Genomic DNA, 72,089 nt, shown 5'->3' on the forward strand with positions numbered 1-72,089 from the left:
GGTCACTTGGCTGCAGAGTGCCGGTTGAAGACTGTGACTTGTTTCAACTGTGGAGAAGTGGGTCATGTCAGTCCACAGTGTCCTAAGCCGAAGAAAGAGAACCAGTCGGGAGGCAAGGTCTTTGCTTTATCGGGTTCTGAGACTTCTGCAGATGATCGTTTGATCCGAGGTACGTGTTATATTAATGGCTTTCCTCTTGTAGCTATTATTGACACAGGTGCGACTCATTCCTTTATATCTTTGGATTGTGCTGTGAAACTTAAATTAGAGATATCTGAGATGTATGGAAGTATGGTGATTGATACTCCTGCGAAGGGTTCAGTGACTGCTACTTCCGTTTGTTTGAATTGTCCTTTGAGTATTTTTGGTAGAGACTTTGGGATGGACCTTGTGTGTCTTCCACTAGTGCAGATTGATGTTATCTTGGGTATGAACTGGTTGGTGTTTAACCGAGTTTATATCAACTGTTTTGATAAGACTGTGATCTTTCCTGAGATTGAGGAAGGACAGAGTTTGTTTCTATCAGCAAGGCAGGTGAATGAGGCAGTAGCAGATGGGGCAGAGTTGTTTATGCTGTTAGCGACTTTGGAGGCTAAAGATAAACTGGTGATTTGCGATCAAGCCGTGGTGTGTGATTTTCCTGATGTGTTTCCTGAAGAAGTGAATGAATTACCGCCAGAGCGTGAAGTTGAGTTCTCGATTGATTTGGTACCTGGTACTAGACCGATATCGATGGCTCCGTACCGTATGTCTGCTGTTGAGCTAACTGAATTGAAAAGTCAGTTAGAAGATCTGTTGGATAAGAAGTTTATTCGTCCGAGTGTGTCACCGTGGGGTGCACCAGTGTTATTGGTTAAGAAGAAAGAAGGTACTATGAGGTTGTGTGTGGACTACATGCAACTGAATAAAGTGACGATCAAGAATCGGTATCCTTTGCCGAGGATTGATGATTTGATGGATCAGTTGGTTGGTGCGAGTGTGTTCAGTAAAATAGATTTGAGATCGGGGTATCATCAGATACGGGTGAAAACTGAGGATATTCAGAAGACTGCTTTCAGAACAAGGTATGGACATTATGAGTATTCTGTAATGCCTTTTGGTGTGACTAATGCGCCTGGAGTATTTATGGAGTATATGAATAGGATTTTCCATCCGTACCTAGACAAGTTTGTTGTGGTGTTTATTGACGATATTTTGGTGTATTCGAAATCTGAAGAAGAGCATGCTGAACATTTGAGAGTGGTTTTGGGAGTTCTACGAGAAAAGAAGTTATTTGCTAAGTTGTCCAAGTGTGAATTTTGGTTAGAAGAGGTTAGTTTTCTTAGTCATGTGGTTTCAAGAGGTGGTGTTGCTGTTGATCCTTCTAAGATAGAAGCGGTATCTAAGTGGGAAGTTCCGAAGTCAGTTTCTGAGATAAGGAGTTTTCTTGGACTTGCAGGTTATTATAGGAAATTCATTGAGGGATTTTCTAAGTTGGCGTTACCGTTGACGATGTTGACTAGAAAGGGGCAAGCGTTTGTTTGGGACTCAAAATGTGAAGAAGGTTTCCAAGAGTTAAAGAGAAGGTTAACTACTGCCCCTATTCTGATATTACCGAGTCCGTCGGAACCATTTGAGGTTTACTGTGATGCTTCATTGTTGGGTTTGGGTGGTGTTTTGATGCAGAATAAGCAGGTTGTAGCTTATGCTTCGAGACAACTGAAGGTTCATGAGAGGAACTATCCGACACACGATTTAGAGTTGGCAGCTGTGGTATTTGTTCTGAAGTTATGGAGGCATTACTTGTACGGGTCAAGATTTGAGGTTTTCAGTGACCATAAAAGTTTAAAGTATTTGTTTGATCAGAAAGAGTTGAATATGAGACAGAGGAGATGGTTAGAGTTTCTGAAGGATTATGACTTTGGTTTGAATTACCATCCGGGTAAAGCAAACGTAGTGGCTGATGCATTGAGTCGGAAATCATTGCATATGTCTATGTTAATGGTTAAGGAATTGGATTTAATTGAGCAGTTTAGAGACTTGAGTTGGTGTGTGAGAGTACTCACAATAGTGTTAAATTGGGAATGTTGAAGTTAACGAGTGGTATTCTGGATGAGATTAGAGAGGGTCAGAAATCCGATGTGCTTTTGGTTGATAAGTTGACTCTAGTGAATCAAGGTCAAGGTGGGGAATTCAGAGTTGATGAGAATGGTGTTTTGAAATTTGGTAATCGGGTGTGTATTCCGGATGTTACCGAACTTAAGAAGAGTATTTTTGAGGAAGGACATCGTAGTGGCCTGAGTATTCATCCTGGGGCTACGAAGATGTATCATGATTTGAAAAAGTTATTTTGGTGGCCGGGAATGAAAAGAGAAATTGCGAGTTTTGTTTATTCTTGTTTGACTTGTCAGAAGTCAAAGATTGAGCATCAGAAGCCGTCTGGGCTAATGCAACCGTTGGCTATTCCAGAGTGGAAGTGGGATAGTATCAGTATGGATTTTGTTTCTGGTTTACCGAGGACAATTAAGAATTTTGAAGCTATTTGGGTGATTGTTGACAGATTGACAAAATCGGCTCATTTCATTCCGATCAGAATGGATTATCCGTTAGAGAGATTAGCTGAGTTGTATATTGAGAAAATTATAAGTTTGCATGGTATTCCGTCGAGTATTGTTTCGGACAGAGATCCTAGATTTACATCGAAGTTCTGGGAAGGTTTGCAGAGGGCTTTGGGAACTAAGCTGAGATTGAGTTCTGCATATCATCCGCAGACTGATGGTCAGACTGAGAGGACGATTCAGTCACTAGAGGATCTTTTGAGGGCTTGTGTTTTGGAAAAGGGAGGTGCTTGGGATTGTTATTTACCCTTGATTGAGTTTACCTACAACAATAGTTTTCATTCGAGCATTGGTATGGCACCGTTTGAAGCTTTGTATGGTAGGAGATGTCGGACACCTTTATGTTGGTATGAGTCCGGTGAGAGTGCTGTGGTTGGACCGGAGATTGTTCAACAAACTACGGAAAAGATTAAGATGATTCAGGAGAAGATGAGGATTGCTCAGAGTCGTCAGAAGAGTTATCATGACAAGAGGAGGAAGTCACTTGAGTTTCAAGAGGGAGATCATGTGTTTCTTCGTGTTACTCCGATAACTGGGGTTGGTCGAGCTTTGAAGTCGAAGAAGTTGACACCTCGATTTATTGGTCCTTATCAGATTTTGGAGAGGATAGGGGAGGTAGCTTATCGTATCGCTTTACCGCCGTCGCTTGCGAATTTGCATGAGGTTTTTCATGTGTCTCAGTTGAGGAGGTACATTCCTGATCCGTCGCATGTAGTCCAAGTAGATGATGTACAGGTGAGAGATAACCTGACTGTTGAAACATCACCTATGAGGATCGAGGATCGAGAGTTGAAGCATTTGCAGGGTAAAGAGATTGCTTTGGTAAAGGTAGCTTGGGGAGGACCAGCAGGTGGCAATGTGACTTGGGAACGTGAGAGTCAGATGAAGGAGTCTTATCCAGAGTTATTCGCTTGAGGTATGTTTTCGAGGACGAAAACTCTTTTAGTGGGGGAGAGTTGTAACACCCCGATAAAAATAAGATAATTATTTAAATTAAGTTAATAATATATTTATTAATTTAATTAAATAATTGAAATATTATTGGAATTATTATTATTATTATTGGAATAATATAAATTGGAATAATAAAGTTGGAATATATATAAAGAGTCTCATTTGGTAAAAAGAGGGTTTTTCACGTGAAACAGAGAAGCGATTGAGAAGTGGAGAAAAGGCAAAAGAGGAAGAGCAAGAGAACAAGGTTGAAGAAGGAAGAGCTTGAAGCTAAAGGATTGCCGGATTAACTCAGGTAAGGGGGGTTTATCGTCGTTTAATGGGTATTATGGGTTAACATGTAATGGGTAGTGATAAGCCATTGATTTGACCCTAATTGGATGATGAATGCTGAAAAATTGAGATGAATAAGTTATGTTAAAGCTGAAATTGAATCGATAATTGGGTGAGTTGTGATTTTCCGAGAGTGTAGCTTTTTACGGAATCGAAATCGGAGGTCCGGAAGTCCTCCAACGGCGAGAAATGCGGAGAATTCTGCATTCTGTTCGTGTTAGCGCAGGAACAGCTTTCCGTCTTGCGTTAACCGGTTAACCCAGGGTGTTAACCGGTTAACACTGTTATGAATTGTGAAAATATTGCTGTCTGTCTTGCGTTAACCGGTTAACCCAGGGTGTTAACCGGTTAACACTGTTGTGATTATGAAAATTTGCTGTTCTGTTTGCGTTAACCGGTTAACCCAGGGCGTTAACCGGTTAACACTGTTGTGAATTGCCAGGAAGCGTGTTCTGTGTTGCGTTAACCGGTTAACCCAGGGCGTTAACCGGTTAACACTGTTGGAAAAGTGAAAAATTGATTTTCAAATATTGTGTACATATTTGATGTTTGGCCTATATCGGTGTATGATATAGTAGGGATCATTTCCCGTTGTTTTGAGCAGTAGGGGTATTAGTTGAGTGTGCTAATACTGTGATTTGTTATTTAGTAGGACATGATATGATTATGTGATAAAAATGCTGATGATGTATGATGGTATGCAATTGCTGTGAATGTATTATTATGTATGCAATTGTGGATCGACTGTTTATGGCTTAGAGGGTGAGCATATGTCCATTGTGGATTGTTGTTGATGTTTGCATGCTAGGTGATTTGGCGTGCATAGTATGGCCTTTATGGTGGTAGCTAATTCCCATGGTGAGGAATTAGTGATGAGTTATTGTGGATTGTTGTTGATGTTTGCATGCTAGGTGATTTGGCGTGCATAGTATGGCCTTTATGGTGGTAGCTAATTCCCATGGTGAGGAATTAGTGATGAGTTATTGTGGATTGTTGTTGATGTTTGCATGCTAGGTGATTTAGCGTGCATAGCATAGCCCTTGGGGTGGTAGCTAATTCCCATGGTGAGGAATTAGTGATGTGAGTCACTAGGTCTCAAATGAGTGGGACTAGTGAGTTTGGTAGCCGTACCTGGATTTGGTCGGTGAGGTTGAACTATATGTTCACGAATAGTCGGTACCGCATGCATGGAGTCTCATTGCATAATGTATGTATTGTGTATAATATGAATGGATGTATTCCAATATTATACGTGTGTTTTGATGTTTATGTTGAATATGATTATGAGTATGAGTTGATGTTGCCGTTACTGAATGTGTGATATGATTAGGGTGATGAAATGTGTTAATTTACTTAGCATTACATGATAATTTATAATGCTTATTATATCGATTGAGGAACTCACCCTTACAACTATGTTTCAGGTAACGAGCAGTGATTAAGTAGAAGCTAGTGCTTGGAGTCTAGTGTAGTTCCTTAGTGGGTCATGCTCTGGTAGATGTAACATCGGGACGGGATGTTTTACCTTGTTTTATTTGTTTGTTGTTGAACAGTTTACATGTAATGTGTTACATGTTTTGCATGTTGTTATATTTTTATCCGCTGCGAATTATGCAAATGTTTATTTTGATGAATAAATGAGCATGACGAGTTAATTTGGAACATGGTGTGAAGTGTCAGGTGTGACACCCTTAAATTGCATATCTACTCTGATTTATGTTTGGTTGTTTTTAATTATTTATTGGGGTATTTAAGAAGGGTGTTACAATCTGCAGCAAACTCCCTCCAAAATCTCGATTCTATCTTTGCTGTTAAGCTCCGAGGGGCATAGAGAGGCTCTGTTGAAAATTTTGAAGAAAGCCTACGTTCCTCAGGAGATAACCATAAACCAGTTGGAGACAGTAGTGTCTAATGTGCATGCCAGCCATGGGTTGGGCTTTACTGACATGGACCTGACTGTAGATGGGAGGAATCACAACTGGGCTTTACACATCGCAATGGAGTGTAAAGGAGCCGTGCTGTCGCATGTGCTGGTTGATACCGGCTCCTCATTGAATGTGTTACCGAAGAAGGCTCTGGCAAAGTTGAATTGTGACGGGCTGATTCTGACTCCGACTGATTTGATAGTAAGGGCGTTCGATGGGTCGAAGCGGGCCGTGTTCGGAGAGGTTGAGCTTCCTGTGAAGATAGGCCCGGAGGTGTTCAAGTCGACTTTCTACGTCATGGATATTCAGCCGGCATACAGTTGCTTGTTGGGTAGGCCGTGGATTCATGCTGCTGGGGCAGTGACCTCGACTTTGCACCAAAAGTTGAAATACATTTGGGAAGGACAGGTTGTCACTGTGTGCGGAGAAGAGGACATCTTTGTCAGCCACTTGTCCTCATTCAAATACGTTGAAATGGACGGCGAGATCTGGGAGACGCCCAGTCAAGCATTTGAAACCGTCAAGGTGGAGAGTGCTTTGTTTGCAAAGGAAGAAGAGAAACCGTCCATATCTTCGTATAAGCAGGCCGCTGAGGTGGTGAAGAATGGAGAGGCTCCCGGTTGGGGCAGGATGATGGATATTTCCGCAAAGAAAGATCGCTTCGGAGTGGGGTATCAGCCGGGTCGAGGCTCGGGACAAGGCAGAGGACGCCGTACGTCAGTCACCTTCACTAGTGCCGGAATGCTGGATCCGGATCACATCTGCATGATGAGTGACGAAGCTGATAGCGACTGCGAGATTGACCGGTGGATAAAGCCGTGCACGCCAGGGATGGGAATCCAGAACTGGAAGGCTGAAAAGATCATCCGGGTCACTCTGCTGGAAGAGTAATATTTTTCCTGTTTTGATTTTATATGCATGAAAGCCTTACGTGTTGCCCGACACGTAATGGTTCATTGTAAGGGCCACCTCATGTTTAAAATTTGCAAGTTTGCATCATTAATAAAAGGATGTTTTCAGTTAAAAGCGGTGTTCCCTGTTTTTCATTTATTTTTGCAGTTTAAAAATAAAACAAATAAAAATGGCAATGTTTTCATTTTTTCTTTTTCAATTTGTCTCGTTCCGGTTCTAAAGCAATGCATGAATCCACATTCATGCAGATGCGATCATTCTCCGGATCTCATTGATAACAATCCTGTTACACCCTCGTATGACTTCGACAATCCAATCTATCATGCTGAAGAAGAAGGCGAAGAAGATTGTGAACTGCCAGGGGAGTTAGCCAGGTTGTTGAAACAAGAGGAGAAGGTGATTCAGCCGCATGAAGAACAGATTGAGATAGTGAATCTGGGAACCGACGAGGTCAAGAAAGAAGTGAAAATCGGGGCTGCCTTGGAGGAAAGTGTCAAGAGCAGAATGGTAGCATTGTTAGAAGAGTATGTCGACATCTTTGCCTGGTCTTATCAAGATATGCCAGGGTTGGATACCGATATCGTTGTGCACAAGCTACCGTTGAGAGCAGATTGTCCTCCAGTGAAGCAGAAGTTGCGTAGAACTCGACCTGACATGGCGATGAAAATTAAAGAGGAAGTGCAGAAGCAGTGGGATGCTGGTTTCCTTACTGTCACTAATTATCCGCCTTGGGTCGCGAATATCGTGCCAGTCCCGAAGAAGGATGGGAAGGTGAGAATGTGTGTGGACTACCGAGATCTGAATAGAGCTAGTCCGAAGGATGACTTTCCACTACCTCACATCGACGTGTTGGTAGACAATATAGCTCAATTCTCGGTGTTTTCCTTCATGAATGGCTTTTCTGGCTATAATCAAATTAAAATGTCGCCAGATGATATGGAGAAAACAACGTTCATTACACCGTGGGGCACTTTTTGTTACAAGGTGATGCCATTTGGTCTCAAGAACGCCGGTGCTACTTATCAGAGGGCCATGGTGACTTTGTTTCATGATATGATTCATCATGAAATTGAATGCTATGTTGATGACATGATAGCAAAGTCCCAAACAGAAGAGGGACATTTGGTAGATCTGGCCAAGCTGTTCGACCGGCTGAGACAGTTCAGACTGAGGTTGAATCCGAACAAGTGCACTTTCGGAGTGCGGTCCGGTAAGTTGCTGGGGTTCATTGTAAGTGAGAAATGAATCGAGGTTGATCCTGCGAAAGTAAAAGCAATAAGAGAAATGCCTGAACCGAGAACAGAGAAGGAGGTTCGTGGTTTCTTAGGTAGATTGAACTACATTTCACGGTTCATATCTCATCTAACAGCCACGTGTGAACCGATTTTCAAGTTGTTAAGAAAAGATCAAACGGTCAGGTGGAATAATGATTGCCAAGCGGCATTTGAAAAAATAAAAGAATATTTGCAGGAGCCTCCGATTCTGATGCCTCATGTGGAGGGAAGACCGTTAATTCTGTACTTGACGGTCCTTGAGGGGTCTATGGGGTGTGTATTGGGGCAGCATGACGAGTCTGGTCGAAAAGAGCATGCCATATACTACCTTAGCAAAAAGTTTACCGACTGTGAAACAAGATATTCACTGCTCGAGAAAACTTGCTGTGCTTTGGTCTGGGCTGCTCGCCGACTAAGACAGTATATGCTGGTTCATACCACTTTGGTGATTTCCAAGATGGATCCAATCAAGTACATTTTTGAGAAGCCATCATTGACCGGACGGGTTGCGAGGTGGCAAATGATTTTGACTGAATATGATATACAGTATACCTCTCAGAAAGCAATCAAGGGGAGTGTATTGTCTGATTACCTCGCCCAGCAACCTATTGAGGATTATCAACCGATGAAGTTTGAATTCCCTGATGAGGACATCATGTTTCTCAAATCGAAAGATTGCGAGGAACCAATCCCGGAGGAGGGTTGACCCTGAATCCGAATGGATTCTGATGTTTGATGGGGCCGTTAACGTGAATGGTAGCGGTGTTGGTGCTGTTTTGGTTACGCCGAAAGGATCCCACATTCCTTTTGCTGCCCAGCTAACATTTGAGTGCACCAACAACGTGGCTGAATACGAAGCGTGCATATTGGGGATTGAAGAGGCGATTGATTTGAGAATCAAGAACCTTGTCATATATGGAGATTCAGTTTTGGTTGTAAATCAAGTTAACGGAAAATGGTATACGCATCAGTCTCATTTAGTTCCATACCGGGATTACACGAGGAGATTGTTGACGTTTTACACCAAGGTGAGGATGCATCATGTGCCTAGAGAGGAGAATCCTTTGGCAGATGCTTTGGCTACTCTGGCCGCCTTGATTAAAGTGCAATGGTGGAATCAGTTCCCCAGTGTTGAAGTAGGTCGTCTGGATAGACCGACTTATGTGTTTGCTGTTGATACAGCACCTGATGATGAGAAGCCGTGGTATTATGATATCAAGCGCTATCTGGAGACTCAAGAATATCCTGAGGGAGCATCTAAGAAGGACCGAAAGACTCTGCGGAGGTTGGCCATGGTGTTCTATCTGAATAAGGATGGGGTTTTGTATAAGAGAAATTTTGATTGGGTCTTGCTCAGATGTGTCGATGATAAAGAAGCAAGCCAATTGATGAAAGAGGTTCACGAAGGATCGTTCGGTACCCATGCCAGTGGGAATGCGATGGTGAAGAAGCTGCTGAGGGCAGGTTATTATTGGATGACAATGGAGGCCCAATGTTTCAATTACGTGCGGAAGTGTCATAAATGCCAGATTTATGCTGACAAAGTGCACGTGCCTCCAAATCCGTTGAGTTTGATGTCGTCTCCGTGGCCGTTCGCTATGTGGGGCATTGATATGATTGGGAAAATTGAGCCTACGGCTTCGAATGGGCATCGATTCATATTAGTGGCTATTGATTACTTCACCAAGTGGGTCGAAGCAGCCTCTTATACGAACGTGACGAAGCAGGTCGTTGCCAGGTTTCTCAAGAGAGACATCATTTGCAGATATGGGGTTCCCGAGAGAATCATTACTGATAATGGTTCTAATTTGAACAACAAAATGATGGCAGAACTGTGCCGGGAATTCAAGATTGAACATCACAATTCTTCTCCCTATCGTCCGAAGATGAATGGGGCGGTTGAGGCAGCCAATAAGAATATCAAGAAGATTGTGCAGAAAATGGTGGTAACCTATAGAGATTGGCATGAGATGTTGCCGTTTGCATTGCATGGGTATCGAACGTCGGTGCGCACGTCTACTGGGGCAACGCCTTTCTCACTAGTATATGGAATGGAAGCCGTGCTACCAGTTGAGGTCCAAATTCCCTCGTTGAGAGTCCTGATGGACGTGAAGTTGCAAGAGGCGGAATGGGTAAAGACCCGGTATGAGGAGTTGAGTCTAATTGAGGAAAAGAGGCTGGCGGCTATCTGTCATGGGCAGTTATACCAGCAACGGATGAAGCGTGCTTTTGACAGAAAGGTACGACCTCGTGTATATCACGTAGGTGATATGGTGCTGAAAAGGATCCTTCCTCCTCAAAACGATCGTAGGGGCAAATGGACACCTAATTATGAAGGTCCGTTCGTGGTCAAGAAGGTCTTCTCTGGCGGAGCCTTGTTGTTAACGACCATGGATGGCGAGGATTTTCCATCCCCTGTGAATGCGGACGCAGTTAAAAAATACTTCGTATAAAGAGACCCGCTGGACGAAAAGAATAAAATAGTCCAGGCAAAAATGGGCATCCCGGCGAACCAAAAAAAAAAAAACAGAAAGAAAGGTTCGGGCAAAATTAGGGATAAAATGAAAAAATGTACACCCGGCAAGTCGAAAACCTGAAAAGGCGACTTGGGCAAAAAAGGGTATCCCGGTGGACTGAAGACCCGAAAGGGCGGTCCAGGCAAAAGAGGGATTGAAACGAACAACAGCGTCTGGCATGATCGTTTGCTCTTTGGTTAAAGCATCTTGGATAATACCCAGTCGGGATCAATCAGAAGCGTCTTGTTCAGAAGGCAGAAAGCGCGGAGAGTCTGAGGGCATATGGGGTGTAACTGAGTTGGAACTCGATGAGATCACGGGTTTCACATTGCCATTAGGATAGATTTTTCCTTTTGTGCGCAATTACCTATTTTCAGGAATTGCTCCCTTTGTATTGCTCAATTTGAGCCACACTTGTCCAATCAATAAAATGCATATTCAGTCAGATAATTTTGTTTTTGTTTGTCATTACCGCTTTGATTGCAAACACATCCGATTATTTTGATAAAGAATCTTGCATTTTAAGACATACAGGTCCCTTCCAATGCATGTTTATAAGATTCAAAGCTTGAAATCTTATTCGGAAGGTTGAGTGACTCAAGTGTTGAAATCTTGACACGCCTGGGGCACGTTTTTATCTAACGATCTCTTTTGCAGGAACTGTTAGGTATCTTTCACTCACTTGCAGGTTGTGATGTGGAAGCTTTTGACGGAACAATCCCCATGGAGTCCAATCAGGGGCGAATGAATAGAAGAACGGTGAAAAGACGGCGAGACGTACGATGATCCTTGAGAATTAATCAAGAAGACTCTTCAAAGTCGGAAGATTGGAAAGTCTGTATCAGTCCCAGGAGTTCGCTTCCCGTTGATGTACGAAGCGGTTTGGAATACAAGATGATGGAGCAGAAAAGGTCCAGACGAGTCTGGGAGTTCTCAAAATTGGAAAGCTGACAATGGATTTGAATGATGAATACCAAGGTTCGACGAGTCGACGGGTGTTCAGTACCAGAATTTCCTTATCTTTCCAAGCAGAGTCGTGAGGACTAACTCCACAGCAGATCTAAGGTCTGTAACTTCCCTAGCAGGGTCAGGATGGTTATCCCCCAGCAGGTTTTAGATCAATGCTTTCCCAGTCGCCAGGCCTGAAGGTTGCAATTTCCCTAGCGGAAGTATCCGTGTGCGGTGGTTCCTCGAGCAGAGTCTGGAGTGTTGCATCCCCAGCAAGTCAAAGACCGTTGTTTCCCCACAGAGTGCGTTGGTGATTTCTTCCCCAAGCGGATCGGGTGCAAATTAGGGTTTCCCCATCAAGGGTTGCCTTTTCCCAGCAGCAGTGTTATTCCCCAGCGGGGTGGAGATCGGAGTATTGGCGAGTTCCTCAGCAGAGTGTCTCGAGCTCCTCAGAAGAGTCCCTTGAGGGGGATGCTTTTTATACATGCATCATGTAAATAGCATAGCATATTGCATAAAGAATCGCGTAGCATTTCCATAATTATGGAGCATTACGCAGAAAAATCAATTATGCATCATATTGCAAGCATGAGCTAGTCTCAGACCGTGGTTACCGTTTGAGAAGTGGTTGCCTGAGGGTGAAGGTGTTGCTCCGAGGAGTTTGGCACCATTTTTTTATCAGCAGTACTTCCCCAGTAGTGCGATACTGGAGGAAACTTTTCCGTCGGACAGAGATGGGAATGTTACGCGATCAGCGCGACTCAAGTCGTGGTTACCGTTTGAGATTTAGTTTCGCCGGATGGTGAAGGTGTTACTCTGAGGAGTTTAGCATCATGATGTCAGATCAGCAATGTTCCCCAGTAGTGCGATACTGGAGGAAATTTTTCCGTCGGGCGGAGATGGAAATAAAATCAAAGGACGCTACGCGATCAGCGCGACAATCGGGGTTCAATGGGAGAAAGGGAAATGTTGAGGCATGTTCTGGAGATCGGGGTTCAATTGGAGAAAAGGAAATGTTGCGGCATTTTCTGGAGATCGGGGTCCAAGTGGAGATTGGAGTTTAAGATTAAATCCGGGATGAGGTCCGCAGGATTATCTTCTGTTCATGTGTCACCTTAGACTTTGGCTGAGGCCAACGAAGGTCGTTACGGGTGTCTTCTGAAGAAGAGATGCACATGTTACCTTCCTTTTGTGAAGGTGTACCCTCTGATATGTCGCCCTCAGAGTGGTGTTTGGTGTTATTTCCGACATTGCCAGCGGAATTATCACAAGAAAGCGGAGAACGGGGTTCAAATGGAGAAAAGGAGACACGAGGTGTTTTCTGGAGAGCGGGGTTCAAATGGAGAAAAGGAGACACGAGGTGTTTTCTGGAGAACGGGGTTCACAATGGCGATCACAAGTTATCGTCAGGCGACTGGGGTTCAAAACGGAGAATGGGGTTCATTATGTTGGCAAACGAGATGTCGGGGTTCAAATGCAATGATCCAGGATCATTTGCGCGAAAGAAAATTTCGGGGTTCAAGAAAATAAAAAAGAAGAGCAATCAGAAAATTTTGGGGTTCAAGAAAAGCAAAAATGATAATCCCCAGCGGATGTGTGGTGTTCAGGCCATGGTTATCCCTGTGTTACCATTTATTTTGGTATCCAGGTCGACGTTGCTGTTTCGATGATCAGGCCGACTTTTCTCCGTTCCAGACGGATTCTTCTTTCAAGATTGTTTCTTCGCCGATTCTGACAGGCGTTGTTAATTGTTTTCCCATCAGAGTGCAAATTGTTCGTCTGTTCTTGGTATTCAATCACTCTTCATCCTGATCATCTGAAAGCCGAGGCTATTCATATCGACAGGTTCACAGTGGATTGAATAGGGGCAGCTGTAACACCTCAAAATTTGCCCTCCTCTCTTGGGACTGGCTGAGCATATTGCGTATCATTTTTTAGGTCATTAGGCATTACATACTTGCATATCATGTGGTTACATTGTGCAAGTCATCCTCATAAGTCTTGGTCAGAAGATAAAGAGGTTGAGATTCAAGCCTGAGGGTTTTCATTGAATGGACTGGATCACTAACCATCTGAGGATGTGTGATTCAAATTAGGGTTTTTGGTTCTCAAGGAGATTGAGCTTCATCTTGGTTGAAATGATACATCATCATCATCATGGTTTTGTCATCATCCCAGAGATTCAAGAGATTGATCAGTATTCCTTGAGACCAGGGTTTTAACCTCTGGTCAACCCTAATCAGTTGAATCATCTGCATTGGGCCAGTCAGGGCTTGGCAAGGAGATGGGGTTTTCAGTGGATATGGGGATCATCATATGGTTATATTGAGCTTATGGAAGCTAGGGTTTCATCATTGAGCCATTTCAACAGGAGTTTGAGGCTCAACTTGATCAGTGCATAGCCAAATTCATCTATCAGTCAGAAAAGTCAACTGTGGTCAACTGTGCCTGAAATGGTGGATTTGGAGGTGGGAGATAGTAAGAGACACGTCATTCATGTCTAGACAAGTTTCATTTGGTATTTCAAACATCCAGAATGAAGAAAATAAAGTCAGATGAAAAGTTTCCAAAAATAGCAGGTGACCTGTAATTGGAAACTGCCAAAAATGGAAAGATTTTCACCTCAAATTTACATGTCCAAAAATGCTTCAAATGAAACTTTGTCCAACATGAAAGTAGTAGTTCTTGCTCTCACCTTTCCAAAAAGTCCAAGAACATGAATTTCTCATGTGTGGTTGGCAAATTATGGTCAAGTCATTTTCAGAAAATGTTGAAATTCAAAGTGCCATAACTTTCACATGGAATGGCCAAATTGGTTGATCTTTCTTTGAGCAAACCATATTTTATGTGTACTTTCATGATGCATCATTACATTTCATCAAAAATCATCATGGCAAAATGTCATTTTTCAAGTGAACTATTTGAAAATTGGTGGGAAAAATAGGCAATTTCCAAAATACATGGCATTTCCACACAAAACTCATTTCAACACATTCCAAATGACATTTAGAACTTGTTTGCACTGGTTTTTACTGTTGCATTGGCTGATTTTGCAAAAGGACATATTGGCCATTTCACATAAATTGCATTTGTGCTAATTCACTCCAATTTTGCTAATTGTGATTAGCAAGTGGATTAAGGCATGGTATAAAAGGATAATTATAACAGAAAAGCATAATGACATTTCACAATTTCAGATCTAACAAACTTTCCCTCCAAAAACCTCTCAATTCTCTCTAAACTTTTTCACATTTTTTCATCATTTCTCATCGAATTCTCCATCAATTTTGCTCATTCTTGTTGGATCCATCACCTACCAAGGCTTGTGCATGACTGTTTCACAAAATCAAGGCAAAAACATTGAGGAATTTGGACTGTTGAAAGCAAGCTCATCCATGGCATTTTGGTGATTCTTCAAACTGGAGCATAGTTGAGCTAAGGCATCCATTCCATTCAACTTCCATATCATTAAGCTGCTTCTGTTTTGGTATTTTGGACCTTGAAGCTTACAAATTCATCACTGCCATCATCACAAGGTAAATTTTCGAATTCCTTAATTGCTCAAATCATGACATGGCTTTGATAGATCTTTCAACGTAGAGCAGCATGAACTTTGAATCGTTGAATTTGGTTGAGTATTAAGGAAGAAATCTTGAATTTAAGTTTGATGCTCAATTGTTCTTTTGCTCGATCCGGTTGATATGTTTAGAGTTAGGTCAAATGCTTTCCATATCCATGATCTAGGTTGAAAGACGAACACATTGATGTATGGCATGATCATTTTGGTTGAAATATGTTCTTGACAATTTTCTGGAAATTTGTTGTTGTTCTTGATGAAGAACACGATCCAGAAGCTGTTTGATCTTCGTTGCCTTGGCTTTGTTTTGAAAATGTGTTTACCGCCACCAGTAACCAATAGCGTAGCGACACTGCATTAATGAAAACGGTTGCGTTTTGGACTTCGTTGCTCATATTACAAAATTGCCATTAAATCATTTAATTTAATTTCATTTCTTTTTCTTTTTCATTTTTCATTTCATTTTGATCATGCAACTTCAAAAATCTATAAATTATTCATTTCTTGTCCAAATTTGATGAGACTTTTTGCATCTTTCTCCTTGTGATGTGTAGTTTTTTATGGTGAATTTTAATATTTTTGTGCACGTGTGGAAAAATAAAATGCCTAGAGATTGTTTGAATGTATGCTTCATGTGGATGTTTTTCCATTTTGATCATGAAATCTTGATGCCTTATCCAAAATGTGTGAAATTTTACATGCACATTCTTGACTCTTTCCTGGTGATTTTGATGTATAGTTTGCTAATTTTGAGTTTATGGATTGATAGATATGATGTGATAAAGTTGAGTGTGACAATGTGTGTCACACTATGTTGTGTCCACTTCTTGAATTTTGTTTCCATGCTTATTGAATGCCATTTGCCCTGGATTTTTGCATGTGATTCCATCTTTATGTCTAGTTTCACCATGGTTTTTAGTAGGATTTGTTGATATATTTCCTATTTGATTAGTATTTTTGTTTACTGTTTAGTCATTTTTAGGTTTTTCTTGAGTGATCAACTTACATGACTTGTAAAATTCTCATTCCTTATCATATGAAGATGAAACTTGGCGGAGTGGTTCCTAACATGTTTAGTTTCATTTTGGCTTTGGTGTGGTTCATTTATCTTATGCCATTTCTGTTTTACACTTGCCTAAAGTTGATACATGATTTGTGGCATTGTTTGAGCTTGTATAAGCATGACTTGACTTAGTGAATTTAATTTCCATACTTCCTCTGGTCCAAATAGCATGAAATTTGATATGCTACTCATTGAATGTGTTCTGTTTAGGTTGGAATTTTTGTGGAATTTATTGAGCTGTTTTGATATTGATTTGATTGTGATCATTCTGTTTGCTCTAATGTGTTTCCAAAGTGCATAGTTTGGTATGTTTTGTTCATAAAATAGATTTGGTGCATAGTTTTGGTGTGAGACCAATTGGATTCTCTTTTTGCTTGATAAATCTTGGTTTTGGTTAATTTTCACTTGCTGTTTTGGATTTTTCATCTCCTTTGGACCCTAGGCTTGTCCTAGTGGTCTTGTTTCTCACTTTTGAATTGTGTTTCAGGTTGAAGAAGCAAATGTTTTAAAGGAGATTAATGCAAGTTGATTGAGTTTGGTTTATATGCTTGTTATGAACTAACATGTTTTATTTTGTAGGATGCTTGGCTCACTTGAGTTGATTGTGCTTTGCACATTGCATTGGTTGATTGTATTGACTGTTGATTCTTATGCTGTCTGTTTTGACTTGGTGATTGGTATACTGACTGAATTAGATTGATTTCAGGTACCATAGTCGCTTTAGTTCTTTGAGAACTTGCTGTGCTGCTGCTTGGTTGTATAAACCAATTGAGGTAGACTCTCTTGTCTCCATGTAGTCTGGAAGACCTGGCTTGTTATTTAGCCAGACACCTGTCTGAAGTCCTCCTTAAGAGGCGATGTTTGTGATTGTTTAACTTTGTCCCCAAGCAGGAAAAGACCTTGATTAAGGCAATTGGCGGATAAAAGAGATATGCAATCTATCTCCCGCTATTCTGTTGAGTCGTCCCTCTGCTCACACCACTGTGTTGATGCATTGGGACATTAACCCAAGATCTTGTACATTTGTACAGTCGAGTCAGAGTCATGAGTGTAGAAGGGTTCCCACTTTCTGGACCCACGCTCCTTTGTCTGAAGCTCTTCCTGGCCAGGGATAAGAGCTGTGAAGTCTCATCTTCACTCACCTTTCATCTGCTTCACCCTGACTCTCAATGTCAGGGTTAAGAGCGAACACTACCCTGTACAGTTGGCTTGCTCTTGCAGCCTCACCCTTGTTTGAGCCTCACTTGACTGGATATAGTGTGTGCTACTTGTGAATGTTTACTTTATTTTGATTGAGCATGTGTGTTTGTTTTGCCTGTTTAGGTTTAGCTTGCTACCTGTGCAAGTTAGGATAGAAACCATAACATAGGGCAATGATGCATGATAACATCTAGGCTCGAGTCCAGCTCCCTAGTAGTGTGTCTCCCTTTGTATCTGGTTAGAATTTCTTTCCCGTTCAGGGGAACTACGTCGCCCTGATCCTCATACCAGATGAGGTACGTAGGCAGGAGACCGTGCGAGGTCTCTCCGGGCACTTTTTTTCTTTTTGTGTGTGTTTGCTTGTTAACCCTTTTGTGTGTCAGGATATGGATGTAAGCCCAGCGATTGGCTGTCCGTATCCTGAGTGTGTTTGTTTGGTTCGGAAGCCGATGTAAGTCCAGCGATTGGCGTTCGGGTTCCAGGTTTGCCCGTGTTTGTGTGTGTTTTGTTTGGCGTGCGTGAGCCGAACTACGACAGCTCTGATTCTCGTTCCAGACGAGATACGTAGGCATAGGATGCGATATCCTAGCGAGCCCTCTTCTCTCTTCCCCCACCTGTGTTGTCTTCAGTGTGTGTGTGTGTGATATTTGTTTAGCAACCTTTTCTTAACTTTTAGAGCGTGGATCCCGTCGAGTACGACGGACGTGAGGGGTGCTAATACCTTCCCCTTGCGTAACCGACTCCCGATCCCATCTCTTTGGTCGCGAGACCATGCTTTTTCCAGGTTTACTCTGAGCGTTTCCTTTCCCTCTTTGGGATAAATAACGCACGGTGGCGGCTCTGTGTTGTTTTTGTTTTAGCCCGCCGATTGTTTTTCGCGGATGCGACAACAAGGAGACACTTTTATTTCATCTTCCATTTTGGGAGATGTCTATCACTTTAGATGATGTCTCCTCATTGTTCTATCTCTCCATCGGCGGTAGATTCTGGACAACTCCTGTTCTTAACCCATCATTTACATGTATGACTGCTGCACGAGATTCGAGAGTTTCTGAGGAGGCTGTGTATAAGAAGTTTTCCTTCAACAGGTGTTTGTTCAGTAGCCTCAAGGTTACTGATGATTTCTCGACAATTGTACCGATACTGTCAAAGTAATAAAAAGATCGAATCCACATGGTTTGCCTTCAAGCAAGACAAAGTATATGCAATGTATAAAAACTAGTAAAAATTTGGGGGGGGGGGGTTCGAGTTTTTGTGCGAAAAGTAAATAAACAATTAAACAATATCACAAAAGCGGCCAGGTTATGTTCTAGAATCCCCTATTCTCTATTGTTAATGTTTGATGCCTTGTATGAATGTTCTTATCACTATAAAGCCATGACAAATTAACAAAACCGTTAGAGGCGATGTATAGAACGTTAAATCTCTATGCCACTACTCGGGATCTTCTATTCCTATTCAACCATCGTAAGTGCAACAATTACCCTAGGTCCAACACATTGATTAATTGCTAGTATTCCCTATATACCCAAAATCAGATTAAAATAGTATCTCATATAAAAAGCATTAAGAACAATAAGCAGTTTAATAACATTATAGATCAAAAGGTTCATACAATAGTTAAATCAACATAAAATCCAACAATATAGAAATAAGTTCATCATAACACAACCTAACCTAGAGGAGCTTAGCTACTCATAATGTAATTAACGATACCACAATTGATATATGAAAATAACATATGAAATCCCTTGAAGTAATGGCCTTCAATGGCTTCAAATGCTCTAAAATTCATCACTTGTGCTATCAAAATCGTGCCTTGATCTCCTAATTTCGTAACCTTTGTGAAAGTGCAAAAAATCCCCTTTTACAGGCGTCAGAATGGACCAGAACGTGTCAGAAAATCCCATAAAAGTACCTATCGTGCATGTGATACCTCACATCACGCATGATGCAACCTTTATGTCACTATCGGGCGCGCGATGCTATGCATGATTATTCCAGTGGCTGCACGCTTTTTGCTCCATTTTCACTCAAAATTTCACTAAGTCCACAATTTTCACACTTTCCTATTTTTCCTCATTGTTTGGTCATTCTTATTCATTTTAGCTCAACTTTCACTTGTTTTACTCTGATTTTTCGACTAAATATATGCAATGACAAATTGTCATCACAATCCCAAACTTCAATCGTTGCTTGTCCTCAAGTAATTTGCGTGCAATTGCATATTTCAACAGACAGCAAGTCACACAATAACAATTGAGCATCAGTAATGGATATGGTGATCTCTCAATCAATATGCAAAATCGACTATACTTATATTGATCATGTTTTAATAGATTTCATCATAGAAATCATAACATACACATTAGAGATCTTTTTAGGTTGTAACTTGGCTTATGTTTGGGTAGGATACTTTTAGGAAAGTAGGTTTAGACCTTTGGAGTTAGGTGTCTAGTTCTCCTTCTATCATCATACCTCTTTATTGCTTTTTGACGGTACTAGAGAGTTTTGACCCTTCTTGTAATATCATTATTCTCTTTTCTCATTTTTTTGAAGAAGTGTCTTTTTCCACTTCTGTTTTTACAATTTCTTTTTGAAATTTTGGACCATCTTCTCTAGTACCCCAACTCCAAACTTAAAACTTTTCTCACTTCCAAGAGAAACCCCAAACTTAATCTTTTTCATATACTTTAGGAACTATACTTCTACCTAACTCCAAAGAGAGGGTGGAAAGGAAAAAACTTTTAAGTAATATGGTTAAGAATTTTAGGCTATGCCACCGAAAGAAAGGCTAAGGTTCAAAGTGGTTAGAAATGGATATACCTATTACTACATGATGGTTTAAAAAGGCTCAAAGTTATAAAAAAATAAATCCCTTAGTGTGCGTCGGTCAAACCAGATAACTTAATCGAAAATAGATCAAACTAGATAAAATAATAATGCATGTATACACTCATAAAGAAAGAGAAGTGAACAATAGAAATATTTGGCTCAAACCTTACTAGATGAGGTATCTGTAGGTTGAGTACAGGTCTATTGATTCTTTTCTCATCCTTCGCCTTCAAGTTGCTAGTTACTATTGTGATGATCAAGTTTATTTTGGATCATATGTTTAATGCTAAAGTACTAAACTTGTAAATCTGAAAAAGTAAAACAACTACAAACTTGTTTATTCAACAATGATTTGGATAATACAATGGGAGAGGAAAAACACTTATGAAAACTATTACTCTTCTCTAGGTTACATTTGAAAATAAAAAATAAAGTATTCTAAAAATTAAAACAAACTACATGTGTTTTCAGATGTTATTTTTGCGGAAAAGATCATGCATATCATAAATTGTGTTGTTGAAGTCATTATTTTGCCTATTCCATTCTGCGTGCACGTGGTCTCTCCTCCTTGCTTGCTCTTGATCTTGGTTTATGAAGTAATTATCCATTTCGTAAGTTGATGCAAACCGGGCTCTTACGCCCTTAGCCGACATATATTTTTCTTATTGTTAAGGAATATGCTCAAAGATGGAGGGAGTTAGCTGCACAGATTAGTCCTCCTTTGGAAGAAAAGGAGATGACCATGATATTCTTGAAGACACTAAGTTAATTTTACTATGAACGTATGATCGCAAGTTCCCCCAATGATTTTACCGAGATGGTAAAAATGGGGATGAGATTGGAAGAAGGAGTCTGTGAAGGACGTTTGTCCAAGGATGAAGTGTCAACAAGCAAGAAGTATGGTGGTAGCTTCTCCAAGAAGAAGGAAGGAGAAACTAATGCAGTATCAGCAGGGAGACAGAGGGGGCCTCATGTGAGGAGAAGTTCCCAATCCCGTCAACATCAGCACCAGGTATCATCAGTAATTCTGGTTTTTTCCAATATCTCATTCAATCAATCATTTCCAATTCAATAACAACATCAACAACAACCGCAACAACAAACCAACTACAACAACAACAATCATCAACAGAACTATGAGAGGAAGAAGGTCTCTTTTGACCATATTCCTGTGACATACACAGAGCTATATCCGTCCTTGGTAGTCAAGAATCTTATCCAACCGAGGAACCCGCCACAAATTCCTAAGCCACTGCCATGGTGGTTTAAACCTGATCTTCATTGTGCTTTTCACCAGGGAGCTCCTGGTCATGACATTGAAAACTGTTATCCCCTGAAGTATGAAGTTCAGAAGTTGGTTAAAAGTGGTATAGTGTCCTTTGAAGACTGAAGCTAGCGGAAATATACCCGAACGTATCGCACGCTCGAACATACAACAGAGTCTCCATCGAACTTTATTTATCCTCTAAGGGAAGGGAAAACATCGATAAAACCCGGGGGAAAGAGATATACTGGGTAAGGAAGTCGGTTATGCAAGGGGAAGGTATTAGCACCCCAAATATCCATGGTACTCCATGGGAACCGTTTTGATTATTCTCGCTCGAATAGGTGTTGACTGAAGATTACTCACAAAGAATGGGAAAGGAAGGGAAATAGATAGAGTGCTCGGTGAGGATTGGGGCCCTCATGCCTACGTATCCTCATAGTGCAATAAGGCATTCAGAGCTCCGTAGTTCAAGAAACTAATGGTGGGAGATGAGAAGAAGTGTGATAGAAGTATGGTTTGAACCAAAGAATAATGTTGTTTGAACTCCAACAAGGGGTGAAAATGTGAACCCAAGAGTAAAACTTGTATGAACCAACACGTGAGGGCCTACAACATCGTATTGGAAAAACCGAAAAGAAAGGGTTGCCTAAATGCGGCTACAAAGTAAGTAAGGAGATGTTTGTCTAAGCTACAAGGTCTGACAAGACAAAAAAATCGGCTCTTGGTTCGCAAAAAAGGTACAAGATGGAGCACAAAGGTATAGTGTACTTGGCTCAAATAATAGGCATATCACATGAAGTGAATGAAGATAGATTATGAAGGTATCATGGAATGAACGGAGTGAAGTGGCCGAAGTCACATAATAGAGTATCTGGTGATAAGTGACTGAAAAAGTATTGTTCGAAATCAAAAGGTGAAAGTGTATTAGAATCCATACGAAAAATGGAATTTGTTCCATAGAGGGAAAGGTGGCATGAACCACAAGTGAGGCGTACTACATGGTTGGCCGAAAAAGAAGGAATTAAATGTTCTATTGCATAGCACGAACAAGTCTAGGTACAAAGTGGACTATTCATTAGGCGTCCTAAAAGGGTGTATATGGTATTCCAAAGAAAGTGTATCTCGATGTCAAAGGAAAAGTATGTCACTAGGTGGACGGTTTATGATCGAAGATAGATAATGAATTGTGAAAGATATGGATGGTGCCCTAAGGCGAAGGAGGAATCATTAGAAGTATGCTCGCCAAGGATTTGCATCCTCGTGCCTACGTATTCTCATTATGCAATGAGAAAATCAGAGCAATCGTAGTTCGGAACTACGAAAAGAGAGAAAGGGAGATATACAGTGATGAAGATTATAACTTGCAACAACAGAATGGTATTGAGGGAGCTCACGAAGATAACTGGCTTCAAACTCAAGAGTAAAACTGGTATGAACCAACACGTGAGGGCCTACAGCATCGTGTTGGAATAACCGAAAAAAGAATGAATTAAGTGTTCGATTGCATAGCACGAACAAATCTTGGTTCACAAGGCGGACTATTCATTAAGCGTCCTAAAAGGATGTGAGTGAGACCCACAAGAAAGTATTGTTGGGTGCCAGGGAGAATGTATCACTTGCTGGAGAACAAATAGTTTGAGATCAAAGAGAAGAAGTATCTTGAATCCATGAAGGAACAAACTGTGAGTCGAAGAGTAAATATAAACCAACAAGTGAGGGGCCCGAGGCATGGTATCACTGTAGTGGAATAACCAAAAACAAAGGAATTAAGTGTTTGTTACATAGTACAAACAACTCTTGATTCACAAGGCTGACTGTTCATTAGGCGTCCTAAAAGGATGCGAATGGAATTCAAGGAACAATGATATTTGATCTCAAAAAGATGGTATTGATTGGTGAATGAAGAATGATTGATAAATAGGGTAGCTCGCAAAGAAATTGGGTTCTCCTGCCTACGTACCCTCATTGTGCAATGAGGAAATCAGAGCTTTCGTAGTTTAGCCCACTAGGGCTGAAAAGAAATTGATTGGAGGCAAGAAGAAATGGATGATTGAGATTGAATTGATTAGAATGGAATGGAGAATGGATAGACTTGATAGTTACTGGATGAGAATCACACTAAAGTCTATGGATAAAGGTGGATATGATAAGCAACGAGCCAAACGTCTCGCACCCAAAGATATCCAGAATGAGTGTAGGAAAGCTCCAGTCTCATTCCTTCTTTACCACTTAAGGCTCATGAAGTGTGACTCTCGTCTTAAACTTCAAGAGAAGAGAGAAGAGCCTTTATAGTTGTTTATTGCATGGAAGATGAAAACTTTATCAATGGTTCGACTCAAATTGTACTAAAGTCTATGAATGAAGGTGAATACGATGAGCGCTGGGTCATACGTCCCATACCCAAAGATACTCAGAATGGGGGTAGGAGTACTCCAGTCCCACTCCTTCTCCATTATGTAAGGCTCGTATCGTACAACTTGATTCATGATTGATAAGTTGTTGATGTTGTCCTTGTTTGTTGTTTTGCTTTTGTAGATAGACTTGTTATCGCATGATTAGAATTGTGCTAAAGTCTATGAATAGAGGTGAATATGATGAGTGCTGGGTCATACGTCCCATACCCAAAGATACTCAGAATGGGGGTAGGAATACTCCAGTCCCACTCCTTCTCTACTGCTTAAGGCTCGTATCACACTCTTCTAACTTTGATTTAACAAGTGTTGAAGATGCCACCTTTGATGTGCTTGAATAATCCGCTGCTTTGTATGACTGAGGATGCCTTGATTAAAGATCTTGTCTTGAGGCCTTGAGCTCCACAGCGTGAAAGAAAAGTCCTACTAAGTGACCAAGGGTCTTTTGGTCACTCAATTAAACTGGGGGATTATACAAGTTCAAAGGATTTAATTAATCAAAATTGCTTTTGATCAATTTAATCGGGGGTTTGGTTTTAGTTTTATGGGGAACTAAGTTTTGGATCTAATTGAAGTTAGTAATTGTCAGAACTAATATAAGGGATCGTGCATTAGAAATTGGTTGAATATTCTAAGTTAAATTAGAAATCCTAAAGGAGCATGTCAAAGTTGATCAAAATCATGATTAAAGTTATATGTTAAGTCCTACAATTATTAGGAAATGATCTAATTCTAATCCTAAGGGGATCATGCAATTTTATCACAAAATACCAAAATTAGGCCCATAGGGGCAAAATGGTCAATTACCAAAAATATATCTAATTTTACTCATGACCTAAAATTGATTCTAACCTAATGTGGCTAATTGACCTAATGTTAAGAAATGTCAAACTCTAAATTTACTCAAGCCTAAACTAAAAACCTAATTAAACTTCTATTAAAAGTCCTATTTAATTCTAACGAGAATTCTAAAGATGTGAATTAAATTTAATTGAAATTCTAATTAAAATTCTAAGATCTAAATTAATCCTAATTGTCAATTAACCTAATTAAGATAATATTATTCTAATTAATCAACTTGCAAAAAAAAAACAATAAAGAAAAATAAAGAAAACAAAAGAAATGACCATGGGGTGCAATGACTAAGTGGGGGTTGGAAAGAAATTAAGACTGCTGGGCTATTTATTGAGCCCACTGAGTTTTTTCTTGGTCAAACAACAAATTCCAAATGGGGGTGTATGTGGTAAAAAGAAGAAACAGGCCTCTGAGCCTAAAGAGTCCCAATATCCATTCCAGATGGGGGTGCAGAAGTGAAACTGCGTGGGAAACTAGTAAAAGATGCTAACGGGCTTGGTCAAGCCCAATTCTATTTCTTTCCTAAATCCCTGGGAGGTGTATTAGTAATCATGGTGTGTAAAGAGTAATATCCGTGGGCCTTATCCACTTAAGCCCAATCAACTCACTTTTGTTGACTTAGACAAGTCAACAAAGTCAAAATGCCTCCATGCGCGCGCTTAGTCCTTCTTCTGGCTGTTATGGCTCGCCGCGCCGGCGTCCTTCGCCGGCGACGGTATCGGTTTACACTAAACAATCACCATCAACGGATGCGCCACTGTATGCTAGACATGAACGTGGCAACGGAATTGGGAAACAATCCTCATGTTGGTTGAATCTCTCATCTAAAGGGAGGAACCCTAACCTATTGCAAGCCAAATTAACTAGTGTATGGTGCAAATCACTCCCTACAGCTATGGGGATTCCACTTCCTATCATGGATACTACACCTTGGCATACTCAGAGCAAGAAAAGGATGTGAAATGAAAAAATGACATACCAGAGAAGATGATCGGAGAATTCGCCGATGAGTTCCCTGAGTCTGGTTTCTTTGTCTTCTTCTTCCTTAGTTTTCTTCTTCCTCTTCTGAACTAGAAAACGATGAAAGTGAGGATGCAGTGTCTTAACTCAAGCAAATTTAAGCTTCTATGTGAATCTTCAATGGCTTCTAGGAGAAAAAGAGCTTTGAGTAGGGTGAGGGAAAAGATTGCAGTAGAGAGAGAGAGCGCAGGTTCAAGAAAAATCCAAGGGTCCTGAAAATGTGAGTGATGAATCTCTTAAATAGAGGCAAGGCTTGGAAGTTTGGTAGCTTTGCATTTAGGTTTGGAGTCAGTTAAACATGGTTAGGATTTAGTTGAACCTGACTTACTGAGTTAACCGGAAACTCAGTTAGTTAGTGAATGCTAACTCAGTTAGTTATGTTAGCTTAAGTTGATTAGTGAATGAGTGAGATGAAGTTAGACTGGCTACTGCAAGTTAGGATGAGATTGAAGTTGTGTTGGAATGGTTTTTAATGACCTGCTGCTCATGTTGCAGGTTGAAAAATTAAGTGACTTTGCTTTGGTTTGAAGTGATGAATGGCTTGTTTTGTGAATGTTAATGGATTTGGTACACAGACCGGCTGTAACAGGTAACATTAGAATTAGGATTAAGTAATTGGATCAAATGTAACCTGTTGAACAGGTAATTCCTAAATGCAAGTGCTTGTGCTTTGTTTGCTGCAGGTTGCAAGGGTTTATGATTGGCATGGTGTAACATGTTTGTTCTGACTTGGCTCAGATTGCAAGTTGGTTGTAGCTTTATTGCAGTAGGCTCACCTATACTTTGGCTCATGTTGCTGATTGGTTGCAGGATGGTACATTGCTAGTAGGACTTGGCTTGGTCCTACAAAATGATCATGGTGCAGGTTGATGATGCTTCCTTGTTTATGTTGGATCAATGTTTCATAAGTTTCATTCTCACTGCTTGCACTCATTTTCCTGCTCTCTTTTATCTCTCTTGCTGCAGCACGAGCTTGAATTGGTCTTGCAATGCCATGTAAGTTCATGTTTCTGTTCAGTGGCTAAGTATGGTTTTTATGTGCAAAGCTCATGTTGGTTTTGTCCTCTACAGGACATAATCACCATTTCATTTTGCTTCCAAATCCATGATTCAAGGATAGCCATTGCAACACGATGTCCAGTCATGTAAACCCAATGTACTGGTGGCTCCATTTGGCTTGTTGCAGGCCTTGAGGTATGTCTAATTGTTATGACCTGGTTTGTGCATCCAACATGGTTTGCCATCTGCAACTTGATGTCTCATGTTGGTCTTGCAGGATACACTCACTATTTAGGTTTTGATTCATAGCATTGTGGCTCTGGTATAGCTTTAGGTCTGTCACCTGTTGCCTTGTTGTTGGCAAGTTGTCTTGGCCATGGTGTTAGTGATGATGGCAAGAGTAGACATATTGTGGCAAGGATGTGTGTTGCAGAGTGTGGAATGGACTTACAGCAGGTATGAGGACAAATGTGTAATGATGCTTCTTGGAAAGGTTTGTTGGCATGATGCTAACTAGTTGGTTATGTTGGACTGTTTTCTTCAGGGAGGTTTCCTTGTTGCAACTTTTCACGAGCCTTCTCCATTATCATAAGTCCAAGGCATACTGCAGGGTGATGCTTATGAGTTTATGTTGTGATCATATTTGTGGCTTGCAGGTCATATCTTGTTCCTACTGCCATGGCTAGTGGTTTTGCTAGCAGGATCAAGTGGTATCAGGTTTTGTGTTGTGAACTGGCACAGGTCAAGAAGGACCATTGCATATTCCTGGTTTTGGCCTTGGTCATAGGACAAATGCAGTAAACCTATGGCTTGATGCTTAGACCTATTTCTTAAAACACATGTTGGTTTGATGGTTTGTGATGTGGCTGTTATGAGTTGGGTTGTTAGCATGAAATATGTTTTAAATGTTAATAGAATTTGTCAATGTGGAAGGATGGTTTCTATAGGTCTGCTGCAACAAGATGCAGGTGGAACTCCATTGAGCTAATGCAAGCAAATCCCATCTGATTTTCTGTTGATTTTATTTCAGGTTGGCATGCATTTTTCAGATGAATGCCATTTCAGGCTGGCTGAGAATGTTTACATGTTACATTCAACATCAACATGAGCATTCCATCTTGTTATTGTTGATGTGCTGCCAACACTTACCTTGCTGTAGGACCTTATTATGGACATGGATGAACTGCTGTCATCTTGCAGATTGTGCTGTTCTGCAGGCCTAAACCAATTGTTATGCATTGCAGTTGGGATATCAGAGGGTGTGAATTGATTTCAAGCAATTCGGCAGCAGGTTAACTCTATTTGGTTCAGTACTTCATGGCTTGGTTTTTACTTAGACAATGTTGATTGCAAGTTATGGCAACTTCTGACTTGTATGCCGGATTGGCTTAGGTGCATTGCACCTAGGAGTTCATGTAGGCCATGACTGGTTGAACAAACAAAGTGGCAACAAAACTTCCTCATGAAGCAATAAGGAAATTGGACACTAAATGATCAATATGGGATATGAGATATGAGAATTAGGGTTAGGATTAGGAGATTTAGGATTTTGGGATGAAAAAGGGTTGAGTTGACTTTGGTCAAAGTTGACCAAAGTCAACAATTGGTCAAAAATTCATTTTTCTTTGTATTTATCTTGTAAGTGGACATTGAATGGATGACTATGGTGAAATTTAGGGTATTAGGGTTTTGGGTTGACTTTGGTCAAAGTTGACGAAAAGGCAACTGTTGACTAAAGTCAACAATTGGTCAAAGATGTCAAATTTTGTATCTTCTTGTGTAGAGTCACATGTAATGGTTTAAAATGACATGGAATGAATTGAAATGGTTTTAAAAGTGATTGAAATTGGTTTCCAAATTGTCTTGTTTTATGACTTGGATGTTAGAATTTTGAAAAATAACTTAACTGATAATGAACAAGGCCATCAAATGAGACCATAAGGCTAGGGTTTTGACAAAGTGTCTATGAACCAATGGCATAACCAGCAAGTGACTTTAAACACATGGGGTTTTATTGTTTTAGATGACCAGGATCAAAGATGTGTCTACAACCAAATGAATAACACCATTGACTTTGAACTAAGACCAATGCTCCAAGAAAGGTTAAGTCAAGCAAATTGACAATGGGTGAAGATTGAGGGGTCATGAATGCACAATCAAGCCACCAAGTTCATCTGATTACCATCTTCTGATTAGGGATTTGGAGACCAAGATGAGGCCTAGGGAAGCTCCATGAGATCCTGCCTTGAGAAATTAGGGTTTTGAAGACCCTAGGTTGTTTGGTCACAACTTTGTTGAAATCAAACCTTCACCACCATCATTAGGGTTTCACATCCCCCATGCTGATGATGTGATCAAACTATGCCTTTGGACTTTGGTACCTGTGTGAGCCCAAGTTTCTTTTGAATCCATGAGGAATGATGCATGTGGATGAGTTGTGAACGTATGCAAGTCATCTCCTGATCAAGTGATTAGATACATAGGTGAGAAAGGGGAGGGAAAATTTAGGGCTACAACAGCTGCCCCTATTTTATCTTCTTGGACCTGAATACAGGAATAACGGAAGCTTTTCGGGTATTCAAGGTGGAAGAGGATTAAATACCTATGTGCCCGAAATTTGCCGAACCAAACGATTAGCTTTATTACCAGTGTGGAGGATATGTTTTATGCAATGCATGAGGTATGTTTATTTTTTATGATGCATGCTTTTGTAGGGATGAGTCTTTATTGTGGTAGGGATTTCGAATCGTCATAAAAAATTAGAATATGATTGCCAAGGAGTTTCAATTGGTGCCAATGCTACCATCACAGAATCCCCTGCCTGTTAAGGAACACTGAAAGGTTGGAGTCCTCATAGTGCCCCAATCGATTAAATGTCACAGGTATTCAAGTATCATTATTGTTGAGTCACCGATCACCTATCAGGTTTATCAAATTTCAACGATAATGCAAAGTGTTTCTCTTTAGTGTAGCTTTTTATTGTTCCCCAAAATTTTAAAGCATTATGAGAGTAAGACAAGTTAGTTATTTTGCATACAAAACATAGAACAAACACGTTTGGTGGAATAAACTGAGTTTTATTGATATAGAATATGTACATATTGTGAGTACAAATATGTAGACGCCCTTAATGAGGACGTTGCAAAAATTGAAAAAATAATTGAAATGGCAATGAGAAATATTTTTGTATGATTTTCTCCATTGATTACAACATTGGCCTTAATCTACCATATAATCTGAATCCCAAGGCCTTGCTTCGGCTGACGGTGACTGGATCGGTCCTTGGTCCTCTGATATCTAGCTTGTAGCGTGTAGACTCAAGAATCATAGTCAATGCCTTTATCCCTAACTTTTGCCTGGATCTTTCAATTCTTTTTGTCCACCGGGATGCTCCTTTTTGCCTAAGTTGCCCTTTCGGGTTTTCGGCTTAGTGAGCTTCATATGTGTTCCCTAACTTTTGCATGGACAAATCATTTTTTGGTCCATCGGGATAGCCATTTTTTCCTAGACTCACCTTGTGGAGGTCAATCTAGCGGGCTTTTTATCATTTCTTTTTAGGCATAATATTTTTTGACTATGTCTGCATTCACTGGCGAGGGCAAATCTTCCCCATCCATTGTTGTGAGGATTAGATACCCACCTAAGAAGGCCTTTTTGACTACAAAAGGTCCCTCATAGTTGGGAGTCCATTTGCCTCACGGGTCCGAGTGAATGGCAGAATATCTCTTGAGCACGAGTTCTCCAACGTGGTACGACCGAGGAAGAACCTTCTTATCAAAAGCTTGTTTGAGACGTCTTTGGTATAACTGACCATGATAGACGGCCGTCAAACGCTTCTCTTCGATTAGATTCAGTTGGTCATACCGAGATTGAACCCATTCAGCTTCATCAAGATCTGCTTCCATGATGATCCTGAGTGAAGGAATCTCAACTTCGATTGGTAGGATGGCCTCCATTCCATAAACCAGAGAGTACGAAGTTGCCCCAGTGGATGTGCGGAGTGAGGTTCTGTAACCATGAAAAGCAAAAGGTAACATCTCATGCCAGTCCTTGTATGTCTTGACCATCTTCTGGACGATCCTCTTGATATTCTTGTTAGCTGCTTCTACGGCGCCATTCATCTTGGGTCGGTATGATGAAGAGTTGTGGTGCTCGATCTTAAATTCTTCGCACAACTCTATCATCATAGTGTTGTTGAGGTTACTAGCGTTGTAAGTGATGATCTTGCTAGGTATCCCATAGCGGCAGATTATCTCTTTCTTGATAAACCGGATAACCCCCTGTGGAGTGACATTGGCATATGAAGCAGCCTCGACCCACTTCGTGAAGTAATCAATAGAAACTAAGATGAATCGATGTCCATTGGAAGCTTTGGGTTCTATCATCCCAATCATATCGATGCCCCACATAGAAAAGGGCCATGGAGAAGTTAGAATATTCAACGGGGTTGGTGGTATAAAGATCTTATCATCATATATCTGGCACTTATGGCATATTTTCACAAAGTTGTAGAAATCAACCTCCATTGTCGTCCAATAATAACCAGCCCAGAGAATCTTCTTGGCCATAGTAGGACCCTTCGCATGTACATCCTCGCAACCTTCGTGTATGGATCTTATGATCATACTAGCTTCATGTCTATCCACGCATCTGAGCAGTACAGAATCATAATTCCTTTTATACAACACATCACCGTTTAGGAAGAACTTAGAAGAGAGTCTTCTTAGAGCCTTTTTATCGGTAATGGATATACCCTCGAGATATTGTTGCTTTCCCAAAAATGTTTTGATGTCATAGAACCAAGGCTTATCGTCAGGATCGGTCTCAATTGCTAGACAATGTGCTGGTTCATCTAAGTGGTCAATTTGGATGGATGGTGCTTCATTCTTACATTTGACTTTGAACATAGATGCCAGCGTAGCTAGAGCGTCTGCTAACTGATTTTCTTCCCTAGAAATATGATGAAAGGAGATTTCATCAAAATAGGGTATCAGTTTTCTGATGTGCTCTTTGTAGGGTATCAACTTGCTATCCCAGTCGCCTTTCACCTGGCTGATTACCAGAGCTGAATCACCGAATACCTCAAGGATTTTGATTCTCAAATCGATTGTCGCCTCTAAACCGTAGATACATGCTTCATATTCTGCCATGTTGTTGGTGCAATCAAAACATAATCTAGCGGTGAAAGGGACATGGAAACTAGTTGGAGAAGTGATAACAACACCTATACCATGACCTCAGGCATTGGAAGCACCGTCGAACACGAGTGTCCATCGTGATCCTGGTTCAGGTCCTTCCTCAGGGCTTACCTCGAAGCCTGGCATAGTAAAATATGATGTCCTCATCTGGGAAGTCAAACCTCAACGATTGGTAACCTTCGACAGGCAGGTGGGATAGATAGTCAGATAGAATACTCCCTTTTATTGCTTTCTGAGTCACGTACTGTATGTCATACTCGGTTAGCAGCATTTACCACCGGGTAATTCTACCAGTAACAGCAAGCTTTTCAAATATATACTTTATCGGATCCATCTTGGATATGAATAAAGCAGTGTGGCAAATCATATATTGTCTCAGGCGTCGAGCAGCCCAAGTCAAGGCACAATAAGTCTTCTCTAAAAGTGAGTATTGGGTCTTACATTCAGTGAATTTCTTGTTGAGATAGTAGATAGCATGCTCTTTCTTGCCTGTGACATCGTGTTGACCCAAAACGCACCCCATGGATTCATCCAACACTGTCAGATACATAATGAGTGGTCTACCATGAACCGGTGGTACTAGGATTGGTGGTTCTTGCAAGTACTTTTTTATTTTATCGAATGCCCCTTGGCAATCGTCGTTCCACACAATCGATTAGTTCTTTCTCAACAACTTGAAAATTGGTTTGCAGGTAGCTGTCAGGTGAGATATGAATCTGGAGATGTAATTAAGTCGCCCAAGGAAGCCTCAAACTTCTTTTTCTGTTTGGGGAGCTGGCATATTTTGGATGTCTCGAACTTTGTCGGGATCAACCTCAATACCCTTCTGACTGACTATGAAACCCAACAGTTTACCTGATCGGACTCCAAAAGTACATTTAGCTGGATTCATACGTAGTTTAAACTTTCGGAGTCTGACAAATAATTTTCTCAGATTAACCAGGTGATCTTCCTCAGTTCTGGATTTGGCAATCATGTCGTCCATATAAACCTCGATCTCTTCATGAATCATGTCGTGAAAGAGCGTTACCATGGCGTGTTGATATGTTGCCCCTGCATTCTTCAAGCCGAATGGCATGACTTTATAGCAGTAAGTTCCCCAAGGTGTGATAAAGGTTGTCTTCTCCATATCGTCTGGCGACATCTTTATCTGATTGTACCCAGAGAATCCATCCATGAAAGAAAAGACGGAGAATTGAGGTGTGTTGTCGACCAAAACATCAATATGAGGAAAAGGAAAGTCATCCTTTGGGCTGGCTCTATTGAGGTCTCGATAGTCTACACACATTCTGACTTTACCGTCTTTCTTAGGAACTGGAACGATATTGGCAACCCACTACGGATACTCAGAAATGGCTAAGAAGCCAGCATCTAGCTGCTTTTTAACCTCTTCCTTGATTTTGAGCACCATATCAGGTCTGGTCCTTCTGAGCTTCTGCTTGACTGGAGGACATTCAGGCTTGAGTGGTAGGTGATGTTCAACAATGCTGGTGTCTAACCCTGGCATATCTTGATATGACCATGCGAAGATGTCGACATATTCACGCAACAGATCTACCAACTCAGAGTGTACATGCTTGGCGAGAGATGCCCCAACTTTTACCTCTTTTTTATCAGTTTCAGAACCCAAGTTAATGACATCCACTGGTTCTTTGTATGGCTGAATCTCCTTCTCTTCGTGCTCAAGGAGTCGTGCTAGTTCAACTGGTAATTCGCAATCTTCCTTACTGTCATCTTCAGCTTGGTTGATTGGAAGTCCAGATTCACAGTTGATTTTAGCCATGTTGTAATCATTGATTTTATTTGCTCTGCATATGATGAGCTTATTTTAGTATGCCTTTTTTTATAGAAAAAGTGGAAAAAGAAAAGAAAACTTTTGCCATTTCGTTGTTTTAGTGAAAACGAAAAAATAACTGAAAGAAAAGGAACACGAGTTTTGCATGCAAATAGTACTTTTATTTATTCACATAATACTTTTAAACATGGGGGCCCTTACAAGCTATCCTCTTATCTTGGGCACGGACGAGGGACGGAGAAAACAAAATGCATTACGTTTTTTCCGAGTACACCATAGGTATCACGGTGGCCGTCCAATTGGGAAGCTTGAATCCTGGAGGACATCTGCGGACGAGGCTGGGTGCCCCTGGCTTGTTACCACTGGACTCTCCGATGACTGCTACAGTATGTTCATTCTGATAGTCGACATTACTGAACTTGATCAGGCTGAATTGCTTTTTCTTCGGACTCACTTTGCGTGTTGCCGGGTGATAACAGATACCAAACCTGTCGCGCTTTTCTGGCACATTGACGACCTTGCCCCAACCAGGAAGCGGGCCTTTCTCCAATTTCTGCTTGGCACTCTTCGTTGAGGATAGGATGGTAGCGGATGATTGATTGTTATTGGTGGATGCGGAACTGACATCTTCAAATTCTAGACAGTGGAGCGGAACCTCGACGATCCCCTCATCTGTTTCAACATATATGAAGGAGGAGAGTTCACTGACCAATAAATATTCTTCCCCACACACAATTACCAGCTTGTCATCTATTAAGTACTTCAACTTCTGATGCAAAGTAGAAGTGACTGCCCCAGCGACATGAATCAATGGTCGGCCCAATAAACAACTGTAGGCTGGGTTGATGTCCATGACTTGAAAAGTGATATCGAACTGGTGTGGTCCAACACAGATAGGCAAATCGACCTCCCCAATTACCTGCCTTCAGGAACCTTCGAAAGCTCTAACAATCAGTGCACTGGTTCTCATCTCGGGCCCCTTAATTTGTAACTGGCTTAATGTAGAATTTGGCAGTACATTAAGCGAGGATCCAGTATCAACAAGGACTCGGGATAAGAGAGAGTCTGTACATGTGACCGAAATATGTAGTGCTTTGTTGTGGGCCTTTCCCTCAGGAGGTAACTCTACTTCATTAAATCCCAGATACCTACTGGCGGTGATGTTGGCAACCACGTCGTCAAATTGATCAACCGTGATATCTTGCATCATGTGAGAGGTATTTAGAACTTTCAACAATGCTTTGCAATGAGCCTCAGAACTCAATAGCAAAGAGAAAATTGATATTTTGGAAGGCGTCTGATTCAACTGTTCAACAATCTTGAAGTCACTCTTTCTGATCAGTTTGAGGAATTCCTGACTTCCCTCAAAGGTGATACTCTTCTTGTGATCATCAGACTGTTCTCTTTCAATCATCGGCCTTTTACCCTTGGAGGCTTCGGCCTTTGTAGCTTTATCATTTTCAATAACTCTCGTCAATACCGGAGTAGTCGTCACAGTCGGAGTGGCGATTACAATTGTCTTTGCCTGCGGAGTCGGCGTAGGAGTTGCCTTCTCTTTAGGAGAGACAACTGTGGGTGCTAGAGACACCCTAGGAGTGTATTTAGGAGCGAATACATGGCCACTTCGAGTCATGCCTCCCGCTCCAACGATGTTGACGATCTCTGTATCAGGAATGCAGATTTCTTTCCCTCCCAAATACGTTGTGGTATCATAATTCCAAGGCACTTCCTTGGTGTTCTGATACGGGAACAGAGTTGGAACACGGAAATGAATCGGATGAATCCTCTTGGGAGGAGCTTTGACCTTCTTCTTCCTGTATACAATTGTTATCGGTTTAATTACTGCCACCTCTTCTACTGCTTTAGACTTGGAGAACTGTATTAACCCTTGGTTCATCAATTCTTGCACGCATTTTCTCAATTGCTCGCAACCATCTGGATCAGACTCGCATACTGAGAAATCATTATGCACTTCTTCTAGAAACCCAAATTCTTCAAGTTTTCTCAACACAATGGATAACGAAGTTTTCACCTCATCGACCCACTTCACAGGCTCTGCGGGTTCTTCTTCAATGACGACACTGACCGTGGGAACATCATGATTAGGTAGGGGGTTTGTCTTTACGTTCGGCTTTTCCTCCGAGAAGGTCAAGATCTTCCTATCAATCAAGTCTTGTATTTTATTTTTTAATGGCCAGCATTCTTCGGTGGAATGTCCCACGTGACCGGCGTGGTAGGCACATGAGGCGTTGGGGTTATGTTTATAATGGTAAGGCGACATGGTCTGAGGGATTTCTTTTGGCACAATGGCCCCCACATGGATCAAATATGGTACAAAGTCGGTATAAGGTACTGGGATCTTGTCGTACTGAGTGCGCTTGCCATAGTTTCCTCTATTATTCTGCCCCTGATTCTGCCCTCTATTGTCACGGTTGTATTGTCGATTCTGATCTTTCTGAGTATGAGCTGATTGTTAATTGCTTCTCTGTGGTTGATACTGGAAAGGCGGTTGTTGGTATTGAGCTGCGGCAACATATGGATACAGGTAGTACGGCATAGGGGCCATCAGAACTTGATATCGGGGGCGAGCCCCCATGCGCCCTCTTATTAGCGAAGCCCCCATGCGCCCTCTTATTGATTGTCTGCTGTGTTGTCGTGTCTATTATCTTCCCTGATTTCAGCTCACTCTTAACATGTTCCCCAATAGTAACCATATCGGAGAAATTTATTGATGAACTGCTAATCATCTTCTCAAAATACAGCCCTTGCAGTGTACCCATGAAGATGTCAACCAACTCAATGTCAGATAGTGCTGGTCGAACCCTAGACTCCATTTCACGCCAACGTTGAGCATACTCCTTGAAGGTTTCATTAGATCTTTGCGACTGGTTCTGTAGTTGAAACATTGTTGGAGCCATGTCAAGGTTGTACTTGTATTGTTTCAAAAATGCCTCGGAGAGGTCCCTCCATGGTCGGATCTTCAAGCGCTCCAAACTCATATACCAATCCAAGGAAGCCCCAGTCAGGCTATCTTGGAAGCAATGAATCAGGAGGTTGTCGTTATCAATGTGCAAAGCCATCTTCCTGCAGTACATAGTGAGATGACTGCGGGGACAGCTAAGGCCTTTGTACTTGGGGAGGTCGGGCACCTTGAACTTTTGGGGCAACACCACGTTCGGGACCAAGCAGAGGTCTCGAGCGTCTATGCCGAAAGAAGAGAAGCCCTCAATGGCCCTTATTCTGTCATCCAAGAGCTGGTAATTCTCCAGTTTGGTTGGATCAACAACGGGGGGAGCGACCTGACTGGCCGGTCGAGAGACTTCAGGAGCGATTGGTGCGGGAATGCTCGGGTTGAACCACATTGGCGGGTAAGAGAAACCTGGTGGCACGGTCTAAGTGGCGGTAGCAGGTTGAAAATATTGCATTCCAGGTTGTGCATTGGGGGCCTGAGGTGCCCCTTCCTGCATATACTAGGATGCAGGATTCATCATCATAGGCACAAAGCCCGCCCCCGGGTAACCGAAAGGGACGGTCGGGATCTGACCGGTGCTCGCAGCTTGAGCAGCCTGACTGGGCAGTTGAAAATGGAGGCGCGGGCCTCGGTAGTCTTCTTCACCGTTAGGGAGGTCGTCAGGGACCTGACCCTGGTTGTCATCCGGGTCAGCAGCTATGGACGAGGTGGTTTGGAGAGCAGGGAGAACCCAATGGAAACCAGAGTTTCCAGCAGCAGCGACAAGAGTCGAGTGAGGGAAGAAGGCTCCCCCACTAGCGAGGCTAGCAGCAAAGTGTGGAGGCATTCCCCACGGGTAGGCAGCAACAAGCCTAGCAGGATCTGTGGGGACCACCTAGCGGTTCCCAAAGTTAGGCACCACAGTTTCCGCCGGAGGGTCGATGGTAGTGCCAGCAGCGGTATCGGGGATGGTCACCCCAGCAGCACGGGTGACGTTGGTAGCAACAGAGGCATGGTTCCTCTGAGATTGAAGGAGCTCAAGGATGGTCTCCATGTTGCCCCTGAAAAATTTCATCTCTCCTTGCACCTGGGCAAGGGATTCACAGACAGCAGCGTTGTCGGCTTCGTACTCGGCCATGATCTTAGATTTGCTGGAATGGGTGTAGTACGGATGACGAGTCGTCGTTGTTGCTGCAGTAAAATGGCGAGTGTAAGCATTTTGTTTTCTGACATCTTTTGGCAAGTATATGCATGGATGCATGTATGTATGCAAAAAGATTTGATATGTGCATTCAACGTTACTATTATTTTTTTGTAAAGACAAAATTCCAAGGAATCCGCGAGTTTATTTAACACAAGCAATTATGAAGCGAATAAAGAGAGACAATTTATGAAGCCAATAATCGAGAAACTCTTTTATTCCATGTCAATAAAACAGAATACAAATACATCAAGGAAATGCCCCTCGACTAGAAGAAGATCACATCGGTCCGATCGGACCTTAATCTAATGAATTACAAGCGCCTAGAAACAATTAGATAACAACTCCTCATAGTAAGCTTACGATTTGGGAGACAGGCAGGCGCCCCATTTTCCCAACATCGCACTTTCTTCAGGTGGGGGGTTGTTCACAACTGTCATCCCTTGGTCGGAGGGGTCTTCAGGACGTTTATTCAACTGTATCTTGCTGTCTTTCGGTTTCCCATGTGATTGCTCCTTCAGCTTTTGGATCTCTTCTAACCTCTGATTCAACTCGTACTGGTTCTGGCAAAGGGTGACTTCTAGCTGTTTGTTGCGGCTTCTTTCATCCTTCAACTCCTTCTTATAATCTTCTAGCAGGCTTTGAAGTTTCTTCATTTGCTCTATGTGTTCTAGTTCTGCTTTACCAGCTCGATATTGGGCTTCAGCTAACTGCTTCTTTTTGGTCGTCAGACTGACATAAGTCCCTTTGAGGGTGTCACCCACTTTGAGTCTTTTGAAAACCTCTGTCTGTACCTCATCATCAGCTTGACAAACTCGGTCTCTCTTCTGATTCAGATTGAATTTCAAGGTCTCTTTCTCCTATGAGATCTTAACAAGCTTAGATCTGAGATCGACATTCTCTTTCTCTAGAGTCTCGATAACCTTCTTCAATTCATCCATCTCAGAATTTGGCTGGTTCTCTAGCTCATGAGGTTGGAGGTTCATGGATAGTTCGGGCGGGAACGACAATAAGACCTCACTAACTCTGCTCTTGACCCAACTGGTGTAGGCTTCCTTGGCGATACAATTCTTCTTACCCATCTCTGCTCTTCCTTGAGGACAAATTGACCCCTAAGCCTTGACAATCTTCTTGATCAACTCTGGCTCTTCGACTCCTTCGTACAAAACAAAACCTTCTACACTTTCGAGATCAGGTTTGTCCACCATAGGATATCCAAGTTGTCGCAATGCTAACCTCGGGTTGTAGTTGATTCCTCCTTTTGTACCAAGAAGAGGCACATTAGGAAAATCCCCATAATTTAGGATGAGCTTGACACCATCATACACTCGAGAATACCAAGGAATGTCTTCGGCTTTCAAGGATATGATCCTCTGGGACCATTTCAAATTATCTTTGTTCTCCACGAAAGGACCTTCACTGGGTAGATGCGAAATAAACCATCTATAGAGTAAAGGGGTGCAACAGACGATAATCCCTTTCTTATTCTGGGTTCTTACGTGGATGGAATAGTAAGTATCAGCAAGAAGAGTGGGAATCGGGTTCTGATTCAAGAAGATGTGAATGGAGGCCAAGTCTACGAACTCCTCCATATTCAGAAACAGGACAATCCCATAGATAAGTAAAGCTAGATGGGCATTGAAGGCCGTCCAACTTCCAGCTTCAGCGAAGGTGATAGCTTTATCTACGAGAAACTTAGAGGTGAAGCCATGGGTTCCCCCATTTGGTTCCAGGTTCAATTCTATTTCCTTCTTTCCCATATGTAGAGCTTTAGTAAGTTCTCGATATTCAGGAAGTTCCTTAGTGCGGATGTAGGGCACTTGGTTCTTGATCCTGATACCCAAAATATGAGAATACTCTTCCAATGTTGGCGCTAGCTGATAATCTTGGAAAGTAAAGCACCTTAGTGGTGGATCGTAGAACTGCACCAAGGTGTGCACAACGGTGATGTTGATCTCGGTGTTCAGAATACCCAGCAGGTTACCATATGTTTCCTTGAAGGCGTCTTTGTGAGTCAGGTCTAAACATGCCCCAAGTCCTCTCAACACAGTCAATGGAGGTTCCACAAACTTGTAATTGTGGATTCTTTTTCTCTCGGGATTCATGCTTCGCTTCAATTGCTTGGTGAATAGACTGGACTCTTGGATTCTTGGAAAAGACATGCATATGCAAAAATTTGGTCATGATGAATGATGATGCAATGATGATATGATAATAAGTCACATATGTTGCAAGTTCAAAAGTTCGATGTAGCATGAGTATCAAGGTATGTAGAGTCTATGGTTTCCTGCAATGAAAACCCATATCCCCCTCACAGGTGTGGAATATGCTCCAAGGTTGTCCCTAGAAAGTCTCCCAGAGTCATCGACTCGAAATGAAAATACCCTGTCGTAGTGAATACTCACAAGACAAAAGTACTTCCAAGTGAATCTAGTCTGGGTGTGGTTCTCGTGACCCCCAGCGCGTGAAACGCAGGTGTACACGACTATCCACGAGTCTAACCTATGTGTATACTAAGCTCGGGTATAGAGCTTTCCTCTCATGTAATCTAACCCATCCCAACAACAGTGTAACAGATATATCCATACGATAAATAAAAGTGAGTATAACTATGAGTTAAGCACCTAAACTAGCGAGGGAACAACCTAAACTAGGCTTGACTCCTTTTAGCGACTAGGAAATATTCCCAGTAAAGAAGTAATCCCCAGCAGAGTCGCCAGCTGAAGCTAGCGGAAATATACCCGAATGTATCGCACGCTCAAACATACAACAGAGTCGCCATCAAACTTTATTTATCCCCTAAGTGTCGCATTACGTGAAAAACCGGCGGGAAAAAGAAACAACAGAGCCGCCACCGTGCGTTATTTATCCCAAAAGAGGGAAAGGAAACGCTTGAAGTAAACCTGGGAAAGACATGGTCTCGTGACCAGAGATGCAAGGATCGGGAGTCGGTTATGCGAAGGGAAGGTATTAGCACCCCTACGCATCCGTCGTACTCGACGGGATACACGCTCAGAAAGAAAAGAAGAAAGGTTGCTAAATAACTGCTCAAACACTGCACACACACTGGAAGGAAACACAGATGAAAGACGGAAGAAGAGGACTCGGCAGGATGTCGCATCCTGGTCCTACGTAGTTTGTCAGAAACAAACAACAGAGTCGACGTAGTTCGGGGATAGGGGAAACGTGCTCGCTAGGATGTCACATCCTATGCATACGTATCTTCTCTACCTAGAGAAAGAATCAGAGCACTCGTAGCCCGGCTAACGCACGCCAAACAAAACACACAACAGGAAACCGACTGCCAATCGCTGGACTTACGTCAGACTCCGAACAAACAACACACACAGGAAACCGACTGCCAATCGTTGGACTTATGTCAGACTCCAACAAACAAACAAGACACAGGAAAGCCAATCGCTGGACTTACGTCAGACTCCAAACACACACAAAGGGGTTGAAAAAGAAAAAGGGCGCCCGGAGAGATCTGCTCATCTCCTACCTACGTACCTCATCTGGTATGAGGATCAGGGCGACGTAGTTCCCCTTAACAGGGAAAGAACTTCTATCCTAACCAGAGAAAAGGGAGACAACAAGCTACCAGGGAGACTACGACTCGAGCCTAGAAGTTGTCATGCATACGATCCCTATGTTGAGGTCTCTAATCCTAACAAGCACAGAATGAAATGGAGATGAGGGTTATGCCTCATAGCTCTTATCCCTGGCCTGGGAGAGCTTGAATCAAATAGAAAGTGTGGGAGTTCAGAATGTAGGAACTCTTCGCCACATGACTGACACAACAAGATCTCGGGGTTCTTATTCACAATGCATCAACACATGGTGTGTGAGCAAAGTGAATGACACAACTGAATAGCAGGGGATGGATTGCACATCCCTTTTATCTGCCAATTGCCTCATAAGAGGACTTTACCTGCTTGGCACAAAATTAAACAAGCACAAACATTGCCTCTTAAGGAGGGCTTCAGACAGGTGCCTACCAATAACAGTAGGTCTTCCAGACTACATGAAGTCAGAGGTCATTACCTAAGTGGTATGCCAACCACAAGCAAAGCCAAGCAAAGTTCAAATGAACTTAAAGCAACTTAAGTACCTGTGGAAACAGCTAAACCAGTCAGTACACAATTCAGACCAACAGTCAACAGTCAATATCAGACAGACAGACAAATCCAATCAGACAACAATGAGAAATAAACACAAGTGAATTGTCATCAAGGCCTACAAAACAAACCAATGTTAGCCAATAATAACACATGATCAAGCTCAAATGAGGGAGCAACATCAATCAAGGAGATGCACACTTGAACCTGAAATTCACAACTCAAATGTAAGTAACAAACCACTAGGTCAAAGCCTAGGGTCAAAAGTGAATCAAAAATCCAAAACAGAAGCTCAAACTCAACATGAATCATATTTAATCAATCAAGAACAAGTCCTAAAAAGAACCAAATCATAATCATCAAGCAAGTTCATTTTATGTGCAAGAGAAATCAAAGACCAATTTAAGGCATCCAAATGATCATCATGAATGATAATTCCCAATAAAAACAGAAATGATTCAAATAATTCTGGAAAATATCATGAGTAATCAACATATCCAACATGATCATCACAAAAAAAATCAGAAGCATTAGAGGTCATTTGGCATGGAAATTAAATTGCACAAGTAAGACAACCAAATGTGTGACACAAATTGTCACACCATGCAAACACATGCATAAAACAGAAATGGTGCATGAGAAAAATCCCAAACCAAGCCTCAAAGGTCCATCAATATGTCTAGAATCACCATGTAAAATTTCATGTCCATTGGATTAAAATCAAGCATTTCATGATAGAAAGAGTAAGGCAATGTCACAAATGCACATGTGTTCCATCAACCTAGAGCAAACAAAATTCCAGCCATGCACAACTTTCAAACTCATCATCATAAAAAGATAGACAAAACAAGGATCATTTTGCAAAAAATTGGGAGTGATTTGGAGCATTTTTCAATTTATTATGGATTTTCTAAGTTAGCATAAACAAATAAAAATTCAAAAATGATCAAGCATGGCAAGTGGAGGGAAAACATGAAAATATGAATATTTGAATTATTGCACTCGGCAGGAATCGAAGCATGTAAATATTTGAATTGAGCGCGCGCCAGGTGCCAAAACGACACCGTTTCATATTGAACCCTAGCATTGCCCAGAATCCGTCGCTAGCATGCAGAAACCGTCGCTATGCATATGATCTTCATCTTCTTCATGAAGACGAAGATGAAGATGATGAACTTCATGCATCAATTTCCAGAAAATTCCAGAAATTTCCAGAACTCAAAGATTTTTATATCATTGGAACGGTTACATCATGAGGATCACAGATCAAACAATATTTTATGCTAATTCATCAAGAATAGGGAGAATCAAGCAAAATCATTTTTGGATGCAAAACTTCAAATGCACATAACTCAGCCAATAATGCTCCATTTCATACGATTCTTAGCTCAGAATTCTCAGCAAACAAAGATCTACACAAATATACACATGGATTTGAGAATTGTGAAGGTCGAAAATCCTACCTCTTGAAGAGCAGGTTTTTGTTTTGCACGTTCCAAGGTTCCAAATGATCCAGATCAATTCTAGAATGCTTGTGGAGATGATTGATGAAGAAATTGAAGCTCCAACACGTGTCAATCCAGCTTAATTTGGAAACTCCATTAACACCTTCAAGCTTCAAGCATGATTGAATCTGACACGATTTCTTCAAAGTGCACGTTGAATCTTACTCAAAACTTCAACAAGATCAAGGATTATGCAAGGAAATGAGTGTTTGTGTGAGAAATCTTGAAGTTCTTTGTGAGAGAAAATTTTGATCCAAATTCCAAATCTAGATCTGAAAATGTGTGTTTTTTCCAATTCAGTTGTGATTAACCTTATATATGTCCTCTTAATCAACCTGAAATCATGATTAGGCCAAAGCTAAATGAGATTAGAAGGATATAAGGTGTATGCACAAATTTGCATTTTCACCTCATGCATCAGATGCACACGTGAACAGTACACCAAGCTGGCCCAAATCCACTCAAAATTACTCCATGCACACATTGGAATTGGAATTACATGCATGTGATCAACCAATTTTGATTTTGGCAAATTTCCTTTAAAAACATCATAAACAAGCAAGTGATCATATGATAACATTTCATGCAATGTGATGGTTGATTTGGAAACCTCATGTCATGAGGAACATTTTGCAAAAAGAACCACCAAATTTGGAGTCTTGGTTCAAAAGATATGGCCATTTGAAGTTTCAAGCACACTTTGCAATAATATGATCATAACTCCTTAACCATTCATTAGAAATTCCTGATCTTGGACATTTTGGAAACGGGAGAGAAAGATCTTCAACTTTCATGTTGTACAAAATTTCATTTAAAGCTTCTTTGATGTTGGAAAGTTGAGTTGAAGTTGGTCCAAAAACTTGCCATTTTTGGAAACTTGAAAGTACAGGTCACTTTCCATTTTTGGAAACTTTTGATCTGGCTTCAAAATCTTCAAGGTAGATGTTTGATATGTTGAATGAACCTCTATGGGACATGAGTGAAGTGTCTCAAACCATTTCTCCATCTCCTAGCCCTTAGTTGACTTACAATTGACTTTTATGGGCCTCAGATGACTTGGTCGTGCACTGTGGACTTCTGAGCCTTCAACACTTGGCCAAATTGCATCAAAATGATCCTTGGGTCATGTAAGCTCTCTAGAACAACCATAGGGCCTTCATCTCATGGAAATGCTTGATCTCTTGCACAGATGGATTCTCCAGATCACAGTCTTGACTGATGATATGCAATGGACTATGCAATGTGAATGCAATGTTAATGACCTAAAAATGAAATGTATGTACAAATGGGAGGTGCAAATTTGAGGTGCTACAGCTGCCCCTATTCAATCAACTGGGAACCTGAACGGATGAGAGCAACGGCTGTCAGACCTTCAAGGTAAACAGGGATTGAATACGAAAAGAACCGTAGAAATTTGCACCCTGCGGTGGATGATCAAAGAAAAGAATGTTCACCAATGGCAGCTTCCACTATGATCTGATATCTATCACTGGACCAGACAAGACGTTTACCAATGACTCCACTGGGGATTTTAATTTTTTATCAATGAAAAGATACAGCCAGACGTCAACGGACGAATGGAAAAAACTCGACCAGACGTCAACGGACGAACGGGAGAAGCTCGACGTTTATCGACACCAATTGAGAGGTGACCAGACATCAACGGATGAACTGGGAAGACTCAACCAGACGTCAACTGACGCATGGGAGAAGCTCGACGTTTATCGACACCAACGGAGAGGTGACCAGACATCAACGGATGAACTTGGAAGACTCAACCAGACATCAACTGACGCATGGGAGAAGCTCGACGTTTATCGACACCAACGGAGAGGTGACCAGACATCAACGGATGAACTAGGAAGACTCGACCAAACGTCAACTGACGCATGGGAGAAGCTTGACGTTTATCGACACCAACAGAGAGGTGACCAGACATCAACGGATGAATGAAAAGACTCGACCAGACGTCAACGGACGAGTGGGAAAAACTCGACGTTTATCGACACCAACGGAGAGTTGACCAGACATCAACAGATGAACTAGGAAGACTCGACCAGACATCAACGGACGAACGGGAGAAGCTCGACGTTTAACGACACCAACGGAGAGGTGACCAGACATCAACGAATGAACTAGGAAGACTCGACCAGACGTCAACGGACGAACAGGAGAAGCTCGACGTTTATCGACACCAACGGAGAGGTGACCAGACATCAACGGATGAACTGGGAAGACTCGACCAGACGTCAACGGACGAGTGGGAAAAGCTCGACGTTTATCGACACCAACAGAGAGGTGACCAGACATCAACGGATGAACTGGGAAGACTCGACCAGACGTCAACGGACGAACGGGAGAAGCTCGACGTTTATCGACACCAACGGAGAGGTGACCAGACATCAACGGATGAACTGGGAAGACTCGACCAGACGTCAATGGACGAACGAGATAAGCTCGAAGTTTATCGACACCAACGGAGAGGTGACCAGACATCAACGGATGAACTGGGAAGACTCGACCAGACGTCAACGGACGAACGGGAGAAGCTCGACGTTTATCGACACCAACGGAGAGGTGACCACACATCAACTGATGAATGGGAAGAAAGACTCGATGCTTATCGACATCGAAAAATGATGCGTACAGAAGTGAAACAAGACCAGACATTTACCGATGACTGGGGTGAGACTCGACGTTTACCGACATCGAAAGATGATGTTTACCGACACCAAAGAAAGAACACACACGGGCGCTGACATGACACTTACCGGTATCACAAGGATGACATCTACATAATGTCAAGGCAAGGCTAAACACTTGCTGGGGATCTCACTGGGGAGAATCAAACTTTCCTTCCACTGGTGGGTGAGGAAATAAACCTCTCTGGGGGATTATCAAACCCTGAATACTGTCCGGAGCAACTGTAGCAAATGTGCCGTACAGATGTTGAACAATGGTCCGCCTCTACTGGGGATATGGTCCAATTAGGTTTAGCACATGAATGCATATGTTTGAATTTTTCTATGGCGTAATGCTCCCTGTTGAATGGAAATGCTACGCGATTTGAGGATGCAATGATTACTACATGCAAGATGCAAAATGATGAGAACTCCTGCTGGGGAGCAAATGATTGCTCCGCTGAGCACACAACTCTCATTAGATTCTCCAACTCTGTGGGGAGACGCACTGCTGGGGGTGCTTTGCTGATCTGATACTCTGGGGATGGCAAAGAAACCAAGTCAACTGGGGAGACCCTGTCTGGGGAACACACCAACCTCTCAAACATGCTGAGGACTAGCCACCGGGGACAACTTTAACTGAATCTAATCCGCTTGGGGACTCCGCTAGGGGATAACTGCCAACCCCTAAACAGGAGAAACTCTACCGGGGATAATTTCCACCGAACCTGATCCTCTTGGGGACTTCGCTGGGGAAAATCATCAACGCAAACCTCCGCCGGGAAAAACTACCCATTTCAAAATTGCTAGGGAAGACAATCGCCACCCTGCTGGGGAAATGCATTCACGACCATGCTGAGGATTACAATACTTCACACCCGACTGCTGAGGAACAAACTACTCACTGATACCTCCGCTGGGGATACAACAAACTTAAGATTCAGTGGGGATCAACAGCTTTCATACTAGCTGGGGATAAAATGGCCTTTGAACCTGCTACCCGACTGTTGGGGAAGAACAGTTCTAAAAAGCTTTCAGACTTGCTTGGGGAAACAGCCACTTCCGAGCCTGCTGGGGAAACATCCTCAACCCTGCTGAGGAATCCCTGATCTTGATTATGCTGGGGAGACAAGTCCTGAACCTGCTTTAGACAACCCAACCTCTCACACTACTGGACAGTGGGGAAACCTCTCTGAACAAACCGTGGCTTATCTGCTTCCGCCCGGAATCATAGATAATAATCTGCAAAACAACAAGACACACATGCACCAGGGGATTGTATGGACAAGATACACCCAAGTGTACTCAACATTCAAAATGATTTTCAAATGTTTTATTTTTCGGCACGTTATTGTCTGGCCTTCATGTTTTTTTATATGCAATGTTTATCAAAAATTCGGACGTTTTTTGCAAACAAAACAGTAAAATAAAAACAAGAGAGCAATTTATCTGAATAACGACTTTTATTGATTGAAAATGGGCCTGAAAAGGCAAATACATCAGGAAGCAATTCCTAGGAAGAGGTAATTGCGCACAAAAGGAAAAATCTATCCTAATGGCAATATGAACACGGCATCCACTATTTCCCAATTCTGTTATGACTCACAGATCATCAATTTCCTCCCAAATCCCTTGCTTTCTGAGAAGAATGACTGGACCGATCAAATCCTTCGAGATGGTAGACGATGAAGCGCGGTGAAGTGCAAATAACTTAGACTGTAGCCTTCGCCTTAATCCCTCTTTTGGCTGGATCGCCCTTTCGGGTTTTCAATCCACCGGGATACCCATTTTTGCCTAAGCCGCCCTGGCGGGTTTTCGACTTACCGGGTGTACATATTTTTTATTCTTTTTATCCCTAACTTTTGCCCGAACCTTTTCTTTCTTTTTTTTTGGTTTGCCGGGATGCCCTTTTTTGCCTGGACTATTTTATTCTTTTCGTCCAGCGGGTCAATTTATGCGAAGTATTTTTTGACTACATCTGAGTTAACAGGGGACGAAAAATCTTCACCATCCATAGTTGTAAGCATCAAGGCTCCACCGGAGAAAACCTTTTTAACAACATATGGACCTTCGTAATTAGGAGTCCATTTGCCCCTGTTATCTGTACTGGGAGGAAGGATCCTCTTCAAAACTAGATCACCAGTCTGATAGCTTCGAGGACGCACTTTCTGATCAAAGGTCTTCTTCATCCTTCTCTGATACAACTGCCCATGGCACACAGCTGCTAACCGCCTCTCTTCGATAAGGCTCAACTCATTAAACCTTGTTCGAATCCACTCAGCTTCGTCAAGCTTGACATCCAGCAGGACTCTCAGAGAAGGAATCTCCACTTCAACAGGTAAGACAACTTCCATACCATACACAAGGGAGTAGGGGGTTGCCCCGGTCGACGGTACCCATGAAAAGCGAAAGGCAAAATCTCATGCCAATCCTTGTACGTCACGACCATCTTCTGCACAATCTTCTTGATATTCTTGTTTGCCGCCTCTACAGCACCATTCATCTTTGGTCTGTAAGGAGAAGAATTGTGATGTTCAATCTTGAAATCTCTACAAAGCTCTTTCATCATCTTGTTATTGAGATTCGAACCATTGTCAATGATGATTCTCTCAGGAACCCCATAACGACAGATGATTTCCTTCTTAATAAACCGGGCAACCACTTGTTTGGTAACATTGGCATAGGAAGCTGCTTCCACCCATTTGGTGAAGTAATCAATCGCAACCAGGATGAAGCGATGTCCATTAGAAGCAGTAGGTTCAATCTTCCCAATCATATTGATGCCCCACATTGCGAACGGCCAAGGCGAGTTCATGACATTCAGAGGGCTTGGTGGTACATGCACCTTATCAGCATAGATTTGACATTTATGGCACTTCCGAGCGTATTTGAAACCATCGGATTCCATAGTCATCCAATAATAACCGACTCTCAACAATTTCTTGGACATTGCATGACCACCAGCATGGGTACCAAAAGATCCTTCGTGCACTTCCTGCATCAACATGTCTGCTTCGTGTCTATCCACACATCTGAGCAGTACCATGTCAAAGTTCCTCTTGTACAACACGTCATCCTGATTCAAATAAAAGCTTCCAGCTAGCCTTCTCAGGGTTTTCTTGTCATTCTTCGACGCACCTTCAGGATATTCCTGGCTCTTGAGGAAATTCTTGATGTCATAGTACCACGGCTTCTCATCCACAACAGACTCGGCTGCAAACACATATGCAGGCCTCTCGAGTCGATTCACCGCAACATGTGGTACATGATTCCACCAATGAACTTTGATCATAGAAGACAAAGTGGCCAAGGCATCAGCCATCTGATTCTTATATCGGGGCACATGATACAACTTCACCTTCTTGAAGAAAGTCAGGATCCTTCTGGTGTAATCTCTGTAAGGAATCAAATGCGGCTGATGAGTATTCCAATCTCCGTTGACTTGGTTAATCACTAGAGCGGAATCTCCATAAATGTCTAGTGTTTTGATCCTCAGATCGATGGCTTCTTCTATCCCCATGATACAAGCTTCATACTCAGCTTCATTGTTGGTTACATCAAAAGTCAGTCTGGCAGAAAAAGGTATATGCGCACCTTTTGGATTGATAAGCACTGCCCCAACACCATTGCCATTCACATTCACAGCCCCATCAAACATCAATGTCCACTTGTCATCAGGATCCGGTCCTTCCTCGACAAGAGGCTCTTCACAATCTTTCATCTTCAGATACATGATGTCTTCATCAGGGAATTCAAACATCATCGGCTGATAATCATCGATAGGTTGCTCGGCAAGGTAGTCTGACAGAATACTACCTTTGATGGCCTTCTGCGACGTGTACTGGATATCATACTCTGTTAGAATCATCTGCCAACGAGCAACACGTCCGGTGAGAGCTGGCTTCTCAAAGATGTACTTCACTGGATCCATCTTAGAAATCAATAAGGTAGTATGGTTCAACATATACTGTCTCAGTCGGCGAGCAACCCAGGCCAAAGCACAACAAGTTTTCTCGAGCTGCGATTATCTTATTTCACAGTCGGTAAAATTTTTGCTAAGGTAGTATATGGCATGCTCTTTTCGACCAGACTCGTCATTCTGTCCCAATACACACCCCATCGAATTCTCAGTCACTGACAGGTACATTATCAGAGGCCTCCCAGGAACTGGAGGTATAAGGATTTGAGGTTTCTGCAAATACTCTTTTATCTTATCAAAAGCTTTCTGACAGTCATCATTCCACCTGATTGCTTGATTTTTCCTTAACAATTTGAATATTGGTTCACACGTGGCAGTTAGGTGAGATACAAACCGTGCAATGTAGTTCAATCTCCCTAAAAACCCACGAACCTCTTTCTCTGTTTTTGGTTCAGGCATCTCTTGTATAACTTTGACTTTCGCTGGATCAACCTCAATCCCCTTCTCACTGACAATGAAACCCAACAGCTTACCGGATCGCACTCCAAACGTACACTTGTTCGGATTCAACCTCAGTTTGAACTTTTTCAACCTTTCAAACAACTTCTGCAGGTTTACCAGGTGCTCCTCTTATGTCTGCGACTTCGCAATCATATCATCCACGTACACTTCAATCTCTTTGTGCATCATGTCATGAAAGAGAGTCGTCATAGCCCTCTGATAGGTAGCACCAGCATTCTTCAGCCCAAATGGCATCACCTTATAGCAGAACGTGCCCCAAGGTGTAATAAATGTCGTCTTTTCCATGTCTTCTGGCGCCATCTTGATCTGATTATAGCCAGAAAATCCATCCATGAAAGAGAAAACCGAGGATTGAACAGTGTTATCAACCAATACATCAATGTGAGGTAATGGGAAGTCATCTTTCGGACTGGCTCTGTTTAGATCCCGGTAATCGACACACATCCTGACTTTACCATCCTTCTTCGGCACGGGAACAATGTTGGCCACCCACGGGGGATAGTTGGTCACTGCCAGAAAACCCGCATCCAATTGCTTCTGAACCTCTTCCTTGATCTTGACCGCCATATCAGGACTAGTTCTGCGAAGCTTCTGCTTTACCGAAGGACAATCTTCTCTGAGAGGTAGCCTATGCACCACAATATCTGTATCCAACCCAGGCATATCTTGATACGACCAGGCGAATATCTCCATATATTCTCTCAGCATCTCAATCAGCCCTCTCTTGACATCTTCCTTCAAAGCAACCCCGATCTTGATCTCTCTTCTGGCGTCCACAGTACCAAGGTTAATAATCTCCAACTCCTCCTGATGAGGTTGGATGACCCTTTCCTCTTGCTTCAATAATCTGACCAGTTCTTTGGGGAGTTCACAATCTTCCTCACCCTCCTCTTCAGCTTGGTAGATGGGATTATTGAAATCATACTGAGCCATAACAGAACTGTTTATAGTGGAGTCCGTAAGATCGATTCTGCATGTTTAATGCTTTATTTTAGAAAAAAGAGTTCAAGAAAGTCACAAAAACAAAAAACATTGCCATTTTTATTATATTTTTTGAAAAAATAAAAACAAAACAGAAAGACAGGGATCACAAAATTGTTTGCAAAACGTCCTTTATTAATGATATCATTGAAAAACATGATGAGGCCCTACAATGAACCACTACGCCTTGGGCAGAACGTAGGGTTTTGTGCAAAATGAAAAACAAAAGAAAATTACTCTGTTTTAAGAGTAACTTGGACCACTTCTTCGACTGTCCAATTGTTGATCGACTCCCCTGGAGCACACGGGCGGACCCAGTTGTCCACATCATAGTCACTGTCACTGTCCTCACTACTGGTTGCAAAGACGTCGCCGTGATTCATCAGCCCAGCGCTGGTGAAGGTACTCGGCCTTTTCTGATCTTGAACACCCTGCTCCGCCTGCAGAGGTTGATAACCAATACCGAACTTGTCTTCTTTGACGGGCAGATCAACCATCTTACCCCTGCCTTCTGCATTGCCCGAGTTGACAACCTCCCTAGCCTGTTTGTAGGATACAATCGAGGCACTTGGCTTCTTCTGCTCAGTGAAAGCCACCTTCTCAAGAGAAACGGTCTCAAACGCCTGGCACAGAGTTTCATGGATCTCACCATCCACCTCCACATACTTGAAAGAGGATAAATGACTCACCAGAATGTCCTCCTCGCCGCACGCAGTTACAATCTGACCGTTCCAAACATACTTCAGCTTCTGATGGAGAGTTGACGACACTGCTCCAGCCCCATGTATCCAGGGACGCCCCAATAGACAACTATATGCTGGCTGAATATCCATCACATAGAAGATAATATCAAATACCTCCGGGCCAATCTTCACTGGCAAAGTGACTTCACCAAAAACAGACCGTTTGGATCCATCAAAAGCACGAACAATGAGATCGCTCGGAGTGAGGACAACCCCTTCAACATCAATCTTGCTCAAAGTCTTCTTGGGCAACACATTCAACGAAGAGCCAGTATCTACCAGTACATGCGACAATACTGCGCCTTTACACTCCATAGTGATATGCAGGGCTTTGTTATGGTTACGACCTTCAGGCGTCAGATCCAAGTCTGTGAACCCCAAACCGTGCCTTGTGCTCACATTAGCAATAACACCCTCCAACTGGTTGACGGAAATCTCTTGAGGAACGTAAGCCAGATTCAACATCTTCAGCAAGGCATTACGGTGTGCCTCAGAGCACAATAACAACGAGAGGATAGAAATCTTGGACGGAGTTTGATTCAGCTGATCTACAATCTTGTAGTCACTCTTCTTAATAATCTTCATAAACTCCTCCATATCTTTTTCAAAAGACCCCTCGGGCGCTTCCTTTTGTACAGGCTCTTCCTCAACCACAACTTGTTTACCCTTTGCTTTGGAGAGAGCCTCATCCTTGTTGTCTCTCAAAGGCTGCGGTGCAAACAGACGACCGCTCCTGGTAAACCCTCCAGGTCCCCCTACATTGTCCACAGCAGGACCAACAGTCACTGGAGCTCTGATTGGCACACCAATTATCACTGGAGCCTGATTCACTAGTCTTGCCTGACTTTCTGCCCTTCTGTTGTTGCGGTAAGCATTATCATACTTCCACGGAACCGCCCTACTATTCTCAACAACCCTTCTACCAGAAGCAACAATAGTAGTGGGAGCACTGACAGTTACTGGAGCAGACACGGTAACAGGGGTGCCAACGGTTACAGGTGCATTGACAGTTCTTGGCACACGTCCAGGACCTTCGGACGGTTTGAAATAAATGGTGACAGTTGACACCACCCCACGTTCTTTCACAGCCCTAGCAAACTGCAAACAACCCTCATCAATCAAACCCTGGATACCATTCTTCAACTGCATACAGCCACTCTCTGAATCTTCACAGTCTGAACAACCCTTATCACAGCCCGGGAACACTCCCCCATTCAATAGACGCTCTTTTACAACAAATAGCGAGGTCTGAACCTCATCAACACTGACTACCAAATCCAAGGCCTCCTCACCTTCCACATTATTCACCCTGGGGCCACCATGCTGAGGCATAGGGTTGTTCACAACATTAGGCACAAGAGAGAAATTGATTGTTTTGGCGTCAATCATGTCCTGGACCTTATGATGAAAAGCCCGACAGTTCTCAATATGGTGTCCCGGTGCACCGGAATGAAAGTCACAACGAACGTTGGCATCATACCCAGCAGGTATCTTTGTCAACGGAGCCATTGTACGCAATTCAACAAACCCCAATCTGAGCAGTTCGGGCAGCAACTCAGCATATGTCATAGGCAACGGGTCGAAACGACGATCCGGCATTCTCTGTCGCGGCTGAAATGGACGTTGTTATTTTTGTTGTTGTGGATGTTGGTGTTGTCTCTGTTGTTGCTGAGGTTGATGTTGAGGTGCTGGAATGGTTACAACAGCCTTCTAGCGATATTGCCCTCTGTTCACATTTCTTCGACTGTGATGCACAACATTAGTCTCACCCTCCCTTCTGCGAGGTGCCCCAGAAAATGGTTTCTTTGAAGACGAAGAACTAGCATCCTAAATCTTCCCTACTTTTATAAGGCTCTCTGTCCTCTCTCCGCAGATAACAACATCAGAGAAACTACCGAATGGGCAGCTCCCCATCCGGTCCATGAACACTCCTTGTAAGGTCCCGATGAACATGTCGGTCAACTCCCTCTCCAGCATCGGAGGTTGCACCCTTGCAGCCAATTCACGCCATCTCTGGGCGTACTCCTTGAAACTCTCGCCTGACTTCTGACACAAGCTCTGTAACTGAGTTCGGCTCGGCGCCATATCCATATTGTGCTTGTATTGCCTCAAGAAGGCTTCACCCAGATCTCTCCAATTTCTAATGGACTCTCTCTTCAACTCCATGTACCAGTCCAAGGAAGCTCCAGACAAGCTATCCTGGAAGAAGTACATCCACATCTTCTCGTCGTCTGTATATGCGGAGATTTTTCTGTAGTATGCCTGCACGTGAGTGCGAGGACAAGAAGTGCCATTATATTTGTCAAAGGAAGGCGCTTTGAACTTATAAGGAATCCTCAGTCCATCAACCTAACCCATATTCGTCACGTCAAACCCCAAAGAGTTCTGACACTCCATGGCTCTGATGTTCTCAGCTAAAGCATCAACCTTTCTGTCCCTCTCTTCAATTCTTCCCACATCGTCTTCATCACTGAGAAGGGTGAACATATCTTCCTGCCTGTCAACCAGCGGAGCAGGATGGCGCACTGGAGCACGGGTTGCTCTGACATTAACAGTCTCTACAGCAAGAGGTTGTCCATTGATTCTTATACCCCGTAACTCATCACCCACGGCATAATCATTGACGGGAATAGTAGTAGCAGCAGCGTTATCATTAACAGGGACCCCCACTGGAGAAGCACGACTGGCAGGCGGAATCACAGCTTCCTGTCTCTGGGCTAAGGCACGCAACTCCTCTTGCCCCTGAACGACCCCTTGCATCATGGTCATGAATTGGGCCATGTTAGCCCTCATCTTTGCTAACTCAGCTTGAACTTGATCCATATTCCTCTGTTGATTCAGTCTGGTAGCGTAGCGATGCGGACGTTGATCAGCAATCCTGCCTAAAACAGGAACCAGAGTGAGAAGTCTCGTTCAAGAACACCTGTAATGCAAGAATGATATGTATATGATGCGTATGATGCGTATGCTGTTCATCATGAATGATCCTGAAAAGGATATACATATGCGGTTTAACTTTTGTTTTTTATGCATTATTTTTTTTTGAAAATAAATATGCTATGATGCAAATGATGCAACTATGACTGGTTGGATGTGCATTACACGACACAAGATCAAAACTTCGGCATGAATTCGGCACTGGAAACCACCGACCAAAATCATCTGGAACCCAAGGTCATCTGGAACCCATACTTCAGAACCAAGTCACCATCTGAGCAAGTATCCTCAAATTCAGCCCAGGGATCCGAAATAAACGGAACCCTCTGATAAATACCAAGGTCAAACCTCCGGCGTCCAGAAATAAAGACCCATAAATCCATCTGAACCATAGTCGCCATCACAGAATTACTGACGGAACCTGTACTTGCAAGAATCAAACCCTCCCCTCACAGGTGAATTCTAACAAGGTCATCCTAAGGCGGATAATGGTCTCGACAATCGGGCAAAGATACTCAACGGGTTTGCCCTTTCGGGTGTGCCATTGTAGCTCTCTTGAGATTATCTAAACCAAAGATCCGGGAAAGAACGGTCACCGAAGTCAATAGCTCAGATGAGATAACCCAACCTGAGTGGAATAACTCCAAACGGAAGGACTCTCTCAAATGAACCTCGTCCGGCTGTGGTGACACGTCTCCTCATCATGTCGTACAAAATATGAAGAAACATGAGACCACGCTAATCCTAGATGTATACTCAGGCCCGGGTATTGGGCCTCACTCATAACACCCACCCCAAATCAGAGAAACCGACCTGTACAGAATCCAATATGATGACAGTATGATGCATGCAAGTATCTATGCAAGTATATACATTCACAGCATAATAAAAATGAATGCAATAAATAAGCAGTAAAAGCAACCACAACTATCCTAAAGAGTGCTAGGACTGACTCGCTTAGGGAAGATGGACCAGCAAGAGGTCAACTTCTCTATAGTCCCCAGCAGAGTCGCCAGCTGTCGCATTACGCGAAAAACCGGCGGGAAAAAGAAACAATAGAGCCGCCACCGTGCGTTATTTATCCCAAAAGAGGGAAAGGAAACGCTCGAAGTAAACCTGGGAAAGACATGGTCTCGCGACCAGAGATGCAAGGATCGGGAGTCGGTTATGCGAAGGGAAGGTATTAGCACCCCTACGCATCCGTCGTACTCGACGGGATCCACGCTCAGAAAGAAAAGAAGAAAGGTTGCTAAATAACTGCTCAAACACTGCACACACACTGGAAGGAAACACAAATGAAAGACGGAAGAAGAGGACTCGGTAGGATGTCACATCCTGGTCCTACGTAGTTTGTCAGAAACAAACATCAGAGTCGATGTAGTTCGGGGATAGGGGAAACGTGCTCGCTAGGATGTCGCATCCTATGCATACGTATCTTCTCTACCTAGAGAAAGAATCAGAGCACTCGTAGCTCGGCTAACGCACGCCAAACAAAACACACAACAGGAAACCAACTGCCAATCGCTGGACTTACGTCAGACTCCGAACAAAAAACACACACAGGAAACCGACTGCCAATCGCTGGACTTATGTCAGACTCCAACAAACAAACAAGACACAGGAAAGCCAATCGCTGGACTTACGTCAGACTCCAAACACACACAAAGGGGTTGAAAAAGAAAAAGGGCGCCCGGAGAGATTTGCTCATCTCCTGCCTACGTACCTCATCTGGTATGAGGATCAGGGCGACGTAGTTCCCCTTAACAGGGAAAGAACTTCTATCCTAACCAGAGACAAAGGGAGACAACAAGCAACCAGGGAGACTACGACCCGAGCCTAGAAGTTGTCATGCATACGATCCCTATGTTGAGGTCTCTAATCCTAACTTGCACAGGAAGCAAGCTATCCTAAACAGCACATGAGTAATCACAAGCACAAGAGAGTAAGCACACACACTATATGCAAACAAGTGGCTCATACAAGGCTAGGCTTTAGTCAAGGGGTCATATCAACCTCGACAAACAAGCCAACTGGAATGGGATGTTGTTAGCTCTTAACCCTAACATTGAGAGTTAGGGTGAAGCAGATGAAATGGAGATGAGGGTTATGCCTCATAGCTCTTATCCCTGGCCTGGGAGAGCTTGAATCAAATAGAAAGTGTGGGAGTTCAGAATGTAGGAACTCTTCTCCACATGACTGACACAACAAGATCTCGGGGTTCTTATTCACAATGCATCAACACATGGTGTGTGAGCAAAGTGAATGACACAACTGAATAGCAGGGGATGGATTGCACATCCCTTTTATCTGCCAATTTCCTCATAAGAGGACTTTACCTGCTTGGCACAAAATTAAACAAGCACAAACATTGCCTCTTAAGGAGGGCTTCAGACAGGTGCCTACCAATAACAGTAGGTCTTCCAGACTACATGAAGTCAGAGGTCATTACCTAAGTGGTATGCCAACCACAAGCAAAGCCAAGAAAAGTTCAAATGAACTTAAAGCAACTTAAGTACCTGTGGAAACAGCTAAACCAGTCAGTACACAATTCAGACCAACAGTCAACAGTCAATATCAGACAGACAGACAAATCCAATCAGACAACAATGAGCATTAAACACAAGTGAATTGTCATCAAGGCCTACAAAACAAACCAATGTTAGCCAATAATAACACATGATCAAGCTCAAATGAGGGAGCAACATCAATCAAGGAGATGCACACTTGAACCTGAAATTCATAACTCAAATGTAAGTAACAAACCACTAGGTCAAAGCCTAGGGTCAAAAGTGAATCAAACTCAACATGAATCATATTTAATCAATCAAGAACAAGTCCTAAAAAGAACCAAATCATAATCATCAAGCAAGTTCATTTTATGTGCAAGAGAAATCAAAGACCAATTCAAGGCATCCAAATGATCATCATGAATGATAATTCCCAATCAAAACAGAAATGATTCAAATAATTCTGGAAAAAATCATGAGTAAGCAACATATCCAACATGATCATCACACAAAAAATCAGAAGCATTAGAGGTCATTTGGCATGGAAATGAAATTGCACAAGTAAGACAACCAAATGTGTGACACAAATTGTCACACCATGCAAACACATGTATAAAACAGAAATGGTGCATGAGAAAACTCCCAAACCAAGCCTCAAAGGTCCATCAATATGTCTAGAATCACCATGTAAAATTTCATGTCCATTGGATTAAAATCAAGCATTTCATGATAGAAAGAGTAAGGCAATGTCACAAATGCACATGTGTTCAATCAACCTAGAGCAAATAAAGTTCCAGCCATGCACATCTTTCAAACTCATCATCATAAAAAGATAGACAAAACAAGGATCATTTTGCAAAAAATTGGGAGTGATTTGGAGCATTTTTCAATTTATTATGGATTTTCTAAGTTAGCATAAACAAATAAAAATTCAAAAATGATCAAGCATGGCAAGTGGAGGGAAAACATGAAAATATGAATATTTGAATTATTGCACTCGGCAGGAATCGAAGCATGTAAATATTTGAATTGAGCGCGCGCCAGGTGCCAAAACGACACCGTTTCATATTGAACCCTAGCATTGCCCAGAATCTGTCGCTAGCATGCAGAAACCGTCGCTATGCATATGATCTTCATCTTCTTCATGAAGACGAAGATGAAGATGATGAACTTCATGCATCAATTTCCAGAAAATTCCAGAAATTTCCAGAACTCAAAGATTTTTATATCATTGGAACGGTTACATCATGAGGATCACAGATCAAACAATATTTTATGCTAATTCATCAAGAATAGGGAGAATCAAGCAAAATCATTTTTGGATGCAAAACTTCAAACGCACATAACTCAGTCAATAATGCTCCATTTCACACGATTCTTAGCTCAGAATTCTCAGCAAACAAAGATCTACACAAATATACACATGGATTTGAGAATTGTGAAGGTCGAAAATCCTACCTCTTGAAGAGCAGGTTCTTGTTTTGCACGTTCCAAGGTTCCAAATGATCCAGATCAATTCTAGAATGCTTGTGGAGATGATTGATGAAGAAATTGAAGCTCCAACACGTGTCAATCCAGCTTAATTTGAAAACTCCATTAACACCTTCAAGCTTCAAGCATGATTGAATCTGGCACGAACTCTTCAAAGTGCACGTTGAATCTTACTCAAAACTTCACCAAGATCAAGGATTATGCAAGGAAATGAGTGTTTGTGTGAGAAATCTTGAAGTTCTTTGTGAGAGAAAATTTTGATCCAAATTCCAAATCTAGATCTGAAAATGTGTGTTTTTTCCAATTCAGTTGTGATTAACCTTATATATGTCCTCTTAATCAACCTGAAATCATGATTAGGCCAAAGCTAAATGAGATTAGAAGGATATAAGGTGCATGCACAAATTTTCATTTTCACCTCATGCATCAGATGCACACGTGAACATTACACCAAGCTGGCCCAAATCCACTCAAAATTACTCCATGCACACATTGGAATTGGAATTACATGCATGTGATCAACCAATTTTGATTTTGGCAAATTTCCTTCAAAAAATTCATGAACAAGCAAGTGATCATATGATAACATTTCATGCAATGTGATGGTTGATTTGGAAACCTCATGTCATGAGGAACATTTTGCAAAAAGAACCACCAAATTTGGAGTCTTGGTTCAAAAGATATGGTCATTTGAAGTTTCAAGCACACTTTGCAATAATTTGATCATAACTTGGACTTTTTGGAAATGGGAGAGAAAGATCTTCAACTTTCATGTTGGACAAAATTTCATTTGAAGCTTCTTTGATGTTGGAAAGTTGAGTTGAAGTTGGTCCAAAAACTTGCCATTTTTGGAAACTTGAAATTACAGGTCACTTTCCATTTTTGGAAACTTTTGATCTGGCTTCAAAATCTTCAAGGTAGATGTTTGATATGTTGAATGAACCTCTTTGGGACATGAGTGAAGTGTCTCAAACCATTTCTCCATCTCCTAGCCCTTAGTTGACTTGCAATTGACTTTTATGGGCCTCAGATGACTTGGTCGTGCACTGTGGACTTTTGAGCCTTCAACACTTGGCCAAATTGCATCAAAATGATCCTTGGGTTATGTAAGCTCTCTAGAACAACCATAGGGCCTTCATCTCATGGAAATGCTTGATCTCTTGCACAGATGGATTCTCCAGATCAGAGTCTTGACTGATGATATGCAATGGACTATGCAATGTGAATGCAATGTTAATGACCTAAAAATGAAATGTATGTACAAATGGGAGGTGCAAATTTGAGGTGCTACAGCTGCCCCTATTCAATCAACTAGGAACCTGAACGGATGAGAGCAACGACTGTCAGACCTTCAAGGTAAACAGGGATTGAATACCAAAAGAACCGTAGAAATTTGCACCCTGCGGTGGATGATCAAAGAAAAGAATGTTCACCAATGGCAGCTTCCACTGGGATCTGATATCTATCACTGGACCAGACAAGACGTTTACCAACGACTCCACTGGAGATTTTGATTTTTTATCAATGAAAAGATACAGCCAGACGTCAACGGACGAATGGAAAAAACTCGACCAGACGTCAACGGACGAACGGGAGAAGCTCGACGTTTATCGACACCAACGGAGAGGTGACCAGACATCAACGGATGAACTAGGAAGACTCAACCAGATGTCAACTTACGCATGGGAGAAGCTCGACGTTTATCGACACCAACGAAGAGGTGACCAGACATCAACAGATGAACTGGGAAGACTCAACCAGACGTCAACTTACGCATGGGAGAAGCTCAACGTTTATCGACACCAACGGAGAGGTGACCAGACATCAACGGATGAACTGGGAAGACTCAACCAGACGTCAACTGACGCATGGGAGAAGCTCGACGTTTATCGACACCAACGGAGAGGTGACCAGACATCAACGGATGAACTGGGAAGACTCAACCAGACGTCAACTGACGCATGGGAGAAGCTCGACATTTATCGACACCAACAGAGAGGTGACCAGACATCAACGGATGAACTGGGAAGACTCAACCATACGTCAACTGACGCATGGGAGAAGCTCGACATTTATCGACACCAACGGAGAGGTGACCAGACATCAACGGATGAATGAAAAGACTCGACCAGACGTCAACGGACGAGTGGGAAAAACTCGACGTTTATCGACACCAACGGAGAGTTGACCAGATATCAACGGATGAACTGGGAAGACTCAACCAGACGTCAATGGACGAACGGGAGAAGCTCGACATTTATCGACACCAACGGAGAGGTGACCAGACATCAACGGATGATCTGGGAAGACTCGACCAGACGTCAACGGACGAGTGGGAAAAACTCGACGTTTATCGACACCAACAGAGAGGTGACCAGACATCAACGGATGAACTGGGAAGACTCGACCAGACGTCAACGGACGAACGGGAGAAGCTCGACGTTTATCGACACCAACGGAGAGGTGACCAGACATCAACGGATGAACTGGGAAGACTCGACCAGACGTCAATGGACGAACGGGAGAAGCTCGACGTTTGTCGACACCAACGGAGAGATGACCAGACATCAACGGATGAACTGGGAAGACTCGACCAGACGTCAACGGACGAACGGGAGAAGCTCGACGTTTATCAACACCAACGGAGAGGTGACCACACATCAACTGATGAATGGGAAGAAAGACTCGATGCTTATCGACATCGAAAAATGATGCGTACAGAAGTGAAACAAGACCAGACATTTACCGATGACTGGGGTGAGACTCGACGTTTACCGACATCGAAAGATGATGTTTACCGACACCAAAGAAAGAACACACACGGGCGCTGACATGACACTTACCGGTATCACAAGGATGACATCTACATAATGTCAAGGCAAGGCTAAACACTTGCTGGGGATCTCACTGGGGAGAATCAAACTTTCCTTCCACTGGTGGGTGAGGAAATAAACCTCTCTGGGGGATTATCAAACCCTGAATACTGTCCGGAGCAACTGTAGCAAATGTGCCGTACAGATGTTGAACAATGGTCCGCCTCTATTGGGGATATGGTCCAATTAGGTTTAGCACATGAATGCATAGGTTTGAATTTTTCTATGGCGTAATGCTCCCTGTTGAATGGAAATGCTACGCGATTTGAGGATGCAATGATTACTACATGCAAGATGCAAAATGATGAGAACTCCTGCTGGGGAGCAAATGATTGCTCCGCTGAGCACACAAATCTCATTAGATTCTCCAACTTTGTGGGGAGACGCACTGCTGGGGGTGCTTTGCTGATCTGATACTTTGGGGACGGCAGAGAAACCAAGTCAACTGGGGAGACCCTGTCTGGGGAACACACCAACCTCTCAAACGTGCTGAGGACTAGCCACCGGGGACAACTTTAACTGAATCTAATCCGCTTGGGGACTCCGCTAGGGGATAACTGCCAACCCCTGAACAAGAGAAACTCTACCCGGGATAATTTCCACCGAACCTGATCCTCTTGGGGACTTCGCTGGGGAAAATCATCAACGCAAACCTCCGTCGGGAAAAACTACCCATTTCAAAATTGCTAGGGAAGACAATCGCCACCCTGCTGGGGAAATGCATTCACGACCATGCTGAGGATTACAGTACTTCACACCCGACTGCTGAGGAACAAACTACTCACTGATACCTCCGCTGGGGATACAACAAACTTCAGATTCAGTGGGGATCAACAGCTTTCAGACTAGCTGGGGATAGAATGGCCTTTGAACCTGCTACCCGACTGCTGGGGAAGAACAGTTCTAAAAAGCTTTCAGACTTGCTTGGGGAAACAGCCACTTCTGAGCCTGCTGGGGAAACATCCTCAACCCTGCTGAGGAATCCCTGATCTTGATTATGCTGGGGAGACAAGTCCGGAACCTGCTTTAGACAACCCAACCTCTCACACTACTGGACAGTGGGGAAACCTCTCTGAACAAACCGTGGCTTATCTGCTTCCGCCCGGAATCATAGATAATAATCTGCAAACCAACAAGACACACATGCACCAGGGGATTGTATGGACAAGATACACCCAAGTGTACTCAACATTCAAAATGATTTTCAAATGTTTTATCTTTCGGCACGTTATTGTCTGGCCTTCATGTTTTTTATATGCAATGTTTATCAAAAATTCGGACGTTTTTTGCAAACAAAACAGTAAAATAAAAACAAGAGAGCAATTTATCTGAATAACGACTTTTATTGATTGAAAATGGGCCTGAAAAGGCAAATACATCAGGAAGCAATTCCTAGGAAGAGGTAATTGCGCACAAAAGGAAAAATCTATCCTAATGGCAATGTGAACACGACATCCACTATTTCCCAATTCTGTTATGACTCACAGATCATCAATTTCCTCCCAAATCCCTTGCTTTCTGAGAAGAATGTCTGGACCGATCAAATCCTTCGAGATGGTAGACGATGAAGCGCGGTGAAGTGCAAATAACTTAGACTGTAGCCTTCGCCTTAATCCCTCTTTTGGCTGGATCGCCCTTTCGGGTTTTCAATCCACCGGGATACCCATTTTTGCCTAAGCCGCCCTGGCGGGTTTTCGACTTACCGGGTGTACATATTTTTTATTCTTTTTATCCCTAACTTTTGCCCGAACCTTTTCTTTCTTTTTTTTTGGTTTGCCGGGATGCCCTTTTTTGCCTGGACTATTTTATTCTTTTCGTCCAGCGGGTCAATTTATGCGAAGTATTTTTTGACTACATCTGAGTTAACAGGGGACGGAAAATCTTCACCATCCATAGTTGTAAGCATCAAGGCTCCACCGGAGAAAACCTTTTTAACAACATATGGACCTTCGTAATTAGGAGTCCATTTTCCCCTGTTATCTGTACCGGGAGGAAGGATCCTCTTCAAAACTAGATCACCAGTCTGATAGCTTCGAGGACGCACTTTCTGATCAAAGGCCTTCTTCATCCTTCTCTGATACAACTGCCCATGGCACACAGCTGCTAACCGTCTCTCTTCGATAAGGCTCAACTCATTAAACCTTGTTCGAATCCACTCAGCTTCGTCAAGCTTGACATCCAGCAGGACTCTCAGAGAAGGAATCTCCACTTCAACAGGTAAGATAGCTTTCATACCATACACAAGGGAGTAGGGGGTTGCCCCGGTTGACATACGTACTGAAGTACGGTACCCATGCAAAGCGAAAGGCAGCATCTCATGCCAATCCTTGTACGTCACGACCATCTTCTGCACAATCTTCTTGATATTCTTGTTTGTCGCCTCTACAACACCATTCATCTTTGGTCTGTAAGGAGAAGAATTGTGATGTTCAATCTTGAAATCTCTACAAAGCTCTTTCATCATCTTGTTATTGAGATTCGAACCATTGTCAGTGATGATTCTCTCAGGAACCTGAAATTCTGGCGTAGTCAGAATTCAGATGTTCTACTCCAAGTCATGACATCTGATCCAACATTGTAACTAATACAGCAAGACAGTTACATCAAATTAAAACCTTGTACTAAAGCACGCTTTCACAGTTGTCACGACATCTGCCACTATATTACCCTAGAATGGAAGAACACCTAGTTCTGTCCTTCTGGTACAAAGACACAGCAGAGGTCAAACACCACACTTACTTCTGTTGTGTTTGCACAGTTATCAACATGATATATCAATATTGATTTGAACATCACCTGTTACTGTATTCCAGTTTGCTGGCCTAGTACTCGTGTTTCCTAAACTAAAGGTCAAGCAAGTTAACCTAATTTCCACATATTAGGGAGCTAACAAATATGCTATTTGTTAGATTCATTAATTGTAGGTTAGTTGTTATTTTCCTGGATTTTAGCTCAGCTGTTGGGTGTGAATGTCCTACAATTTTGGCACAAACTGTCAGGTGTGAATGTCACAACATTCAGTTTGACATCCAGAACATATACCTCATGCTGATTCTGTTATGTTCCTGAAAAACAGACTGTGCTAACTTTGCTATACCGTGAAAGACAAACCAGTCTCTACTTCAGTATCAGCCTACACGAACAACTGTCAAGACATCCAGTTTGACAGTTTCACTATGATCCTTTGGCCAGGTCTGTTATCCTCTTGAAGACCAGACTTAACTAAATACTGAACTGAGATCAACATGCCTATTATTCAGTATGTGTTGTTAATGATGAATGTCAAAACATTCTGATTGACATTCAAACAGAAGGCTATGTATCAGGTATGATATTAACTTGATAAGCAGACTGAATTACAACCTGAGTTATGGCAGACAGGATTATAACATGCAGAATGAAAACAAACACAGAAAATTGTTTACCCAGTTCGGTCCAACATGACCTACATCTGGGGGCTACCAAGCCAGGAAGAAGATCCACTATCAGCAGTATTAATTCAGAGTTAAACTCCCCCGTTTACAACTCTTCACTTAATCCCTACCCAATGCAATCTATACCTAGGAACTCCTAGATAGAAACCTCCAGTTTCCATTCCTATCACTACAAATACAATGTAATGTTAAAACAACTTGAACTTGCTTCACAGCTTCGTTCAAGACCATAACACTCTTGCCTACAGGCTTTGAGTGACAAATACTCTCAGCTTTGAACACTGAGAAACACATGGTAACCTTCCCACAGGTTGGGAGGTTTACCTCACACACACCCCTAATTTTTCATTCTAAGAGGCTTACAAAAACTAGGTTACAATTTTCTATTTATAACCTAATCACCCAACTGGATTTAGGCCTTCAGAAATCGCAGCAGACTTCTTCTTTGCTGTTACAAAGCCTGCAGAAAAATTCTGCTACAAACAAGGTCTTCAATCCTAAAATCTCTCCATATATATCTCCATATTTGGAGCCTATATATATTCTGATTGAGTCTTTAAGACCTCCACATGGAAGTTAGGATATTCACCAAATATCCTCACTAATCCCAGAATATATACTGAATTAATTAATTCAGTTTTCTACACATGTACGATGTCACAGGCATGATGTTGTGACATCGTACATGACATGTTGGTCCAGATGTTGAACTTCTTCAACTCAACATATTAAAACAACAGAGATGATTACATTATTTGTTTTACAAAATTAATGTCAATCCTAAAGTATTAACCATCTCCCCCTTTGGCAAATTTTAGCTAAAACAAATAAACATTACACTGGACAATACATTCAAATATGGGTATGCTCTTCATCTCTGTCATTGTCTCCACCACCACAAACACCAAAGTTGGTGTACATGAGGAAGTAGAGGAACAAGATTCAGTTGCATCAGAACCCTTCCCCTCACCGGTAGAGCTTCCAGAAGAATATGTAATGCTGAGTACATAGATAATGTAACTCAGATCACAAGACACAACTGTCCTCTTAACTCAGATCACAAGACACAAGTGATATGCCCAGTTAGTGACTTCTGTGCCTGAAGCCAACTTCTGCTTGCTACCACATTTTACTTGCTTCTGGTACATTCTTAGGACTGTATTTCTCTCCCCCTTTTTAGCTAAACATTTGTAAATGAACCCCTCACAAAACCAGATCCAGGCGCAGTTTGCCCAAACCTTAACATACCCCATGGTTTAGAGGGAATGGAGTGTTTCTCTTGTGAGAAGAAGAGGGCTATTACATCCTTTAAATAGTCTAGCCCGTGCTTAGGAATTAACGGTAGGAATAAATGCTTGGTCAAGATTCATTAATATTTGCTAAGAAACAGTCAGAGAATCACCAACAAAATCTCAGACTATCTTTGAATACCTTTTATAGCTCTTGACTGTTTCTTTTCCAAAACAGCAGTTCCAGTGCATGGAGACTATTCTCTATATGCAGTCAGACACGTTGCACGCAATGTCTTAACATTCAAAGTGGCTTTTGCCTGCATTCTTCAAGTATTCTTCCTATCAACATTTCCTAAGACTACTTTCGTACCTCCAGTAGAAACTTGACATCTGGCACCACTTAAGCCAAAAACACAAACACCAGTAGATGGTTACTCCCCCTGTACCACACAACTGTAACAATCAGGCTTATTCTAATTTATCATAATTAGACACACCACATCCATATTTCCTCATGACTTTAAGGTTCAGAAGGAAATAACAAATATTATCCAAGGCAATGTCATGACATCCGGTCAGACATTCTTCTGCTCCCTCAGGCTTGACACTCATCACATCAACCCAATACCTAACAAGGTGCCATACCTTGTCATTTGAGTACACATAGACCACAAGCTTGATGATTACTTGCAGCGCAAAGACAGAACTCCCCCTGTCATGAACCACCAACTCACCTCTTGAAACATGGAGATCACACATGAACATATCCAACAAAGTTGGACCTTCACATACTTCCTGATTCAAAGAGAACCCAGACCACTTGATGAATGGAGAACATAAGACGCATCTTCATGTCTTCAAGAGCATACCCTCTGTTCAACCCTCTTGGCTGAACACATCCACACTCTGTGTCAATCTCTCTTCTAACCAGAACAGAAAACCACTTCACAGAATGTTCTAACATTCGTTAGGACATCCTTCACAACATAACAAAAACCACCATCTGATAATCTTCAGATATCACTGAGTCACCAGCTTGATCCAAAAGAAACCAGACACCAATTGGGACATATACATTCTCATCCCATTACAAGAGATAATCTACCATAGATAGCTCAGAACTCCTACCACAAGCTCCAAGAGATGAATAGAAAACACCTCCTATTGTCTTCAGATTACTACTTTTCTACTCGAATGTAATTAGTCTCAGACTTTCTTCAAGAGTAATCAGCTGCCATATGTTGATTATCTTGATTCTTCGAACTCACTTCTGAGATAGACCAAATGCCACTGGTTGATTACCTCCTTCATGAATCCTCATATGAAAAAGTCAAATGCCACTTTTTGACCTCTCCAAGTTTATCAGACTTCTCCCAAAGATATGCTGACCTTCCAAGTGAGACTTGAACTTCAAGCTACATGTTAAACAGAACTTAGATTCTCTAAGACATGAACACGTAACATCTTCTCCATCCAGCAACTCCAAAGAACTGCAATGAGAACGATCTTTTTGAAGTACCAAATCTACAACTCTGTAGACTCTTCTATCTTAAGTTGATGTGCCACTTCACCAACTAAGATTCTGATGTTGAACCAAATGTCACAACATTGTGTTTTAACATTTAGCTGTTGAATTCAGCTCCTTCTTCTGCCACTTGAAAGAACTTCCTCCCTACACAGAACAAGAGTTCAATGCTCTCATAGACTTGATTTTGGAACCAAGTTTGAGTAAACAACCTCCATCCTGCAGGTTTGCAGTTAAGTCATCCAAGCTCACACCTTGATGAATTCTTGCTTCTTCTCCAAAGACATCAGACACTCTGATGCATGAGTCTTCAGAAGGACCAGTTAGAGACTAACCCTTAAGCTATACCAAGGATTCCACTTCCTAAAGCAAAGCTGTTTCCATGGTGTCAAGAATGCTGCCACTTGTTCTTAACTCCACAGTGTGCATTAGCCAATGCACTTCCTTACCTAGATCAGAAATAAACTGATCCTAGTAACCACCATCAGGACTATGATGTCTTCTTCTTCTTGTACACACCAAGGCTGAACATGTTTCTTGCCAGGAAACCTTTTCAGAGATCATATGCTTTTGCTGCCACCAAGGAGATAAATCATAAACCAATGTACTATCCTTCCTGTGATTCTGCACAGGGTCTTGAAGAAGAGATGTTCCAACATCTTTAAGAACATTAGTTATCTGGGGCTCCAAGGATAATCAATTAAATACTTGTACTTGGCACAAGTAGACATTGATCTTAAATCCTTTCCCAATTATCCTTTCAGATACTTCCACCATAAGAATACTTTGAAAATACTCTTCTTGTGTCAATATCTTCTGCTTGCAAGCACCTCAATAGTTTTGAGAATCGTTCCAGATTAGATTCACCCTTAGGAATGAGAGAGATGAATCCTTCCTTGCAAATGTGTCACACAACAACCAGAACCCATGTGACACAGGTCAACAGCCAACCAGGCCCTAGGCTGACCAAATGTGAGGAGGTTAACCAAAACTCCCCCTCAAATTAACAATCATGGAAACTCCACACCAATATCCATGCATTGTACACAAATGTCTCAACATGACATACACCACCCCTACCAGTGGCAACTAACTTTATGAGTTATACCTATACTTACTCCAATTACACCAATCAGACCCCAGCTGACCATAAGTACTAGTGAAAGACAACAACACCAGTCCATAGTAGATATGCATTGCCAGAGCATACTACCTCAACCAACCTCTGAATCTTCATATTCTCACTCCTTGAAAGAACTGCCACTTCTGATCGTGGTGTTTGAATAATAAGATTCATGGTCCCAATCCTCTTAAATGGAATAGCAGCCAGGTTACCCCATTATTGACTTCTATCATCCAGGGGACTTGTCTTCTAGTACAACATAGTACTTCAGGGAACAACTATCCAACCCTGATCAATCTACAGGAATAAGGCACACAACAGGGATTGCACAATGTCACATCTCAACCAGCTCCACTTCTAGAGATCAGACTTCTAAAAGTGACCTTCTTGAGCATACACACAGTTGACCCTACCCTTGTCAACTTAGCTCACACAGATGTCTCCTCTTCTAGGTCAGGAGTAGGTTCCAAACAAAAGTATCTCTTTGTTTGACGCCTAAAAACATCTGCTCTTCAACCAGTAGGTGCATACTTGTTGAACAGCATGTTCTAACATCACATAGAACATTAGGTTCACCTGCTTGGAACAAACCCTCCTTGAAAATCTTCAAGGTCTTCATATACACTACTCAAGAGAGTAAAAGAATCAGTGATCAGGTGATTCTTACCATCCTGAAGTGAGAACGTCATGATGGGTGGACTTGAGGAGACCCAAGTATCTTTGACATCTTCAGTAGATTATGATGAAATCTTGAATACAACAGCCTTTCATCCACATGAGGGGAAACTACATCAGAGTTTAAGTTTTTCCAGGTATTATGCAGCGGAAATCATAATACAACTCAACCTATGAACACGCACTTCACCAGTTCAACCTCCAAGAACATACTGAGTTTGAATATGATTCAATACTAGTACAACTGTCCCACACAAAGGCCAACTGCCAACCTCCAGAGACAGGTACACACAGTCCCTGTCATGAACAGTCCATCCACCTACTTCAAGGGACCATTCAGGTAACTCACAGAACCTTCCACAGGTTCCAACATCAGTACTAGCATAACTCCTTGCAAGAAACCAGAAAGTATCACCCATGGATCTCATCCAGAAACAGAACAGGATGCCTGCTCTGATACCAATTGAAATTCTGGCGTAGTCAGAATTCAGATGTTCTACTCCAAGTCATGACATCTGATCCAACATTGTAACTAATACAGCAAGACAGTTACATAAATTAAAACCCTGTACTAAAGCACGCTTTCACAGTTGTCACGACATCTGCCACTATATTACCCTAGAATGGAAGAACACCTAGTTCTGTCCTTCTGGTACAAAGACACAACAGAGGTCAAACACCACACTTATTTCTGTTGTGTTTGCACAGTTATCAGCATGATATATCAATATTGATTTGAACATCACCTGTTACTGTATTCCAGTTGGCTGGCCTAGTACTCGTGTTTCCTAAACTAAAGGTCAAGCAAGTTAACCTAATTTCCACATATTAGGGAGCTAACAAATAGGCTATTTGTTAGATTTATTAATTGTAGGTTAGTTGTTATTTTCCTGGATTTTAGCTCAGCTGTTGGATTCTTAGAAAATAGCCTGAGAAAAATGCTGAAACAGAAAAACTAATTGTCCTACAATTTTGGCACAAACTGTCAGGTGTGAATGTCACAACATTCAGTTTGACATCCAGAACATATACCTCATGTTGATTCTGTTATGTTCCTGAAAAACAGACTGTGCTAACTTTGCTATACCGTGAAAGACAAACCAGTCTCTACTTCAGTATCAGCCTACACGAACAACTGTCAAGACATCTAGTTTGACAGTTTCACTATGATCCTTTGGCCAGGTCTGTTATCCTCTTGAAGACCAGACTTAACTAAATACTAAACTGAGATCAACATGCCTATTATTCAGTATGTGTTGTTAATGATGAATGTCAAAACATTCTGATTGACATTCAAACAGAAGGCTATGTATCAGGTCTGTTATTAAGTTGATAAGCAGACTGAATTACAACCTGAGTTATGGCAGAAAAGATTATAACATGCAGAATGAAAACAAACACAGAAAATTGTTTACCCAGTTCGGTCCAACGTGACCTACATCTGGGGGCTACCAAGCCAGGAAGAAGATCCACTATCAGCAGTATTAATTCAGAGTTAAACTCCCCCGTTTACAACTCTTCACTTAATCCCTACCCAATGCAATCTATACCTAGGAACTCCTAGATAGAAACCTCCAGTTTCCATTCCTATCACTACAAATACAATGTAATGTTAAAACAACTTGAACTTGCTTCACAGCTTCGTTCAAGACCATAACACTCTTGCCTACAGGCTTTGAGTGACAAATACTCTCAGCTTTGAACACTGAGAAAGACATGGTAACCTTCCCACAGGTTGGGAGGTTTACCTCACACACACCCCTAATTTTTCATTCTAAGAGGCTTACAAAAACTAGGTTACAGTTTGCTATTTATAACCTAATCACCCAACTGGATTTGGGCCTTCAGAAATCGCAGCAGACTTCTTCTTTGCTGTTACAAAGCCTGCAGAAAAATTCTGCTACAAACAAGGTCTTCAATCCTAAAATCTCTCCATATATATCTCCATATTTGGAGCCTATATATATTCTGATTGAGTCTTTAAGACCTCCAC

The 72,089-nt window shown here is 42.1% G+C and overlaps 2 protein-coding genes across 2 annotated transcripts; both read right to left on the reverse strand.

Annotated features, from left to right (window-relative positions):
* Positions 1–34,604: 34,604 nt before the first annotated feature.
* LOC127122922 (uncharacterized) lies at positions 34,605–35,960 on the reverse strand. The gene has a single exon (XM_051053194.1). It carries the CDS (start codon positions 35,958–35,960, stop codon positions 34,605–34,607), a length of 1,356 nt encoding a protein of 451 aa, XP_050909151.1.
* Positions 35,961–36,105: 145 nt separating this feature from the next.
* On the reverse strand, positions 36,106–37,041 carry LOC127122923 (uncharacterized). The gene has a single exon (XM_051053195.1). It carries the CDS (start codon positions 37,039–37,041, stop codon positions 36,106–36,108), a length of 936 nt encoding a protein of 311 aa, XP_050909152.1.
* Between the last annotated feature and the right edge of the window lie 35,048 nt (positions 37,042–72,089).

Source organism: Lathyrus oleraceus, chromosome 2 (assembly GCF_024323335.1).
Source record: "Lathyrus oleraceus cultivar Zhongwan6 chromosome 2, CAAS_Psat_ZW6_1.0, whole genome shotgun sequence".
Classification (NCBI taxonomy): Eukaryota; Viridiplantae; Streptophyta; class Magnoliopsida; order Fabales; family Fabaceae; genus Lathyrus; species Lathyrus oleraceus.

Coding starts and splice junctions, on each gene's coding strand:
- LOC127122922 (XM_051053194.1), bottom strand. CDS start 35,960: ATGTCGCCTTACCATTATAAACATAACCCCAACGCCTCATGTGCCTAC.
- LOC127122923 (XM_051053195.1), bottom strand. CDS start 37,041: ATGTGGTTCAACCCGAGCATTCCCGCACCAATCGCTCCTGAAGTCTCT.